Below are 64,660 nucleotides of genomic sequence, written 5' to 3' on the forward strand. Positions count from 1 at the left end.
CACCCCACCCCCCGCCGCTCCCCTGCTGACCCAGAACTTGATCTCGATCAGACTCTGATTTAACACAGCACCTGTTGGACCCAAGCTGTGTGGAGAAAGGGGAATGTTTGGAGACACGTAGACACCTAGGAACTTCCCTCCCCCCCTTTCTGATCGCCATTTCATTGTTTTATTCTGTTCTATTCCTCTTGTTTCAACCCATCGGTCGAATTAGTTTCAGCGTTTGGGGATTTGAACGGTCCTAGACCATTATTGTGAAAGGACGTCTGTTTGCTGTGGTTAAAAGAAGACCACTGTTTCCGATAATGAACTTTCAATAACCGTGTATGGAAATGTACACATTAGAGCTGTCACAGAGGCGCCGGTCTTCACCTGTAGAGCATGCGCATTTCCTGTGCACCTGGGCAAACCGCTTGCAAAAGATGAATGTTGCGTTGGAAGCTGGGGCTTGTTCAACTGAGGACTGGTTGGCGTGGCCGCAGTCAATCCCTGTGCCCATCAGGAAATGGAGCTCTTTAAGTAAAAGTTTTAAATGAGTGTATATTATTATTTTGTGATAACAACCGTTACAGATAGAATATAAAATAATTGAAAATTCAAATTTTAAGTCACAATAAGGAATTTAAAGTCATGATGACATAACTTACTATATAATAATTATGTGGCTTGCTTTCATGGAAATGAAATTCTTTGTCAGAGGTTCCATGCTTACTTGCTGTAATTTCTTGTTTCTTAGCCTATAAAAATGGTCTCTAGAAGATTCGCCAGTGTTGTGGTGTTGTAGACAATTTCAACAAATTGTAATTTTGAGAACTTAGGTTCTCCATTGATGATTGATATTGACAAAGTTAATTTTTTCCGAAGAGCTACAAAAGTTTTCATCAATGTGTCTGTTAAATTTTCTCCTGAGCCATTAAGAGTGAGTTGTTGACATGTTGTCCTGTCACTTCCGAATACTTTGATGTGTATCTTGTACGGACACTCCAACATGGGTACAATACAGCCATTAAAGTCTGGAAATTAGCATTGATACATTACTGCCATCTAATCCTCAGACCCCACTAAAGTTTGACCAGTTCTTCCAATAATGTCCTTTACAGCAAAGGGATCCAGTCCAACATCTTGCTTTACATGTATTTGTCATGACATGTCTCTTTACTCAGAGTCTCATGGACCCAGAGTTGCCTGTTTTATTCAGTGGGTTAAATGGATTATCTTCTGTTGCTGACATGATTTATATTGTTGCTTAAATTTCCCTAATTGGGTCAGTGGGAGTGTCTCCAGCTGGCCCCTGCGTACTTTTGACACATCTCCTTCATTACTAGAGCACTTTTTAATTTGCTTGACACAGTCAGATGCTTCAGGCTTATCCTGTATTTTCCCTGCCCTAGCCCTGAAATCAGCCATTTCTCCAAGGAGTCTTGGTTTCTTTTAGAGGAGAATGGTATTTAGAAGCCAGGATGTGAGTGCTAAGTTGCCATCTAGGTGTAGCTGCTCCCAGGCCATCTTAGTAGATAGAGCAAGGGAATGTCTGCCTGGGTATGTACATACATATACACAAGCACACGTGCACATTCGCATCCACGTTTATTTATCTATATTGAGAACCCTGTGTTCACAATGCCTCCGGTTCCAGTGCCACATCACAGTGCTCTTTCTAGTTTTCTCCCTTTCCAGACGAGAAAGTTGACTTCCATTACCCCTTATATATTTACTTATATGTGCTCTCGTGCCAGTCTTTCACCATCACCCCCACGTGGATGCCCTCGTTATCCCACTTAGGTTCCAGTACTCTGTATCGCCCCTTCCCAACTCCACTGAGACCCTGAACCCTATGCTGGGCCCCCCCTCCACCTAGACCCGCTCCTCACCCCTTTGGGCTCTGTCACTGTAGGCTGGACCTCCTCTCTGTGGAGAAGACCTTCACGGCCTCCCTGCCTCTGACACCAGGCACCACCCAGTCCCATGCAGGGCCACCCTCCCCACCTGCTTGAGCTCTGACCACTGATGCCAAGTGTTCCCAACCATGTGGATGCTTTCTTTTCCCACCTTGGGACGGGACACCCAAAGCCTGCTTTTGCAAGGTCATGAGATGATTCTTCCATGCTTTTTTTTTTTTCTAAAAGCTTTGTTGTTTTACCTTTCATTTTTAGACTCTCTATTCATCTGGAATTGATTTTTATAGAGAGTGTGAAGTAGGTGTCAGTATCCATTTTTTATATGCCTATCCAACTGACCCATCATTTATTGTAAAGAATGTGATTTTCCATACCAGCTATATATTTTAATATATTTTACAATGTGTTTTTCTTTTGTGTGCTTATGTTCTACTAATCTTGAACCTAAAGTTCCTCATTGCCAAGTTGCTAAAGTCAGGTAAAGTGATTATTTGTTTACCCAGCATATAGATGAGAATTAGATAAAAGGAATAGTATAGTGAAATTTCCTTTAGACTGTGGAAATGGGGAAAACCCCATTCTCCTGAGTGAGACCAGGAGAACCCTGGGTCTCTGAGATTCTCTGTTGAGTACCCAGTGTTTTCTATAGCACTCAGGTTTTCAGTACGTAGAAATGAAGGCTCAGTGATATTCAGAAGAATCTGGCAAAAATTTGCATTACACTTGCCTGGCCCTACCTATCATTGTTCCTGCTCCTGTGACACTGAATGGGTTCATTATCCCATTTGAAATCGGTAAACAAAGTTGAGAATTAAAACACTTAACTCTGGTGGATGTTCAATTTTCTCCCTCCATAATGTAATTATCCTCCCTCACCAACCCCCAAATTAAGTTTTTGGTGAAATATTCTTGCTTTTACTTAATGGTGTTGAGAATTGTGGAATTTTATGGAAAAAAAGTTAGTTTCCAGATTTGTGTGGGGAAAACTGAAACATGGGGAGGTTTAGGAACTTTTCAAAAACTCTCTTAACTGGTCAGTGCTAGACTTCCTGATTCTGAAACCCTGGTTTTGCCCAAATCAGTTTATTTTGATGTTTTGTCCCCCATAACAAGTTATAATTTTATGAGATAGGACAATATTGCATCTAAATTTTCCAAAAGTATAAAGGAGGTATAAATATTAATGCTAGAAACTAAGAGTTCCTATTTCCTGATACGGTGTCACACATCACCTGTACTACTTTCTCAGTGTGGTGAGATTGTTTCTATTTCATTCGACCTCATATCAGATAAGCAGTGGAGCATTTTCTATCACGGGGTCTGCTTTCTCTGGCCACACGTGTCCATCAGTCCAGCAACTGCCCTGAAAATACCTGATTTTTTTTTTTATTGTGAAATTCATTGCAAAAGGTTGGAATTAAAATCTGTACTGCCAATCTTTTTTAAAAAAACTGTGAGTCACAATATTTCAGAGTCTTCAAAGAGTAGCTCTTCTTAGAGAATCCATTTTCACCTGTTGACTAACAGCTGCAGATTCAAGAATCTGGAACAAATTCAAGAGCTTGAACAAAAACAAGGTAGTCAAATCTATTCTTAGCAATTGATGACCAGACTGAAATACTTCTGGGTTTTTCAGCTTCAGGAGATCTTTTTTAAAACCTGAGATCACAGGCTATCATTAATCATAGCTGAGATCTATAGTAGTGTGAAAAAGTGACCAAACCACTCCTAAAACATAACAAATTTGGGCAATTGTCATAAGGCTGGTGCTTTGGTCAGAGAAGGGACCTATGTGACGGTGACTTAGGACTCTTGGATGGGTAGTGGGCCTTCAACAGTTTAAAAAGGCTTCGTGCCACAGGCAGCTTTAAGTTTCTTTTAGAGTTAATTTTAACCTGATTTCATCTATATAAGAGAATGAACCCCACAACTCACTGAGAATAACCACAAGCTTTGGCTCTTAGGAAGTTGGCTGCAGCCTTAAGGGGACTTGTTAATATGATATACTGTAGTGGGGATACTAAGAAAGTGGAGTCCATCTACCTGTATGAAGTTTGGTGTGCTCAGGAGTAGGCGGAGGAACATCAAGGGAGCTTGAGAAGGAATAGGTGTTAGGTTAAGAGAGATTTCTGGGCTGGCGTAGGGTACTTGAGCATGCTTGCAGGCTGAGAAGAGTCAGTGACACAGAAAGACTGAGTGGGAAAAATAAGTTGGAAAGAGAACTTGAGGAATAGAGTGATGGAGATGAGTTGGACCAAGAAGAAAGAGGGACGAACAGTCTCTTTGAACATGGGAAGGTTTGGCCGTTCTATAGAGATGATAATACAGAGCTTTCCTCCCTCTGACCAAGGCAGAAGCGATGGGGAATGCACTTTCTCTGGACTGAGGCATGTAGGTCAGATAAGTGCTGTTTGTGAAGCTTATCGAGGCTACGTAGGTGCTTATTGGTTTGAATAAATATAGCGGTCGGAGTCTCTGTAGCTTCTTGTGGACTTTAATTCAGCTCGCAGTATGTGACCTTCTCCTTCCTAATGCTAAGCTGCTTTGTGCTTTTCAGATCCCGAAGGAGCTGCACTAACTCAGGTCACTTGATCACACATTAATAATAGGAGTTTGTTTCCCTTGCTATATATAGATACCTAGAATGTGTGCTTCCAATGGAGCTAATGAATTTGCAATGATAAATTCATATTCCTTGCTTGATTTCAACTGTGAGCTATGACATGAGTCAGAGGTGGTATCCGTGACCATGGAACAGAATGAAACTTCTAAATTGAACCAAGAGCCTGGTCACATTGACAGCATGCCTTCACTAAATTGAATGTCTAGCCAGTTAACACCAATAAAGACAATGTCAAGAACAGGTCAGTGACTTTTTGAGCTGGTAGAAGTCTCAGGGGTCATCCAGTCCGTTTCCCTCATTCTGCAGAAAAGAAGTCGAAGCCCAGTGAGTCCAGTCTTTATCCAGAGCTATTTTCATGACAGTCTTCTTACTTATGCCTTACTTAATCATATCATTACTTAATATTTTTATTATTCCACACTACCTTTTTCTAGCACTCATGGAGGAAATGATTTTTATTATAAAGAGAACAAACATAGACTGTAAGTAAATGTCGATGTAAATAAAATAATACAATAGAGAATTATAACAATGTCTAGGATTTATAGGTTTAAAGATTTCCAAGCCATATGACTTATTACTGGGGAATATTAGTGAGGTTAAATGCTGTTTTTTCCCCTACTTGTTTGGTCCTGTACCAAAGTTAAACTCTCTGAAACTTTTCCTCATCTATAAAATATTTAGTTGGCAAAATTGTAAGGAAAAAATTACATTTGAATGTGACCAATATTATGTCAAGAATTTTGTACACATTCAATTAAAAATATATATACTAAATAAAATAGATGTAGGCAATTGAGAGACCTTAGTTTTCTTTCTAGCTATAAGATTATAATGTAGAATATTGCCAGTGAGTCTTTGGTGGGGACAGGTTGCTTGTGAGCTCAGGCTTTTAAAATTGTCCTCCTCAAATGAAGAAAAGTTCCAGTGGACTTCCTGAACCTGATCTGTCTTAGTGTGAAATGTCAGTTCTCCTGGGATCACCAAGGATGGGAATCTAGTTCTGTGACTCTTCCAATTTGACACAGTTGTGCTCATTGTAATTGGACCTGGATTTCCAACACCAAAGAACAATTAGAAGGAATAAAGCCACTCATTTGAATCTAGGATTAAACAGTGAAAAGTATACATAATAATCGTTAGGTGCTTACTTACGTATTACTTGCTAGGAAATTTGTTAGATCTTTTGATATGAATTATCTTGATTTAATCCTTATCACAAACCTGTAAAGTAGGGATTATTATCCTCATTTTATGGTTGATGAAACTGAGGTCTGGAGAGATTTCATGATTTCCCTATACCTTACAGCTCGGAGATTGTAGAGCTTGGTTTCAACTCAGCTCTGCCCGTGTCTGAAGCTCATTTTTGTAACCACCAAGCTCTAATACCTGGAGTAAGTTATACTGAGATGGAATCTAGGTGATAATTTTTACAAAGCTTACTGAGGGCTTTGTTGTCCCATGAAAGCCTTATAATCATCTTAAACTAAAAGCTACTAAATCTCTTGTGCAGAGATAATGTGAGGTGGTCTAGAGCATAGATTTGGAAGCCAGGCCACCTGCGGTCAAATTCTGGCTCCGTCATTTACTACAGGAGAAACCTTGGATAACTTCTTTGTGTTTCAGTTTCCTCAACTGTAAAATGGGAAGAAAAAGAGGACCCACCTCACAGGGCTGCTGTTAAGATTGGATGAATTAATATCGTTAAAGCACTTAGGACCCTGCTTGGTACATAGTAAGAGCGACGTTAAGTGTTGGCTATTGCTATTGTATCAGCAATGATCAAGCATTTTCCGGAAGAGGAAAATGAAGCATCTAAATAAGAACGAACATTCCTACTAACCATGTTGTTTCTTTTGCTCCTGGGCATTTCTAGTCTTAGGACTCTATCTAACAGATTAGTGACAAATACATGTTTATATTAATAGTGTTCTTTTAAAAAATAACAGCATTGTTGAGATATAATTCACATACCACATAATTCACTCATTTGAAGTGTGATTCTATGATATGTAGCATATTCACAGAATTGTGCAAACTGAGTTGAAGACTCTTCAGTCTAGAAGAGGCTACGAGACCCCCAGTGCTAAATTTACTTAAACCAGTAAACACCTATGCACCCTCAGTGAGATTCACAAACGCAGCACTTATCTGACCTAAGTGCCTTGTTTCAGAGAAACTGCATTCCCCATTGCTTTGGCCTTGGTCGGAGGGAGAAAAGCTCTATATCACCTCTACAGATCGGCCAAGCCTTCCCAAGGTCCAAGAGACTGTTAGTCCCTCTGTCTTCTTGGTCCAAATCATGCCCATCACTCTATTCCTCAAGTTCTCTTTCTAACTTTTTTTTCTATATCTAGAATTCCTACCCTTGAAGGCATTCCTTTAAATTAAAGGGCTGTCTCCAGAACAAAACACAAGTATTAGACATAAAAGGGGCAGTAGAGGGCTTCCCTGGTGGCGCGGTGGTTGAGAGTCCACCTACCGATGCAGGGGACATGGGTTCATGCCCCGGTCTGGGAAGATCCCACATGCCGTGGAGCGGCTGGGCCCGTGAGCCATGGCCGCTGAGCCTGCGCGTCCAGAGCCTGTGCTCCACAATGGGAGAGGCCACAACAGTGAGGCCCACGTACCACAAAAAACAAAAACAAAAACAAAAACGGGGGCAGTAGAAAATTATTAGTACTTTTTAGCAGGAATTAGCCTTTTCCATTGGCTGGCAGAGCAAGCATTAATCTGAAGATTGGGATCAAGGACAGTATCATGAGGAGGAATGAGAAGGTTTGCAGCATGAAGCAGTGTTCTGGAAGGGTCATGGTTGGGAGCTTTGGGAACTTGGACAGCAGCATGTGGAGCCCAGATGTGTGAAGGGGCAGGCAGGGCAGCATGTGCAGCTGTGTGTGGCATAATGGTACACAACGCAGGCTCTTGCATGTGACGTTGGTAGCATAACCCTGGTGTTTTAGTGAACCACAGATATATGTGCACTTTGGCATTTATACACGTGATGAGTAATTCACACACCTGTGTTTTTCAACGCCCCCCCCCTCTACTTCAGAAAAGGAGATGGAATGGGAATTTGGTCTCATGAGAGGTACTTCTGAAACTCACAACATAATTTTGCTCTTGGTACAGAAATAATGACTTGTATGTACTCCGCCAGATGAATAGTTGAATGAATAAATGAATGGAGAAATTTTCAACCCAAACAAATATTTGGCATTTTATATCTATCTTAACTTTAAATCTATATGCTTAATATTTATGATAGGTGTAGCAATTAGGTTTTAAGAGCAGCTCTTGTATTATTCTTTGGATAACGGAATTGTGCTTTGGGTTTTTCATAATTTGAGGTGTGCTGACATGCCTTAGAGGAAGGAAAACATGTTGTTAGACATTCTATGCATAGTTGGACAAACTGTTGAGGTAATTCAGAAGATAATGTTAATATCTCATTTTATGTTCTTCTGATGTGAACAGTGATGAATAATAGTACTACAGAATTTGAAGAAAGAAATTATGATAAAGCAACCACTTCTAGGTGCTTTGTTTTTTTTTTTTTTTTTTGCGGTACGTGGGCCTCTCACTGTTGTGGCCTCTCCTGTTGCGGAACACAGGCTCCGGACGCGCAGGCTCAGCAGCCATGGCTCACGGGCCCAGCCGCTCCACGGCATGTGGGATCCTCACGGGCCCAGCTGCTCCACGGCATGTGGGATCCTCCCGGACCGGAGCACGAACCCGTGTCCCCTGCATCGGCAGGCGGACTCTCAACCACTGCGCCACCAGGGAAGCCCGGTGCTTTGTTTTAAACTTAATTGCATGAAGCATTCTAATTAGCTTGAAAATGTCAATTTGTAAATATAGCCAACGCATTCAAAAATCCATTTTGTTGTTGTGCCTAGTATTCAACATCTCTTACTTGGTGGGTGCTCAACTAAATATTTATTGAGTACTCTACAACATGAATAGAAGCTTAAGACGATTATCTTGAAATAGTCATGTAGATCAGGTAAATGGTTTATTTACTTCAATTATCTGAATACCCTCAATCTGTCTCCAGTTTTCTTTTTTTTATGCTTAAGATTCAGATGGCACAGCATTTAAAAAAAAACATTAGGCCATGATAACAGGATAATACAGAATAATGGTTGTAAGTAGTAGTTTCCCAGGGCTGAAATAAATCTGTTCAAAGGACAACTTGACAAACTTTTGCAACTCAAGTTGTTAGTAGAAGAACCCCAAAGCTCCATTCTGCCTATCTTGGGATATTCCTGTGATGGACAAACTTTAGATTAGCTTATGTAGAGATAATCTAAACTGTTTGCATGTCACATTAGCCATTAGCTTTACCTTTGCTTACACAGGTGCAAGTGTATGTGATAACTAGAACTGTTTTTCACTCAAACAGTCGTCCTATTGGTAGAGAGTGTAGCAACTCTGTTCTGCATTTACTCTGAAAAAACAGCAGTTTAGTTAATCATGAGTACAAAGTTTACAGATGCCCAGTTCTGTCATGGATCATTTCATTGCTCATTGCTAGCTTTAATAAGCTTATAAATATAAAAACAATGACTACTCTGCTTTCTAAGAAGACATGGTATTCTGAGAGCTAAAAAAAACTAGTTGGCATCCTTTGTTCATGGCATGAATTCCTATATAAGACCTGGAGTGAATTCAGTTTTGAAGGACAAAATGCTAGTATGGGGGAAATACTGTTATTTGTTTGCTTTTTAAACAAAGTCTTAACTCCTTTCCATTTTAACAACATTGCTATTTTCACCCTGTACGTTACATATTTTAAAACGATTTTTATATTGCATTCATTTCTATTGATTAATTCTGTCATAAATTCCTCTATATGTTTAAATTTCTAGATTTAATCGTCAAAAGAATAAAAATAATGAACACGCAATTTTAGAGTATGCTTCACAAGCCTTAGTCACAGAGACTGAATTATCAGCTTTAAGCCCTATCTTTCCTGAATTTCAGATCAGAACTATACTACTACTTTTTTTCAAACTGTACTACTTTTTTTTCTCACTATTGAACATCTGAACTTAAGAAGTTCATTATGTACTCTACTACATATAAAATGTGTAAAATATAATTTTAAGGGAAATATTGTCTGATATCCAACATCAAATGTACATTAATGTACAATATAGTGTGTAATCTACACTTTCCTTCTCATGAGTCTCTCATTCTTATTTAACTTCTTTTTAGTGTGGTACACATACCTTCCACAGCACTTCCTGACTTCAGAGATGCTGTTTGACCTTCTCCAGATAACACCAGGCAGACTTCCGCTGACAAGTGCCTTGGGTGTGGAGGGGGAGGGGCAGAGAGGGGACACAGTGGGGATTAAGTGCTTTTCAAACAGCTTGTATGTGATCCTCCTTATCATAACTCTACCTTTATCCCCTAGTCCAGGAAGGCCTGGTGCTAGGAATGCCTGGTGCTGTCGATTCCCATGCTGTTTCCAATGCTGGAGAATAAATTGGGTTGTTTTTCAGTTTTCTCCGTGGCTGCTTTGGATTTTAACTTTCTCAGGTTTCCTAAGTCAGTTACCACGCATTTGCCCTCTAGCTTCCAAACTTTTAAGATTATATCCTTACCAGAAAAAATATTTTAAAGTAACATCTGAACAAAAAAAGTAATGTATTTGAATACATTCATTTCTTTGATTGCAGAATTTTCTATTTTATTGGAATAGCTCTGTGAGTGAACTTGTGTTTTGGTTCAGGGGTTCCAGTTTTTTGTTTTTTTCTTTTGTCTCACGGGCCCAGCCGCTCCGCCGCATGTGGATCTTCCCAGACCAGGGCACGAACCCGTGTCCCCTGCATAGGCAGGCGGACTCTCAACCACTGCGCCACCAGGGAAGCCCAGGGGTTCCAGTTTTGATCTCAAATGCCCATAGGGGCCAGGCAGGTGTTCTGCCTCCTCTCACTGGTTCAAAACCTCAGACAGGTCAGGGTCAGAAATCATTAGTTAAGTTTGGGAGAACCCCAGAGCAATACAACCCGGGCCCTATTTTCCATTTGGGACAATAGGAGAATCCTTGCTCCAGTAGGGTAGAAATGACTTTGTGACAGTGGTGAGACTGAGGGCTTGAGACAGTCCCCACCTCCCCAGCCTGCTGGTTCCCATGTTTGTACTTGGAGAGGACAGTTTCATAAGCTCCCCTGGGTCCCCAGTGAGGTGCATGGGAAGTAGGTAAGACATGCAAGTAAGGGGGCATTGCCGTGGAGCCACCATAGTGAGAGGCAAGGTGACAAAGCAGAGCCAGGGGCCAGATGGGGTTCATGTCTGAGATGCAAAGGATCCAAGAATCCAGGGAAGGCTGAGCTGAGACTTTTGGATGTGGTGGTAGAGGTGGGTTTGTTGCCTGGTCCCAACTATGTTGAGAAAACAGAGCACAAGTGGAATCATGGATTTCAGCAGAGAATACAGGCAGGACCCCAGGAGACCAGCAGCCCCTCCCTTCCTCAGGGGGGTCCCCTAAATGTCTCCTCTTGGAGGTGCCATCTTGGTAAGGAGAAGGTGGTGGTGGTCAGCCTTGAGAATAAAGAACTAGCCTTGATAGAGTCTGAACCTTGACTTTGAATATTTATCTGAAAGAGACATTTGAAATGAAAGAGACTATTTCAAAGCAGCAGAAACTGTTTTAATCTGAAAGAGACTGCATCACCTTTAACTAGCAAATTTAAAATTTCCCCTCCTATCAGCAGAAATTGTGGGCTCAGAAGAGTGAATGAGTTATGAAAACTAAAGAAGCCACATTTTTCTTAAAATACCTGTGTTGTTAGTGTGCACAACGAGATATGACTGGGCCCTCTCATTGGAATGTTGATTTTATCTGAATTCATTGAGTGCCACTTCGTTACGTATTTTTAAAATGTTTTATGTATTTATTATGTATGCTGCATCCAGTAGTATAACTGTTTGAATATGAAACTAGAGAGACCTAGGGAATTTCTCCCTGACATGCACTATTATAGTTAAAACAGATAACAGACACCTGCAGGCTGTCTTAGAATACAAGATTGTCATTTGTCGTAAGTACTACAATTGCAAAATCAACTGGTTAAGGAAGGGCAATTAGACTCCCCCTAAAATCTTGACATTTACATGTTTGATGGTCATACTATAAATGTAAAATATAGAGTGTGACATAAAAATTATTGCTCTAAATTTCATTAAGTTATTGCTAGCGCCAAAGAGAAATACAGTTGAATGTATGTTTCTGTTAGAGCAGGCATCTGCCTCCCATTCCTTCTCCTGAGGATACAGTGAGATAAGTGTCTAAAAGCTTGGTTCTAGATTTGGAGTCAGCCCTTTGCTCTACTTCTGCCCCAAGCCGTTAACGTCTGCCTGTGAGGGTGCGCCTGGGTGAGTGCATGTTCCGCCTGCCCGAGACTTAAGCTTTGGGATAAAGAGTTACTGTGTCGTAGCCCTCTGGGGGCCTCATGCGGGCCCGCGCGTGGGTTTCGCAGTACAGCTCCCCCTCCACGAAGAAGTAGCCCTTTTGTTTGAGGTTGAGGTTACAGTCGGCACACACGAAGCACTCTGGATGCCGATGCTTGTCCCTCACCTTCACAACCGCACCACTGTTGGGGGAAAAGGAGGCCTCATGAAAAAAAACCCCACAAAGCCCGAAACATGATACAAAGGCAGACAGCACTACAGATAAGGCAGGTGTTATTTGTTTCACGTTCAGGAAACAATAGCTGCAAAGCTGGGCACAGCTGTGGAACTGATGTAGTTATCAGGGAGAGCCAAGACAGCCATAGTAAACCTTCACATGTGTCTCTCTGTTGTTGACATGTGAATATTTTTCAGATCTTTCTCAAACAGGTTTTTTTTTTTTTAGAAAAATGATAGGATCCTTACTTCATGATCATTCCCCGTTGTTTCTTTGAAAGAGGGAGAGATGATACAGATAAAACAGACACCTCTGCAAAGGATTCTGATTTTGGCCAAGGTTGTTGTCTACACAACTAAAAGTCCCTCTGCTTACTGTCTAGCTTGGTGGTCCAGCCTCTATTCTATGGAACACAGAGAGAACAGATCAAAGGGCAGAGATGGAATTTCCACTGGTGGGTGGACTTGGCCTCTACCGTCAAAGCAGTTTACTCCTACTTGGGGGCAATCATTGCTTCGTGTAACATCACAACCTGTCGTATGTTTTGAGGTCCTGTCTGCTCCCATCTCCCTGTCCTGCTTGTTCCTCTGTCTCACAGCCCCTTCTGTGCTGTAACCAGGCTTATCTCCCACTGCCCTCCTGGGATGAGTCCTGGGTAAGTGGACAGATGGTGCCTCAGTGTGTGAGCTAATGACAGAGGAACAGAAAAAAGGGATGGAAGAGGTGACCACATGGGGCCTGAGGTGGAGAGACTGAAATGCTCTGGTTCACTTGAAGGTTTGAACTGGCAAGTGTGGCTATTCACACATGAAGTCCCTTGAAATGGAAGCTGACTCTATGTCTAAAAATCGTATTTCAATATCTGTGTAACTTAAGAAACCACGTAAAGATAATGTGTTTTAATTAATAACTGGGTGACCCCCATATTTGTTTTCCTGGGTTTATACAGAAAAGGAAGTGTTCAAAGACTATACAGAAAAGGAAGTGTTCAAAGACTATATATATTAACAAAGGGAGGGCTTTTTGAAGTGAAGTTATTCTTGGAAATGACTTTTTAAATATACTTCTGGGGAGGTTTCTTTTCACCAGAATATGTCTGAAATTATAAGTCAAGATATCCGACTCACATTCTATGCTAATTTGGGGGTACCTCGAAGGAATTCTGGTCAAAATGTGCTAAATGTGTAGACATTATATTTCAAGTCAATGAATAGAAATTTGTTTTTCATAAAACTTAAAACCTTTTCTATATACGGAGTCTTAAAGTACAAGAAATAGAGAACTGACAGCAAGATTTATGATGAATTTTGGGGTTGAAAATGAAACTTACACAATGCCACTCCCACATTTGTCACAGAGTGGCATCTTCTGTGTGCTGCCAGCACCGCATGGGACTTTTGTAACTGGAGCTCTCACACTCCGAGTTCCAGCAGGACGGTCATCTGAAAAACAGAGTGTTTCCATTTATGGCAAGGGAACAGCTGGCAACAGTTTATACTTTGCTTCTATTTTAAGGTGTGCACTTTAACCTGAGGAATTCTTAGTTGCTGCCCACAATATCATTTAGGAAGAAGCAGGACTGGTTCAAGCATAATTTGTTCTGAAATGGGACCTTACAAAACAAAATAAGTTAAAAATTGTTGTAGTTGTTGTCATAGGGAGCTGTTACAAAATGCCCAGAGGGGCAGAGAGCATTTTGCATTCTTCTTTTTTTAATTGTGGTTAAAATATACATAAAATCGACCATCTTATCTATTTTTAAGTGTGTCATTCAGTAGCATTAAGTATATTCCCAATGTTGTGCAACCATCACCAATATCTATTTCGAGAACTTTTTCATCATCCAAAACAGAAACTCTGTACCCAGGAAACATTAATTCCATATTCCCCCCTCCTTCCAGACCCTGGTGACCTCTATTCTGCTTTCTGTGTCTATGACTTGCCTATTCTAGGGTCCTCATATAAATGGAATCGTACAATATCTATCCTTATGTCTCTGGCTTATTTCACTTAGCAGAATGTTTTCAAGGTTCATCCATGTTGCAGCATGTATCAGAATTTTCATTCCTTTTTAAGGCTGAATAATACTCTACTTTATGGATATAGCACATTATGTATATCCATTCACGTGTGGATAGACGTTTAGGTTCTTTCCACCTTCTGGCAGTTGTGCATAATACTTCTATGAACGCTGGTGTACGAGGATTGGTTTGAGTCCCTGCTTGCAGTTCTCCTCAGTATACATGCAGCAGTGGGATTGTAGATCCTATGGCAATTCTATGTTTAACTTTTTGAGGAACCGCCTTACTGTTTCTCACAGTGGCTGCACCATGTTACATTCCCCATCAGCAATGCACAGGGGTCCCCATTTCTCCATACCGTCACCAACACTCATTTTCCATTTTTTTTTTATAGTGGCTATATTAATGGGGCATTTTGCATTTTTGTGCAACTTCTGAAGCACAGTATATCTTTTGGAAGTGGAAAAACATTGTCTTCAGAGGACAGCAGGAGTGGGCTGGAGACCCAACTCTGTTTCTTACTTGCTGTGTGACTTTGTACAAATCCACCCTCTCTATGCCTCATTTTCTCTTTTGTTAAATAGGGAAAATAATAGCTCCTACCTCACTGAGTTATTGTGAGGATTAAATGACCACGTGTGCAAAGCACTCAGCCCAGGATTTGGAACACAGTAAGGTTTCATTCCAGTGTTATTTAAAAATTTTGATGATCATGACACCCTGGAATATGGGGGAGGCTGAGAAATTTTGCAACATTTTATGATCTATAAGCTGAGCTAGCCCTTGACTACTGTGGATGGGATTTGTCTTCGGCACCCTTTAATCACCAAGTTGGTGGCTACCTGGATATGTCTGGAAGCTCCTTTCCTTAACCAAGCACCACCCAAGTCCTTTTCAGCAAAGAATCATTTGATGATTGATTAAAATCGGGTTTTTTTTTTGTTTGTTTTGTTTTGTTTGTTTTTGCGGTACGCGGGCCTCTCACTGTTGTGGCCTCTCCCGTTGTGGAGCACAGGCTCCGGACGCGCAGGCTCAGCGGCCATGGCTCATGGGCCCAGCCGCTTCGCGGCATGTGGGATCCTCCCAGACCGAGGCACGAACCCGTGTCCCCTGCATCGGCAGGCGGACTCTCAACCACTGCGCCACCAGGGAAGCCCTAAAATCGGTTTTCAGACTCTCATTCCCAGTATGCTTGCTGCCCTCCCCCACCCTGAGCCTTCCAATAGCCTCTATCAACAACGTTTCAGCAGATGTTCACGACTGCTCACCATCGTTCACTAGTTCCTGGAGCACCCTGAAGGAGCCTGACTGGCGAGGCTGAGTAGGTTCATTCCGATTGTCATGGAGCATCCGGTACACATCTGACTGGGGGGGCACTGGGGAGGCCGTGGGTTCACTGAAACACAACATGGTGGGTGAAACAGCGTCAGGAGTGTGTGTATGTGCAAGAAGCCACAAGATATCAACAAGCAGTGATCACTATATTTACAGCAACTCCTGGACAGAGATTCAGTATTTTCAAGTTAATCTCTATTATATCAATAGCTAAAAATATAATGTGAATTCACACGGGTTGCCTTAAAAATAGCAGTAATTAACCTGGGGGTCACATCAGCATTTCTCCATGTGGCAAAATCCTTTGGAGGGCAACTAAAATGTGATTGTTAGGAAATAGTAATTTAAAAAATAATGCTTGGGCTTCCCAGGTGGCGCAGTGGTTGAGGGTCCGCCTGCCGATGCAGGGGACGCGGGTTCGTGCCCCGGTCCCGGAGGATCCCGCGTGCCGCGGAGCGGCTGGGCCCGTGGGCCATGGCCGCTGGGCCTGCGCGTCCGGAGCCTGTGCTCCGCGGCGGGGGAGGCCGCAACAGCGAGAGGCCCGCGTACTATAATGTGAACAAAATTAACCTTTCTCAGGAAAAAAAAGGACAACATACATATGATAAAAAGTGCACGAGTGAGCCCGGTTTGATTATTCTCAGTCATAAAGATGTCAGTAAAATTCAGATTCATTTCTGATATTAAACCAACAGTGTATGGTTTAGTTTTGTTAACTCCTGTAGACAATAAAGGTATCATTTTGCTTGTAAACTGAAGAAATTCAACTTGTCAGTGTTTGAAAGTGCATAATGTAGCAACTTTCACATAGAAGTCAGCTTTGTTGGCTACTAAATAGCCACATTATAATTCATTTACAAAAATGATAGAAGCTATATTTTAATAAACTTTCTACAGATATATTCATGATGAACAATAAAAAAAAGCCACAATAAAAATACATGTCAGGCACTGAGTTGCTTTATTATTTTATGTTATTTAATTGCATTATCTAGAAAAGGTAGTTATTTGCACATATTTTTATTACCAGTGTCATATTTGGAAGTAATCATCTTATATATCTGAAACTCCTTGCAAATGGCTTTGAGATACATTATGGTATTATTATCACATTGTATTCATCCCAAGAATTATCTTTGGGATATTGTTACATAGCAATCATAAGCATTATCATACTTTATAATGGCCCTATAATATTGAAAGAAGTAATAAGATTTTATCTTATAATAAATTTTTTTAATTGAAAATGCTTGATGGCAAAAGTACTTTGAACAAATATGCATAATAAAGAAGAAAGTCAAAATAGCGATCAATGGAAATTAAATGGCTATAGCAGTAGCTTGAGATATTCACTTATAAACCCTTATTCATGGCAAAAATTTTAAATGAAAAATAATTAACTCTCCACAAGATGCCATTAGAAGAGAAAAGAGGTATCATCTCTTTTAAAACTTCTCTGAACTTCCCATCACTTTCCCAGTTTTTGACCCCCAAAGGGAGAAACATAGATTATCCCAGATTATAAATCACTTTTGAGAAGTATTGTACCAGACATTCGTAAACTACACTGCAGTTTTTCCAAAGACATATATGTTTGGTCCTTCCATGATTTCAGTTTATTGCGATCTGTCACATAAAACTCTACTTGGTTAATTTTTCAAATCTCCCTTACCATTAGGCCTAGATATCTGCAATAAATCCTTAGTATATTTTTTTGAAAGCTTTTCACAAAGCTTTCTTTCAATGATAAGACAGTGTACAAGACACCAGTAAAATTGACATTGCACATGTGTTTAGTTAATATGCCGATGGTTCAAAAAGACTCATATTACCTCATTGAGGGCGTTTCCCCTAGAGCTGTTGAAACCTGACCCTGAAGTGTTTCCATAATATTGTCATCTGAGTACAACTGCATAGGTGTATTAAACTGAGCATGTATAATCTTCACACCAGGAAGTTCCATTTCCAAAGGAATGTTAGGGGCCATCTTAGCAGCAACTTTCAAGTCACCTGGGTAAATAGTACTAAGAGTACTGACAGAAGAAGGGGTGCTACGTCCACTGCCACCGTCAATACCGGACGGAGTACTGCATCCACTGTGTTAATGACCACGTTACACAGAGATGACACAGGAACCAGAAAATCCAGACAGGAGAACACAGAGAACAAGTACAGAGAGGTTAAAAGTAAGAGGTGAATTAAATCAAATGAAAAAGAAATATTTATTTCTGGCTAGAAGTTATTTTCAAAAGGGAAGACATTTAAAAATTCATGATTGAAAAACGTTTAACAAAATTAAAAGGTACAGGTGATATTGCATTGTTTGGCTCTGTTCTACTAGACAATATGTTCTACGAGGCGAAGGCTTCACGTAAGAAGAGCTGTGCATAAAGGAAGTGGCTCAGGGAAATTACATTAGCGGGACATCCTTTTACATTTCTGAGCTGCAGTTTTTAAAATTAAAATATTAATGAGTGATCCTTCACAAATAGTGATATGAGTATGCAGCATGAAGATCCAATCAAATATTTAGGCTAAACATTTCAAAATAAGAAGTATTTTCAGAAATGCATTTGGGCCTTAATTGAATAGTAATTGGCAACTTGTAGGTTATGTGATAGAGATTATGTTTTAAGACTATTTTGTAAATATTTTATTGTTACTATTTTAACTTTTTCTACTTTCATTCTTTCATTTTGTGAAGACTACACTTTAAAAAATTGTTCGGTGATTTGATATAGGCTCTAGAAACAGCCAATAAATGCCTGTCGCCTTGAAATGAATGATTAGAGGGGAAATAAGGTGATCTCAAACTCTGTGAATGCTACTTAGAGCTAAGATATATATATTTCTTTTATACATAGCTATTTCTTGTAAAATTTTGGAAGCACACATATATTTCCATGCATATTTCTCATTTCCTTTTAAAGACAATTTAAGGCAACTCATTATTAAAACATCAGAAAGGCCAGTCATGCAATTTTAAGGACAACTACAGAAATTTCTTATTCTCTATGAATAGAATTTTCTGTGGATAGGAGGTTAGTCATAACTGATGCCAATGACTAAAAAGTCATTTTTCTACATGCATTTTAAGTGCAACATGAGAAATGCATTTTTTGAGAAAAGGAATATATTGGTTTTTTTTAAGCGCAGTCACTTAAGACAAAGCTAAAAGAAATAGTAATATTAATGTGAACTTCAGTCATGCCTGCAGGTTAGTGTTGCTGTAAACTGAAGGCAGAGAACAAATTTATATGGTGTGTTTTCCTGAAAGTGTCCTCTGAGGGCTCAAGTATGGCCGCACACCTGTTTACTCTCTAGGGCTACTAATGCCAACCTCAGCCCCATTCAGAGAGCAAAAACCAAAAGCATATATTGGGCATTGATTTTACTGGCTTCATCAATGCTGCAGCCTGGATAGTCTGAGCAGCCCATGTCACTAGATGAATTGAAATTTTTGTGTGTGTTGTGTTATCCAGTTCAACTGCCTGCAAAGACTGAATGGGGCAGGTATATATGAACTTGCTCCTTCACTTCCCGACTACTGAGAACTTGTTTGAAACTCAATCAGGTAAATTGGTTGATCACATACAAAAATGTCAAATGGTTTATTCACCATTTTCATAGGCTCAACACTATGCTGAAATTGACTTCAGTTGGTAAAAGAATAGAAATAACATTTCAGTTATAGTGCAGTTTAGTCAGGATCGTATTGATTTGACCTCAGTATAATGAAGTTTATTAAATTGTAATTTAGGGATTTGAAACACTGAGTTTCAATATTGGGAGACTTCGGCTTAAAATAGTGAATGTTTTCAATAAGGATTTATAACTACTTGACCTTACTGTGTGCCAGGCATGGTACTAGATAGTGGAGAAGTAAACTATGGTCAACTCAGAACTTACAGATATACCTTATTTTACAGTTGTAATTAGTATTACATTTTTTTCTGTTATTAGTGTTCTTATATACATACATGCTTGTGTATATAACTTTATTTAAGCAGAGACTGTGTCTTCTATTTCCTAGTTTCTTTATCATTCTATTTAGGGGCCCGTGTCTATTGAATAGATAGGAAATAAACCCTAAGCAAAAAACAATTATCTTTTTATAAATTTCTGGGACAATTTTAAAAGAGCTCTTGAACTGACTCTTTAAATAAAATAGTTTTCATGGACTCTAGTCACTGTGGAGATCATCATGGGTCACCATGACCTATTCCTGTGACCTGGAAAGGTAGATACCATTGAGATTTCTTGACATTGACTTACTGGCTTGGCAACCTGTAAGGTTGATGATACACTCAATTACTATCATACACCTGGATACATCATTAGACAGAGAACTAACTTTCCTGGTGTGTATATAGACTTTTGGGGACATGCTTCCAGAAGCAACTTGTCCAAAAACCACTCACCAGATTGTATTTTATCATTTGGATCTAGCCTTGTATAATGATAGCTGTGGCTTTAAACATTTACATATTTTCATATGAAAATACTGGTCTTTTAATATGCTTCAATTATGATGAAACCATTGAAAGAACCCTAACTAATAGTAAGACCCAGGGGAATGAATATATTAGAATCTCCAACTTACTTCTGATTCAAAAGTTGTTTATTAATGGTGTAGTTATTGCTTGGTAAGTAGCCACTCAAAATTCCACCTTGATAAACAATCATTTGGTAAGAACAAGAAATTCAGAAGTTAGAGCAAATAGTGAGGGGGAACAGGAAGAAAGGAAGGATAATAGAAGCATTTTTTATAATTTTTTTAAGATTTGTGTACTGGTACCTGTTTTTTAAGCAGATCCTCTCATCTCTGTTTTTCCACTCCCCTCTTCCAAATTTAGCTAGATTGAAAGGCACCAGCTTACAATGACAAAATTATGAGTGGCTTATTATTATCACCATGTTTGAATTAAAATGAAAATGTAAAAGAAGGGCATTACATACTTGAATCTCCTTGACTTTCCCTGAATTTTTATAAAATTAAATGTTATTGGACTTCAGCAAAAGCAAGATCTGTGTTACTCTAATGTATCATTTTATTTGAGCCTCGTGGAGTCCTATAGCTCAAGTTAGTGAGCTTACCGTTATGCTAAGCTCAAAAGAATGCAAGTATATCCATTTTACTCTGCTTCTCTGGGAAGATGTATATATTATGTATATATTTATTCAATAGTAAAAGAGCATTTTAATTTTTAATCCAGTTTTTTAAATGTTATTTAGAGTGGTGTTGGGAAGCTGTTGAATGTGGAGAAATAGAGAAAAGATACAGAGGAAAATGGAGTATGAAGGAGGCAAAAACTAAGAGAAGCAAAAAAAGGATTGTTCAGAGTTGCCAGTATGAGGGAAGGGTAACAGCTCCTGATTCTTCTTGCTACTCAGGAAGTCTGATTAGGTACTCTTGGGCTTTTGTTCCTTTATCTAATGAACATTTGTTGAGCATGTACTCTGTCCCAGCCCCTTTTCTGGGTGCTGGGGATATAATATGTAGCGGGGACAGATGTATGTGGTAGTCATTGCCTTTTTAGCATCTTTCTCCTGCTCTTTTACTCCACTCCTTCTTTCTGAGTCTGATATCACAAAATTGTCTGACTTATTTTGAGGTAATCCTCTGGCCCTGACTGTAGCTTATAGAAAGGTCTGCACATGGAAATCATACATCAAGTGATGACTGACCATCCACAGCAGGCATCATAAACTCAGATGTCTCCAGGGGCCAGGAGGGTCACACATATATGAAAATGGGCCAGATATCTTACGCTTAGGCATGATGGGCATTTTGGCAAGATAGAGAGTAGATGTTCCATCTTAAACTTAAATTCAGTATTTTTAAAAACGGGAGGGTTAAATAAAACATTGTGAATTGACTCCACCTATGGACCCCTATTAGTGACACCTGATGTAGATCATTATTCAATGATCCTAACCTGTAAGGATTGATCCAGCCTAACCCCCAACTTCCTTCCTCTGGGCTGATTGATGTAGCTGAGGTCAGAGGAATGGGTTTGAGGTTTCCCGAAGTCACTATTTCCTGATGTGGCAAGACAGGGCATTAATTTCTTTCCTCGTAGGGTGGAATTCAGTTTCTAGAGAAGATTTGAAAAGGATCACCTGAAGGTGATCTGTTTCTCAGACAAAAGAGATATTGCTCATTTTTATTCCAGTGTGTGCACAGTTATCCACGAGGGTAACCCAGTAAGTCTCTCTGCCTCCAACTCTTTCTTTCTTTATACTTATTTTCCCCAAGTGGAAAAGTTCCTTTTCAAGTGGCTTCTCTTCCTTTGCAAGTATCCATAAGAACGCAAATTTATTTTTATGTAAGAGCTAGAATGAGTGGGATTACCCACTGGGCTCTGATGGTGCAATGAGAATTAGGTGCTGAGATGGGATGATCAGAGACTGTCAAACATGGAAAGCTACACCAGCCTTTCCACGTTTGCCTCACCTGCTTCCTTACTCCTGACCGCGGGCTGGTTTTCATTTTTGTGACCGCTGCCTGGGCCTTCCTGCCCTGGGATAGGGTACATCTGCCTGCCTCAGAAGGTCACTGTGTTCTGGATGGGATCCTCAGAACGGCAGGGGTATCAGTTATAAATACACACAGGGATTGCGTAATACTTCACAGCTCTATAATCTGGTCAATATTTACTCTCCTCTCTGCTAAGTGAATTTGTTTCTTTTGCTTTTGAAATAAGCTTCAAAATGAGAAAAGTCACTCCAAACACCTAAGAGTTATGTGTCCTGGTGATTAGTAGGATTTATTAAAGATGCATGCACTCCACACTTCACAATCTTAAAGCTTTATGACCTGCTTCGGCCTGGAATTATGAAAGGTTTGGGCCGAATATTATGCTTGTGTTCAAAGTAGTTCACATCCTGTAAAAACAAAGGGTTAAAAAAGTCCCTCAGTGGAAGACTAATATATATATATATATATATTTAGATAAAATTAAATGAACAATAATCATACAGAAAGGATTATTTACCACCAAATATTGACATGACTAAGAAGGGTGATGATGGAACCAGAGCGATTTCTTCCTTTTAACCATCTATTCACTAAATGTTCGGGAACTGGCAGATTGGACTCCAGAACATTAGAACCATGTTCTAGATGCTTGTCTTTAAGATAAAAATCTGATCGTGCCTTCAGGAAAGTAAAAATAAAACAGCAAGAGCTGGACTTTTGAAAGGAAGAGAAGCCATACTATCACCATTAAGAACATGGTGGCCAGAAACCAAGTGGAGTACTTACTTTTGAGGTGAGCTAGGAATGAGCCCCCGCAGCTGCCCGTGAAGCGCATCTTGTATATTGCTGGTTGAATAGAGCCCAATGGGTGAGTTATAGGAAGCGCTCACTACCTGTCTTTTGTCATCAATGTTTGCTGCTGCAACAAAAGGCTGGGCCCTTCTGTTGTACCCGGCACCAATGGGTTTGAACTCCTGTACAATGGCAGACAAAATACACAGAGCCACAGAATGCACAACAAAGCCGTTAACACGCAAATAAACAGCATCGCTCTTGTTAATCAAGGTTTCTTTACCACTACGAGATTAATGGCCAGGTTAAAGGAGGACTGCATTCGCCGTGAACTTTACATGTGCTGTAATCACCCACCAAGTGTTCAGGTGCAAAGGAACTGACCTTATCTGAAATATTATAAAATAATTCGAATATTATACCTCTTATCTGCTCCCTACTGACTTCTACATCTAGAGCTTTTAAGAAATTCTCATAAGACTCATTTGAATCCAGAAATTTTGTGTCAGAAGTGAGATTTTTGGCTTAGAAAAATTATTCTACTTAACATTTTCTTAAGTAGAACTTACATATGCTTTCTCTTCTAGTAATACCTTAAAATTTCCCCCATTTTAGAAAACAGGAGAATAAAACAATCAAAAAGCAAGTGAGCATTTATGAATAACTGTGCTGAATCATTATAACTAATCCAAGTTTTTTTCTTAATTCCTACAACAAACAAAATTCTTAATTTGCATTAAGATATAACCTTAAATTTAGAAAAAATAATAGGAATTAAAAGACTTTCCTTATGAAAGCAGGAATAACATTTATAGAAAACCCTCCCTTTCTATTGTGATGATTTCATGTTGTGCGTTCATGCTTACTCTAATCCCAGAAAGACTTAAGTCAGCAATTTAGAGAGAGCTAATTTATATGATTCACAAAAGGATTTTCACTTCATTGCTTTGGGAAAAGGACCAAGCGTCACTCCTAAACTCTGGGTGTGAAACATGCCTGAATGATCTGAAACTCTGTATTACTGTCTTCTAATGTAGGAATCACGTTTTCCAGTTTTTATACAGATTTATAATTTTGTAAAGTTCATTAAACATTTTTTTCCTTCTAAGCAGCAGAAGAAAACCAAAAGGGAATGCTGAAATACACACAAGCTCATTCTCTTTCCAAATCTTTTCATTTGGCAGAATTAGTAAGATCAGTCTTTACAATATTTTTCCTCACACATTCACGTCAACTTCCTTTACTTTTGACTGTGCCACCAGTGTTTCACACGGATCTCAAACAGTACAAACATTTATGATTATTTGAAATGGTTAGTGGAGACTGTTTTGATTAAAAGAATAAAAAGGTCTTGTAATATTCGTATCATTTTTTTTTCTTGTCATTGTAGGTGAGTAAGGTGTGGGATGGTGCTTTTAAGAAAAGAGATTGTATTCCTTTCTTAGGGGTGGAACCACAGTTTTCCGTGGTGATTCCAGAGAACACCAATGATTTCCTTTAGAGACCCAAGCAGCACACCGCTTCCTTTTGGTTCTCCTGAGCAGGCAGTTGTCACACACACTCCCTATTCCCCCATCTAGGCCTGTTGGCAAAGCCCACTTAAAAAATAGTTACGACAAGGCAAATGGGGTGCAGCTTCAAATACTAGCCCTGCAGCGTCTTTGACTCCAGGTGCCCCAAATCTCATGGTGCCTGAAATTCTGTGATGTGGTAAAGAGGAGCTTGTCTTTCATCAACATTGGGCAGCAAAATTTAACAGCCTCCTGAACTTGAAAAGAAGGTCTGAGTTGAATACAAAGCCTGTGATTCTATAGTATGATTGAATTGACTAATATCTTATTGATTCAGTTTTTTTATCTCCAGAATAATGACTCACTGCCTAGAAGTTGGTTGGGTGACACTATAGTTGCTGATATTAGATAGCAGAATGACTGAAACAACCAAATATGGCTTTAGAAAAATGCTGAATCTCAGAACATGTGAAAATGTATGCAAACATTTATATACTGGTACAATCTGTTTGCTTTGGCTGATTTAATAATGAATTTGGAGTGGCTGTGTTTTATGATTAACCATTATGATTAGCTGTTATTATGGCATAAAAAAGTGAATGGCAAATAATCGTAAGTAATGACAATGGCCATGATTCAAGCCTTTGCTCCTCTTTTGGATATGAAAGAAGACAGAAGGCTAATTGCCTAATTTAGTTTCGGTGGACTATAAATCTCTCAGGTTAATTAAAAGAGTGAATCAGGAAGTACTGAAGGAATCAAGCTTTGTGGAATTTAGCTTTTGTTTTTTTTTTAAACTGAGAGTAATATGCCTTAAAGATCTTGGTATACAGAATTGAATTTACAAAAATTAGGAAAAATAATGGGATGGCTTTATGAGGGAAAAAATCTCTGCCCTTATTTCTTCTGTCTTAAAGTTATAAATAAACATGGTTGGCAACAGTCCTATAAGTGAGGCATCTTCTCTGAAAATATTTGTGCAATAATAGTCTCTAGTAGTACTTCCAAAAAGCAGCACATAAGTTAATTAGCTCCAAGCTTTTTCTTTGCCATTATCAGTTTTAGTTACATATTGCAAAAGTCACAAAAGTGTAATTTGTTAAAATAAAACAGTAAAACTCTATTTTCCATTCAGATCATAAAAGGAAGTGTTTCTAATACAGGCTTCAAACATTTGTATTTAGCTTTTGCAAAGCATTAGTTTATGGGCTGCTGTAGTCATTCCAAAAAAAGCACAATGAAGTGTATACACTAAAGGTAAACAAAACATTTAAATATGGCACGGAGAGGCAACATTCTATCCAAGTCTTACATCATTGTTGATGGTCAAACAGAATCAAAAGACAAAACCAACGGGAAGTTTGCTATTCCACTTTAATTCCTTTTTATATTTTCCTGGAAAATCATTAGTAATGGAAAATACTAGTAAAAAAAAATTATGTAGCAGTTAATAGAGTCCAGCTCTTGTGTTTATTCTACTCAGACAAAAGCATCTAAATGATTCTTATGTCTTAAGAATTCAACAAATAATCATTGCAGTTAATTAGATTTTTAAATATTATTTTTAAATGTTAGGAGCTCATATTAAGGAGTAATATTCTGAATTAATGGAATGCTAGAGCTGCCAGAATCAAAGCTAAGTAATTTGACAGAGATCCGCTGCCATTGGGAGAATATGCACCTCTTGACAGCAATCTCCCACGTCCTTGAAATGACCTCAGCAATGATGTCATTCAAAGACAGTTCACCTTTCAGTTTCTTACTTGGATAAATATTCGGTCTGAGAACTGAGACAAAAACCAGCTCCAACAGATATAACATGTTTGATACATGTGTGATAATATACAGGTCTGTTTATTTATAAGAAAAAAATGCCTGTGAAATGAGGGAAACTATGTCAAGTGATCATATATTTGATCAAAGCCACACTGAGTAAATGATGATATTTTATCATGTTTGGAATTTATGAACAATCCCTGCCCCCCTCCTCATGCTCACCCCTTAAATGAAAAATAAAGCCACCCTTATAATTATTTTTTCTTCAGTGATCTGTTTCAAGTGTTCCCCATATCTCACTGGGGAAGAGTTTGGGAAACTGGGGATTTTATGAAAATTTGTTTTGTGTAGGCTGCCGTCCAGTTATGAAAACATTGTAGAATAAAGTTATTTCATGAAAATATGACAATTTCAACTCATACCCCACTTGATTGTGCATATAGTATATCTTTACTAATCAAATTTTTTATGGAAAGGATGCAGTCCTTTCTCATTTAGAAAACAGCATTTTAGGGCTTCCCTGGTGGCGCAGTGGTTGAGAGTCCGCCTGCCGATGCAGGGGACACGGGTTCGTGACCCTGTCTGGGAAGATCCCACATGCCGCGGAGCGGCTGCGCCTGTGAGCCATGGCCGCTGAGCCTGCGCGTCCGGAGCCTGTGTTCCGCAACGGGAGAGGCCACAGCAGTGAGAGACCAACGTACCGCAAAAAAAAAAAAAAAAAAAAAAAGAAAACAGCATTTTTATTTCTGAAAAGCATCTTTCCTGCCTTGTGGTAACTGCATTATAATTTTGAATTGTTCAGCGAATATTAAACAAAGATGAGGGTAATGTTTTATTGGAGAATATAAGCTTTGAAGCAGGACAGAGAACTCTAGCACATACCTTTTCTCTAGAGCAATGCGTTGTATAGAAAAATGCACCTGCTCATAGGCCATGTTCAGGACTGTCTGGAAGAAGTTTATCCAATGGCTGGGGGTTGATCTAAACAACCTCTAAAGTTTCTTTTAAGCCTAAGATTCGAGTCTAAATTCATAAAACCAAAATTTAACTATTTAATAATAGCATGGAAAAATCTAGATGTTAAAATTTTGTATCATTATTACTATAACTGTGTCAGAAAAAGTCCCCAAAGCCCAAACCTATTCCTAGGCGAAAAAAAAACTGGAAAAAATACACTAACATTTTATTATTTGTGGCTGTACTCGGATGGTAGGATGTAATGGATTTTTTTCCCCAATGACTATATATTGCTTTTAACATGAAAAATAGTATTTAAGTCCAATAGCAAAGGTCGGATAACTTACAATAGAAGTTTGACTTGGGTTGAGAAACAAGAGCTCAAATATTGTATCGCTCAATGGCATTTTACTATTCATATAAGACGGCATTTTATTTTATTTTACTTTATTTTATTTATTTATTTTTTTTGGCCGCACCGTGTGGCTTGTGGGGTCCTAGTTTCCCGACCACGGATTGAACCTGGGCCCTTGGCTGTGAGAGCACGGAGTCCTAACCACTGGAGTGCCAGGGAATCCCCTCATATACGATGGCATTTTAAACATTTAACGGTATTTGTTTTTCAGACTGACACACCTTTGTTGTCCAGAAGGGGTTGCTTTATTTGTAGAAAGAAAAGACATCTCTTTGCATAGCTTTGTATTAATTAAAAAAAAAAAAAAAAAGAATACAAACATAACCACAGTTTAGCCTTTCTCCAATCTCAGTCTACAAGTTAAATTCAGTTTGATATTTATCAGTGCATTTTGTTCTAGTTTGTGCTATAGGATTTTCAGATAGGAGAGGTTATGCTGAAATTTAGCTATATTTTGTGGGGAATGTCCTGAAGTGCCAAGTTATGTGAACTGGTCATGCATAAATCTGGCCTGAGGTTCGTAGGGGTAGGAATATTTTGGTCCTTTAGGGGAAGAACTGAAATGGTCCTTATATCTGAGCCCTTCAAACACCCACCTCTTGGAGAGGGTGCAAGTAAGAAATTAGTCATGACTCAAACTAATGGAATGTTCAAAAGCTCCATCTGACTGACTTCTGTAGCCCTTAACCCAATCTTCACCTTTTTGTTTTTTAAACCTATCTCATCTTTATCTTTTCCCCCTTTGCAGTATCATAAATATCCATACTGTCTGACCCCAAAATTCAGGACACATGGGCTAATAAATGATTGACAAGAGGCCAGAGTATTTAAAATCTGGATTATCTTTTAAAATTAATTCTCAGAATAACCATAGTCATAAATTAATACTCCTAGATCTGCAAAAGGGGCCTCTTCTAGAGGCCTCTTCAGACAATTGCCTTGAAAACTCCAATTCTGGAGAGATGTTAGCAAAACACAGGCTCCAGTCATGCATGCTCTAAGCTCATCGCGTGCTTAATAAAACACGTACATGCTGAGTCACCCACATGCCAGAGTGGGCGCTGCAATATGATCACGGATCACTGGAGATTTGGTACTTTGGTCAAATATGTGTAGTTGGTCCCATATCTTAGCATCTCGTATTGATGAAACCGGGTTTCAAAAATTAGGAGAAATTGTGAATGGAAATGTGAAAAAGGGTGCAGTACAATTTTGGATGTGTACTCTATATCAGGGGTCCCCAGTCCCCAGGCTGCCGACCAGTACCTGTTAGGAACCGGGCTGCACAGCAGGAGGTGAGCGGCGGACGTGCGAGCGAAGCTTCATCTGCCGCTGCCCATCGCTCGCGTTACCGCTTGAAGCATCCGCCCCGCCCCCGCCGTCCGTGGAAAAATTGTCTTCCACGAAACTGGTCCCTGGTGCCAAAAAGGTTGGGGACTGCTGCTCTATATGGAAAAAGGAAACTCGGAATTCTGTGTGGTTTGTCCTCGTGATGATGAGAGATTGGGGAGGTCAATATATGCGTGTACATGAGCCTTAAATTTCCCTTTTCTGTCTTTTAAAGCACCACGTGATCTCTTTCTCTTGTGTTGCTTCTTAAATGATGAGTTGATGAGGGTTGCAGGAGCCAGGTAGGCTTGGGCATTCCTTCCAAGGGCTGTCTACAGGTGACAGCTCTGCCTGGAGAACTTTGTTCGTATTCCTTCCTGCAGTCTTTCTTCTATCAGGAAGATGTCAATTAGAGACATTATTCGCCCACCCACCTTGGATGTTGGGGTAAGCCACCATCAGCATGCAGAGCGCTTCTCACCACATTGATTACCTGTCTCGTCCATTTTACCTTTTACTCACCTACCCTGAAGAGCGGCACTCTTACCTGACCTAAATATCCCCCTCAGCTTTCGTGATTTCTTTGCCTCACGTGCAGCCCCTGGGGGTGGCAGTAGAACACCAGTCTGAGAGTTGGTTCCCAGGACTGCGGTGTTCGAATGAAGTTTATCTTTAGGGCCTCCAGTTCCTTTCATTCACCTGTCAGCTATTTAGTGAGCACCTGCTGTGTGCCATGCCTGGGGGACTCAGAGTAAGAACAGACACACCGGTTCCGCCTTCATGAATTTTCCATGTCCTGCTCACTCCCTTTGGGGCCTGTTTTCTCCTCCTTTTGCTTTTAGTGATTTTTAGGCTCAGGCTCTACCTTCCCTCCAATCAAAAGTCTAGGACAAGGATCTAACAAACTCTAAAAGTTAAACTACTTAGTATTTTTTTTTCTCCTGGGGTTGGGGTGGGGTTTTTATTTTAACTGAAAATGAGGTTTTAATCCAAAGTAATTTGTAATGACCCTTGGATAGTGATGAGGAAGACATTACTGGTCTCCAGGAAGCTCTGTGCCGCCTTCTATCTCACTGTCAAGAAAGGCCAGGAGGCCTTCTGATCACAGGCTGGTGGGAGGGGTGCCATGCCCAATGATAATGAGAGCACCCACTTAACTGAACATCTCTGAGAGCACTTCACTGTGCCAAGTTCTTTTTCTATATTATTTTATTTAAATCTTTAGAAGCTCTATGAGACACATGTACGTATGGACTCTCCATGTTTTTGCTGAGAGTGAAATGCATGGGGGCTTATGGGGGTAAATGGAAAGCTTGAAGGACAAATTCAGGAGTTGATGGTCCTGAAAGGGGAAATCTTGCTGAAGCATAGATTATAAATATACTTTCAGTTCGTTTTCATTAGATGTATAGAAAAACTACACTTTGGGAATATCTAATCAGTTTAGTAGGGATAATTGTTTAAAAAGGGATATTCGATTTATATATCTCTGTCTCATTAAACTTGGGGAGCTGCTGACCAAGCAGAGGTTCTAAAATCCTTTTCTTGATTACATTTCCCATATAGCACAATTGAGGGTTAGTTTAACTGCAGTTTTTTGGAGGTTTTGAAAGTAGACATGGATAAGCATCAGATTATTAGATTAATTTAGCTCATTATATAGAGTTGCCTGAAGGGAAAATCCTTTATCTTTTGTAATTCAGCAGCCCAGGCAGCATATCATCATGATTACATAATGCAAAACTCTTCTCCTGGAGTGAACTTAATTATAGAATGCCAGAGCTGATAATTAAAGAAGGATGTAACATGAGAGCTGGGTGAAGACCTTGAGGAATTGAAGTTCACAATAACTATTAGATTAGAGACACCTGTTTCAAACGGTTGACCCTATTTTTGTTTTGCTTTGTGTTAACATCTTAAATTTCTTGGATTACCTCATGGTCATTTGGCAGATGTCCATCATAAAAAATGATAAAGGAAGTGGACTATACATAGATATAGCTGACTTTTTCCTGATGAGAACATATTTGTCTTTTAACAAGGTGCTTGCCTAGGCATACTTCTCTTTCTTTCTTGATGTAAGAAGACACGGATAATATAAATTAATCTCGGAGAGTAAAGACAACACTTCATCAGGTGGCTTATTCCAGTTTTTTTAATATTTGCCACTTCTCCCTCTTGGAAGGTATCCACATCATTTAAAAGGAAACATAATGTGAACATTATTTACTCCAAAATTCATACCTGTGGTTCTGATTCTAAGTTGATTTTGAAAGGATGAGCCTTTCCATCTTCAGTTACCTGTGGAGACCATAAGCGAGTTTCCGCCCTGTAAATAAAACAACGTTTGTAAACCCCAAATTCTAATGGTACTTCTAGTTTTAGTATACTTTAATTTCCTATGTTTCTGAAAATACTAACAACCCTTGATACTTTGAGCAAAAGCAATATTCCTTGCTCATTATCCTGTATTGTCTTATTGAATTAGTCTTGTGTTTTTAGTGTACTTCTGGGAAGACTTGAATGGATCAAAATTGCCTGGAGGACCGCTGCGGACTGAATGTTTGTGTCCTCGCACCACACCCCAGGTTCAAATGTTGAAATCCTAATCCCCAGTGTGATGGCCTTTGGGAGGTAATTAGGGTTAGATTAAATCATTAGAGTAGGGCTCTCACGGTGGGATTAATGACCTTATGAAAAGAAGAGGCATGAGATCTCTTCCCTCTCTGTGTGAATGCACCAAAGAAGGCCATGTGAGGACGTGACCAGGAAGCGGGCTCTCACCGAGAACCCGACCATGCTGGCTCCCTGACCTTGGACTTCCAGCCTCCATAACTATGAGAAGTAAATGTTTGTTGCTTGAGCCACCCAGCCTATGGGACTTGATTGTAGCAACCTGAACTAAGGCGAGGACATTGTACAGTGTCTGGAGAAAGTGGGTCTCCAGTGCGTGTGGGAAGCAGTACAAGGCAGGGAGATTCTGGAGGCACACCCTGCAGATGACCACAGGACAAACTAGACCCCTAGATCTCCTCAACCTCCTTCCTGTCCTACCTGGGGCACCACAGGAGGCAGTGAATGAGTTGTCAGGTGGATTTGCTGTTGGCATCAAGGAAATGTGCTTTGTCCAACGCTTCTCATGTATCTGCTTGGGATCATGTGGCTCCTACAGGACTATGTGCTTGACAGGAACACAGGTTATGCATAGATAGGGAAAGAGTCAATTTCACCTCGTGAAATGGCAGATTGGCTGACTGATTGTGCCTTTGGACAACAGCAAGAGGATAAACACACATGCTAACAACCACTATAACAAATCATTATTTTCACAATTCAGTTTCAGATCACGAGTCTGATGGCAATAGATCAATTTCCTAATGTTGTTTTTGGTCAGAAATGTCTCATTGTCTAAAACCTTCATGTACATATACCCTCTCATACCTTGTGGGATTCTTCTGGGCTGAGTTCAGTACAGAACAGCCAATAGCATACAGGATATTAGCAACCAGATTTTAACATGATCACATCTTGGCAAGCATGAAATTCTTTTAGGAGCATCTCTAAATTCCACTCTATGTTCTCTACCGTGTTTAGAACAGCAGTATAACTGGACATGCTGTTCAGTGCTTATGTGGGCAATACCTTAAATGGTTCTATTTTCATGGTCAACTAACTGTGTTAGTACAGGAAAAAAGTTATTTTAGGCTCTTTCATTATTCTGACATTCCAGAGGATTCTTTTTAGAAATCCTTTGTTAACAGCTACTAGATTGACTGACTTCAGTGAAGAACAGACCAAGGTGGCTGATACATTAAAAAAAAGCCAGTCAAAATTCTGGGTCCTGTGACACTCCTTCTCACTGGGGAGATGAAATCATTTATACTTCTGGTTCAGGTTCTTCTGCAAAACAGATCAAATTTTAACACCATTAATTAAAGAGCACCTGTCAATTTTGAGACACAGCTGGTGTGCTGCTGCTTTAATCCTGTCCTGTGCATCAGCATGAGTCATGGACTCAGTACCGAAGCCATCAATAGCCAGGATGACATCTCCGGGACACAGGTTGGCAGCTGCCGCCTTGCTTCCTGGAGTAATCTGGAAGAGATCATCACATGTTTAAAATCAACACCCTGCAGCATCTTGAGTTTTGTGCCCAACGTTTATATTTCACTTTGGTAACATTTTAAATGCTTCACTGGGCAGGACATATTAAATCTCACTTAAAATAACTCTTAATTGATCAGTTGTGCTATCTCTATTTTCCCATTATGTGAAATAATTTTGTTTCTTACTAACCACATTTCCTCCATCATGACATCTCTGATTCTCTTTTAAAACATCTTCCATAACTCCCTGTTTGGATCATATTTTCTTGGCTTTAAAGAAAATCATTTGTTTTTTAGGATTTTTTGTCACCCAGAACTCTCTATTTAGCAATAGAACTTTACTACATCTGGGGAGCCTTAATATTTGAACTGAATCTACTTTAGCATCCCTATAATGCACCTGGGATATAGAAAGCTGGAAAGAGAATCACTCTTGTATTAACAAGAAGAAGCCAGATAATATGCAAAATTGTGACTTTTCGTGGACTCTTCAGAGAGCTGAAGTTGCAGGGCAACCAACTAGCTTGGAATCTAAGGAAAGATGGCAGTCTCCAAGGAAAGACAAGCATGGGCTCACCTGTACCAGAGCATGGAGGAAGATGGGGCCAAATGAACTAGTTAAGAAGAGTTTAGCTAAAATTATGAACAAATTGCTAAAAGCCAAGTATGAGTTAAGCATTGAGAGTCTAGAACCTGTGGGAACCACAGATACAATAGAAGTTTGTATCTACTCACAGTCTCTTCTCCATGCATGAAGAACAGATGGAACAAATAGAAAACAACTAACAAGATGGTAGCTTTGAATTAAACCATACCAGTAATTACATTATATGTAAATGGCCTAAAAACACATCACGTTCTGTTTTTTAACAGAGTCTGTCAAACTGGGTAAAAAAAAAACAAACACGCAAGATCTAACCTTATGCTGTCTACGAGAAATCCACGTGGGTTTCTTTTTGGAGGGGAGGTGGGGAATGATATGAGAAATGATATGGGGGGAAGTGATATGAGAAATGATATGGGAAAAATATGGTTGTTAAATGTTTAGAAAGTGGCATATCTGAAATTATTTCAGATATTTCAAATTATTTCAACAAAAACATGTTGAGTGTACAGTTAAAGTCGATGATTGTTTTGATGGCTATACCTACTCCCAGTTTTTCTGGGTAAATCCCAACTATTTACAACTGCCTAATAGTCCTCACCCGGTCTCCCCCTGCCTGCTTCTCTAACATCATCTCACACCATCCTCGCTCCCCCACCCCTCCCGATCCACTGCTCTACAGCTAGTCTGATTTCCTTTTAATTCCTCAGATAGGCCAGGCTTGCACCCTCTTCTGGGCTTTGTGCGCACTGCTGACTTGCTCCTGAAATGCTTCCCCTGACTCTTCACCCGGCTGCTGCTTCCCCTCCTTTCGCTTTAGGCTTCAATGTCATGTTCTCAGAGAGACCTCCCCAGACATCTGAGGCAGTTTCTCCAGCCCCCTCCCCACTGTTACACCCTATTGTTTTCCTTTATGAAGACAGTTTGTACTTTCATGTTTGTTTATTTACTTGTGTAGTGTCTGTTTTCCCAACTGGAAGTTCTTGAGGGTATCGATAATATTATGTATATTCCTAATGCTTCACAGTGTATACTCAGTGTTTGGACTTGATGAATAATTACTTGAAAAATGAATGAAATGGACATTTAACTCAGAACTTGTGAAACAAAAATAACCAGTCCTTATATACCCGAAGATTATGGCTATTAATGTCAACCTGTCATTGTTCCTTTTGCAAGTTCCCACTGTTTAGATCGGAATAATATGTAGAACTTGACTTAAACCTCAAACTGCTCCAGGAATAAACTAGACTGTTCCTAACGTTTAACTTGAGGATCAGTCGTTAATTCATTTTGCGTCTCTTTGCTTAATCTAGTCATCAATTCGATTTAAGTGGCTCTAAGAGAGATCCAAGATTCATATAAATGAATAAAATTGCTAAAATGAAAAATTCTCATGGGTCCTAGATCTTCAGTCTCATCACTAAAATGTTTATTGTACTCATTTCATGTCTGTGATCACCTCACTGTAGCAATCATGATAATTTCCAGAAGGGACAGATGATGGGGGCTGGGTGAGGACAACTGGAGATCATTACATCTCAGCTCTTAGGAGGCATTTCGTAGATGTTTTTCCATTTAGAAATTCTCCCACACTCAGAACTGTTAGAAGAATAAAAGTTTCCATCCCCAGTGTGACTTGTAGTGCTAAAAATAACCTCAAACTTTTAATTTTCTCTAGCTATACTTCATCAAAATCAGTACCATCTATTTTTAAACTTCTAAGACCAAAATGCTTTTCTTTGAGTTAAAACATGAGAAAGCATGGCTCAATGTGTTTTCTTTTAAAGCCTCACCTAGCTTTTCTAATATACTTTAATTTGGTTTATATATAATACTCGATCTAGGTTTAGAAGAGCCTAACATTATTTCTTAGCTCTGGTTCAGATGAGTGGAAGGTAGGGTTGTATGTATCTGTCTATATAAATTTTAAACGGAGATATCTGGGGTGCTGAACTTAGATACTGAATATTACTAAATGTTATTAACAACGTTAATATGGAAGTTAATAACTATTTTATATTTATGCATTTGCAAAGCTCTTTCTAATAACTCTCACCATTACAACTCCAAGATAGTCTGGACAAAGAAGGCTGCTTCTGGGCTTCCCCAGTGGTGCAGTGGTTGAGAGTTCACCTGCCGATGCAGGGGACACGGGTTCGTGCCCCGGTCCGGGAAGATCCCACATTTCGCGGAGTGGCTGGGCCCGTGAGCCATGGCCACTGAGCCTGCGCGCCCGGAGCCTGTGCTCCGCAATGGGAGAGGCCACAACGGTGAGAGGCCCGCGTACCGCAAAAAAAAATAAATAAATAAAAAAGCAGGCTGCTTCTCTTTTTCAGAGAACCTGTGGCTTCTCACTAAGGTGGCTGCAGTTGTACACCTATGTCACCAGCGGTTTCATTAGTTAAATAGGAAAAGTGGTGCCAGAACCAACTTCTGACTTTGCGTTCAACCTGGCGATTGATGTCCTGGGACCTCCACATTAGGAGTTGATAAGAAAGAAAAGAATCTGTAGAGAAATGGATGAGAGACAAGGAGAAAACAAGATCCTTCACTTCTTAGTTCTCAAGTTCAGCTAGGCTAGTGATCAGCAAATGGCCACTAAACTGGCCTGGTTTTAGTAAGTTAAACTAACTGTTTAATCATAAGAATGTATTATTTTCCAGCATGACTTTATATTATTTCTTTGAAGTTTATTTATATTACTTTATATTATTGCTCACAGTTTATTTTTTTTATTTTTTTTTTGCGGTACGCAGGCCTCTCACTGTTGTGGCTTCTCCCGTTGCGGAGCACAGGCTCCGGACCCGCAGGCTCAGCGGCCATGGCTCACGGGCCCAGCCGTTCCGCGGCATGTGGGACCTTCCCGGACGGGGCACGAACCCGTGTTCCCTGCATCGGCAGGCGGACTCTCAACCGCTGCGCCACCAGGGAAGCCTCACAGTTTATTTTTAACATTTTCCCAAATGATGAGAAAAGAGAGCTAAAATGAGGCAGAGTTTTTCAGTGGATTCTTCATTTTTCAGTTACATTAGGGTCTCAAATGTCAAAAGCATTCGAGAGATCATTGGAAATAGTACTGCTGTCAATCACTTAGCACATGTTTTCTAACTTGTCTGATTAGAAGGATCACCGAGCGTCTTTGCTTAACATAAAGATTCCAGTCCAATCCAGATGCCTGGAATCACGAAACAGAAGCTGTAGCAGAGGAACTAGGGAATTTGTGTTTTTAACAAGTCCCTTAAGATGATTTCTGTTTTTCACATCAACCTATTACTTGGGTTTATTTGGAAAAAACTAACTTAAATCACAGGTAAAGCATCTATCAATGTCCTGTTAACTGTGGGAAACATGAGGGAAGTCCAGAATATCGCCCTGGTGGGATTTCTATATTAAGAATAAAAATGGTTGAAATAGTTATGGAGAAAGACAAGTATATACGGAAGGGCTGTCCTGTGGGGCCTGGATCTAAATAATAAGAAATCCCATCATTCAGTTGTTCTCCATTGCCTACAAATAAACTTCAGTACCTCACCTGGCATCAAAAGCCCTCCAGCGCCTGGCTGCAGTCTACATTTCTAGTTCAATCAGTATCTCTGCAAGTAGCACCTGGGCATGGGTATTTTCAACTTATCTGGGTGAGGCTAATGTGCAGCCACAGGTGAGAACTATTATGGTGTTGTTATACTGTTGGTATTGGTATCTTTTAAGATGAGAAAACTGTTGCTCAGAAAGTATAAGAAACTTGCTTAGGGTCGCACATCCAGTGAAAATTTGAAATTCCTCGTGGGTCTGTCTAACTCTATAGCTCAAGCTCCTCCACTATTCCCAAATGCCACCCCTGCAGGTATTCTCTCTCCCCTGACTCCGCCCATCTCTTTGGCCATACTTTTTTCATGGAATCCTGGACAAGTTGTATCATGGTAGTTTGTGTTCATGTCTCTTCTGCTGATACATGAACTTCTCAGGGGAGTAGAAACCCATTAAGTGATGACTGTATCCCACACAGTGCCTTCCAATACCTTCTGCACTTAGTAGGTGCTTGTGGGATGTATGAATGTTGGGAACAGATGAACCAGTGCTTCCATGCAGACACGTCTTTGTCAAAACACAATTAAGTACAGTCACCCCTCTGAATCCGTGGGTTCCGCATCCAGGATTCAACAAACCGAGGGTTGAAAATATTTGAAAAAAAATTCCAGGGAGTTCCAAAAAACAAAACTTGAATTTGCCACATGCTGGCAACTATTTACATAGCATTTACATTGCATTAGGTATTAGAAATAATCTAGAGATGATTTAAAGTATAGGGGAGGATGTACCTAGGTTATATGCAAATACCATTTTTGTGTGTGTGTGTGGTATGTGGGCCTCTCACTGTTGTGGCCTCTCCCATTTGCGAAGCACAGGCTCCGGACGCACAGGCTCAACGGCCATGGCTCACGGGCCCAGCCGCTCCGTGGCATGTGGGATCTTCCCGGACTGGGGCACGAACCCGTGTCCTCTGCATCGGCAGGCGGACTCTCAACCACTGTGCCACCAGGGAAGCCCCGCAAATACCATTTTATATAAGAGACTTGAGCATCCTGGGGTTTTGGTATCATTGGGGGGGGTTGGGGGCATAGAGTAGTGGGCGTCCTGGAACCAATCCCTCAAGGATACCGAGGGCTACCTGGAAAAAGACTGTATTCAACTGTAAACATTTCTTTCTAAAAGTTCAAATTTCAAATATAGTTTATATTAAAGTACTATTCAGTGTTAAAGCCTAAGAATACTGTTAAGAATACAGTAACATTTTCTATGTTGGCACCCAAGTCCGTATATAGCATTCTCGGTTAACAGTGATCTCGATCCTGGGTGTGGTCTGTATAGAAAGGAGGGAAGAGGAACTGAGAGGGAAGGGACATAGTGGCATGAGATGTGTACAGTAGTTTTACATCGTGTACACAAAAGAAGCTTCTGCTTTATTCCAAATTGGACCATTTATGAAAACAAACCATCTGTAACTTGGCTGTGATAGTAGATCCACCTTCTGGGTGGTCCAAACATTTACAAAAGAAAGAGACTCCTTAGAACCTTCTTGCCAGAAAAAAAAAATATCTGCTCGCTTAGAGATGTGAACCTTAAACTTTATTCTGTGAAATGCCTAGGCCGGTTGTGTATGGTGTTTGCAGTAGCAACTCCCTGCTGCCTATGCTGAACAACCGCAACTTAAATTCAGATTGCACCAAGTAGAGCACACCCTTGCCTAGAAACTGCTTTCCTGCAAATCGTAGCACAACCAATGGCTCAAAAAAGTTTTTGAGATTGTCTGGTGTTTGATTTACCTTACTTCTCATGTTTTTTATGGTACAAAGTTTCACTCAGCTGATTAATTGGATGGTAAACAATTGTAGGGTGGGGACCCTTTGTCCTAATTTTGTGAATTTTAATTTCAGCTGACGGAGAGAATTACTTTGTAAATCCTGCCCCCAGCAGAGGGTGGAGCAGAGGACCAGGGTCTAAGGAGCATTTCTATAATCTGCTTTTGTAGAGTGTGAGGAAGGGAAGGGAGGGCATTGCTTGTAGGACAAAAATTGATTTAATTGACTCAAGGACTATATCTCATTCATGGGACTTTTTGTGGTGTTAAGTGCAGGCATTGGCATTTTCATTCTTTGTATGCTTAAGAACTTATGTAAAACAGACAAATCAATTAACAATAAAACAGTTCTCCTTTTTCTTTATTGTGGAATACTTCTGAGGACACAGTTTGCACCTATTATGAAAATAAATTTATGTCAAAAGTGAACAATTTATTCACTCATATTGTGTCTATTTGTATTCTGTGACCTGTATGAGGTACTAGACACTGTGCTTGGCACTGAACAGCCCCCAGATTTGCCAGTTGTTGCCCTGAGGGGGGAGCATTCCATCTGTGGGATACAGATGTACTCAACCATCTGTGGTACAAGGCATGTTATAAGGAGAGGTTGTAGGTCAAGAGCTACAGTAATTAAATGGATGAAATGATGACTGCTGGAAGCAGGCTGGAGAAGTGGTAGTTAAGTGGGTTTCCACAGGCACAGAGGACAGTGGAGTGGGTGGGGAAGAGAATTCTGGAGAAACGTGATAGCAGGGGCAAAGCCATGTTACAGAAATCATAAATGGTCCAGAGTATGGCCACCACTACCTATTTATGGAGTGAGAGGAGGAGAGAGGAAATGAACTTGAAAACTTGAGCTGGGAGAGAGGGTGAAAACCATGAATTTCGTGCTACAGACCACACATTTTATTCTCTATAAACTGTGGATGCCACTGAAGGATTTTTAAGAATGGGGAAGATAGGAGCAACCAGCAACCATCTCAAAGATGGCTGGTAAGAATATGCAGGGTGAATAGGAGAGGGGAGACAACAGCTAGGTGTGAAATTAGGAAACCTTGCCTGGGGACAGTGGTAGAAAAAAAGGAAAGTGGTAGATCTTAAAGATGTAGCATCAGTAGGACCAGGGGATGAGTTGCATGGCACAAAACGCCTGTTTGGAAATATCTGTACAATAAGCAGAATCTTTCATGTGTGTGGGCTTCAGGATGCAGGCTTTGGAGGCAGGTCAACCTGCATCAAATTCTGCCCTGCCACTTGTGGTCATTGACAGGTTAATGAATCTCTTGAAGCCTCACTCTTCTCATCTGCAGAAAGGGATATTACTACTACTACTCTGATAGGATTCTTGTGAGGTCTAAGTGAGTGCATATATAGGGCTTAGAAGAGTGCATAGCAGGCAAAAGAGTATACTAACACACACACAGTCTCATTCACTACCTTTTAACACAGTATAAAAATATTAATAGAATTCTACTACCTAATTACAACACTGATAACTATGTTTGTGTAATATTTTTTAGTCGTTTTTCCAAATGAGTTTTAGTATTCTTATAATTTCAGTGGAAATACTCTCAATTAGGTGTTCACTAAGGCAAAAAAGTTCACATGAATATGTTTGCATTTATTCAATAAGAATCTATTCATGTGAGTGGCTTTGGGTACACTTGGAATACAAAACAGTTTAGTTCACCCGCTCTCCTTGAGTTAAATTAAAGAGAAAAGCCGTAGTCAAATAAAATTATCAGATGTGTTCGTGCACTGTTATTGAACCAAGTGTCAATATGAGTGATACAAATTAGTTATGAGTTAAAAATTCAAACGGAATTGGCTTCCCAAACAATAACTGTCATCAGATCAAATATATTTACCGATAGCTCCTGCAGTCAACTGCAAAATGTTAAGTTCTGCTTTGAAATAAACACTGTTTATAATGTCAAGAACTCAACATTTCAAACATAAGATTAATCATATTGACATGTTCCACAGTAATAGTGAGATATTTCTTTTATAAATCACTGACAGGATTTCTGTGACAAAATTATTCCTTTAAGGTTTAATATAAATATGGTTTATCCTTTGTAAGGATTCAAGAGCTTATTTAATATAAACAAATGAACACTATACTTCAGAAACTTTAAAAATATTTCTTCATAGAGATAATGCAAACTGTTTCCTTTGGTAAATCCATAAAAGGCATTGCTTGGCTCAGGTCACTGAACCATTTTCTGCCTAATTTACTTAGGAACATTTTTGGGGTATGTTAAATTTTCATGTCTCATATGAAAACACATGTCAGTTATGTTTATATGTTTTCAAAAAATGTAAAACGAAGCTTGAAATGTTCCATGGTATGCATCTGTTCCATGGATACATGTTTTGAGATATTTTTAAAAGCCATTCATTCTTAGAACTCGTAAGTAGAACAGAATTTAAAAAGTATTACCTTGTTCAAAGCCTATGTGAGGATATCAGATTATAAGGTATACATTTATAAAATATAGTATTAGCAGTAAGGAACAAAATAAAGCATAGTAAAGGTATAAATATTCTGAGAGTTTATGTTTTAAAATTAGGTTTAATAGGCTTTATATGTGATAATTGAAATAATAATAATTTTCTGTTAAGACAAACACATGTTGGAAAAAAGGTCAACTAGACCAATTTACTGACGACAGATCCTGAAGTATCCATTTTCTTTTTTCTTAATTAGACAATACTTTAGAGAATATTAAGTAAGGAAAGCTTGACTTTGATTGTCAAGTATTCAGAGTTATTAGGCTGAGGATGGTTCTCCATCAGGTAAACGAAACTATCTGACATATTTTCTTTGTAGTTTGAGTTGTAGATGATGATTTCTAAGCCAAGTTCCAGCTTTGGAAAATATTTATTCAAAATGCCTGGAAACCTAGGAATACAGATTAGTGACATTGTCCCTGTCTGGGCTGATGGGAGCGCCTCCAACTTGGCCAGCCGAGGTCTTGCCCTGCGAACAGCGCCCTGCTGAAGTTTTCCTCCGGACCGGGAAAGCGCTCAGTTGCCTGTCTCTCTCCAACAAACAGCCACCACTGTCTCTCCTTCTCTGGACCCCATCTCATTTGTTACTGAAAGGAGACCCGGAGGGGAGGGCGAGAAGGCCGCCCACCTCGCAGCCTCGCCCTCTCTGAGCGCAGGGAAACCACGCCGTCCGTTCTTCTCTCCTCGGAAAGTGGCTGGAGGCCAACAGGTTGCAGACAGAGACCATTGGAACTGACTGGATTAATTCTCTAAGCTGCTCTGCATCCTCCAGACCTAGTTTGCCAAGGTGCTGCCCTCCCTCGAACCGTGAACCCGAAGCCGAGGCCCCACCCAGCGCACCCCAGTGCCTCGCTGGCCACTCTTCTCTCCAGGGGGGCCCGCGGCACGCCAGAGTCCCCGACTTGCAGTAGAAGAACGGAAAACACCTACCCTGGTGATGATCAAAGGCTGGTTGAAGTCTATGCCCCCCGAGAGTCGGAAGCCCCAGGGCGCAGGGCCCGGCAGGACCACGTTTTGGGGCATGGTGCCTCCTGCCACGGCCTTTCTGGGGCGGGGGCGCAACGAGTGTCCTCGAGCGGAGCAGCCCACTCTGCTCCTGGGGCAGTGTCCTCGCCGGACCGCGGCCGGGGAGCTTTATCCCCGCTCCCGAGTGACGTCACTGGCCTCCCCTCCTCCCCGCCTCCTCCCACCAAGGAGAGCTCCAACTTTGGAAGAAAGAGACACACCAGACCCGCGGGAGTTTATAGACGCGCACCGGGCCCGAGCAGCCTCCCAGACCTCTCGGGCGGACGCTGAAGGAGGCTTCGGGTTACAACTCCCACCACTCTCTCTTTTTTAACATCTTTATTGGAGTATAATTGCTTTACAATCGTGTGTTATTTTCTGCTTTATAACAAAGTGAATCAGCTATACATATACATATATCCCCCCATATCTCCTCCCTCTTGCGTCTCCCTCCCACCCTCCCTATCCCACCCCTCTAGGTGGTCACAAAGCACCGAGCTGATCTCCCTGTGCTATGCGGCTGCTTCCCACTACCTATCTATTTTACGTTTGGTAGTGTATATATGTCCATGCCCCTCTCTCACTTCGTCCCAGCTTACCCTTCCCCCTCCCCATGTCCTCAAGTCCATTCTCTACGTCTGCGTCTTTATTCCTGTTCTGCCCCTAGGTTCTTCATAACCATTTTTAAAAATAGATTCCATATATATGTGTTAGCATACGGTGTTTGTTTTTCTCTTTCTGACTTACTTCACTCTGTATGAAAGTCTCTAGGTCCATCCACCTCACTACAAATAACTCAGTTTCATTTCTTTTTATGGCTGAGTAATATTCCATTGTATATATGTGCCACATCTTCTTTATCCATTCATATGTCGATGGACACTTAGGTTGCTTCCATGTCTTGAGGATTGTAAATAGAGCTGCAATGGACATTGTGGTACATGACTCTTTGAATTATGGTTTTCTCAGGGTATATGCCCAGTAGTGGGATTGCTGGGTCGTATGGTAGTTCTATTTTTAGTTTTTTAAGGAACCTCTAAACTGTTCTCCATAGTGGCTGTATCAATTTACATTCCCACCAACAGTGCAAGAGGGTTGCCTTTTCTCCACACCCTGTCCAGCATTTATTGTTTGTAGATTTTTTGGTGATGGCCATTCTGACTGGTGTGAGGTGATACCTCATTGTAGTTTGGACTTGCATTTCTCTAATGATTAGTGATGTTGAGCATCCTTTCATGTGTTTGTTGGCAATCTGTATATCTTCTTTGGAGAAATGTCTATTTAGGTCTTCTGCCCATTTTTGGATTGGGTTGTTTGTTTTCTTGATATTGAGCTGCATGAGCTGCTTGTAAATTTTGGAGATGAATCCTTTGTCAATTGCTTCATTTGCAAATATTTTCTCCCATTCTGAGGGTTGTCTTTTTGTCTTGTTGATGTTTTCCTTTGCTGTGCAAAAGCTTTTAAGTTTCATTAGGTCCCATTTGTTTATTTTTGTTTTTATTTCCATTTCTCTAGGAGGTGGGTCAAAAAGATCCTTTTTAACCCATCACTCTCTTAAAGTAATGCCTGTCCTCCTGTTTATCTTCTGCTTGGAACTGAGCAGTGAGCTTCATTCGAATTTAGCACAGGGAACTCTACCTAATGCACTGAGGTAACCTAAATGGGAGAGAAGTCCAAAAGGGAGGGGATATCTCTATGTGCATGACTGATTCATTTTGTTGTGCATTGGAGGCTAACACAACATTGTAAGGCAACCATACTCCAATAAAAATTTAAAAAAAAAAGTCTATCTCCACCAGAAAAAAAAAAAAGCAGTTAAACCATGGCCTCTATACTTTCAATTAAAATAAAACACAAGCACCAGGAACACAATTGGTTATTTAGCAGTTTTGAGTGTGCTAATGTTTACTTACTAGCTGTGTGGTTAAATTACTTAACATTCTTAAGCCTCAGTTTCCTCATCTGTAAAATAGGGGTAATAATGGTACTTCTCTGGTAGGGTCGCTCCGAGAATTAAATGAGCTATCTCTGCACAGTGCCTGGCACAGCACGAGTGCTCAGTAAATATTAAGCATTTCTGCAATTAAGTACATATAGTCATATATATTTGTGGGTATATGTAATATATGTGAATACAAACATATTAAAATTTTGTTTTTTAAAAATGAAGAAATCTAAAAGTGAAAATGTCAGGCAAAGTTACCCTATCCAATGAGCCATCTAAAAGTATATATGAGAAGACAATTCGTCAGTATACTCAAAGTATAGTTTAATTTTGATTGGAGTACTTGTCACTTCCCTCAAATTCAGTCTCTAAACCTGTTTTTGACACGTGAGTGGCAAGTATTAACAGAAACCTAGGAGTTGAGACTGTCCTGTGTGGACGGTACAAGAGCAGCCCCAAACAGGATGGAACTGCATAGAGGAAAAGGAGGGAGGGTGGGTATTCACTGAGCATCTTCATGGTCCAGGGCTGTGGTGATTGCTTTACCCATGTTGTCTTCATCCTCATGGCAAGACCATCAGATTGCTATTATTATTCCCTTTTTTTTTTTTTTTTTTGGTAAAGAAGTAATTTCTTAGAAGTTGAGTTACTTGCATAGAATCACACAGCTAATAAGTGATATAACTGTGATCACAAACCCAGGTCTGCCTGACTCCAATGTGTGCCTGGTACAGGTCTGAAGACCAGGAGAGTCTGGGGAGGGTCCTGTCGCAGGCTTAGTGTAGAATCAGGTATTTCTGGTGTTGTACTCCAGGATGTTCTGATTCCCAAGGAGAGGGGGAGGGATGAGGGATAAGAAGTGTGAAGTGCTTTAAAAGCCCAAGAATAAGAGTCTTGGACTTCGTGCCCAATATGATAGGGCTGTGTCAGTCCAGGAGAGCAGAGCTGCAACACGCTTTATTAACAGCATAGTCTGTTTGGATGTGGTTTTAAGACTGATAGAGAAGGGAGATTTAGGAAGCTGTAAGCAAAGTGGACTAGCCTGGTGATAGTGTAAATCACAAAACCTGGATTGGAACTACTTTGTCCACTGTGGTAGATTATATAAAAGTCCCAGGGGGATAGGTGTTTTCTAGCCCCAAACATTTTCCAGTGCCCCACCTATGTTGGGTTATCAAGGAAGTAATCATATATTCTTGTTGATTTTTGCCTATTTGGGTTGACTATATTGTCGCAAAGCACATTTCCTCTGTCAGTCACTGGCTGTGTCTGCATGGTAGAGACACACACACACACACACACACACACACACACACACACACAGGTCAATTCAGGAAAAAAAATCAGATAAGTTATTTAGTATTGTGTAATTGTAACAATCAGTTGTTTATACCTTATCTCATGAGCTGGCTTATATAACAAGTTGATCGTATGTTTTTATTTTTTGTCATTTTTGTTTTATTTTTCTGTCTTTTTACCAGTCGTTTTGGCATCATGAAGATGTAAGCAACATCTGTACAGTATTAATATAATACCTGATGAGTTTGTAAGGCTTTGCAGAGAGCATGGAAATCAGGGACCTGAAATAGACAGTTTTCCTATATCCTATATCCTACTGTTCACTGACGTCACCAGAGGTGACTGTCAAGGTGGAGGTGAGAATAGCCATGAGGCAGTGTTCTAAGGAAGAAACAGTGACCCAGTCCTAGAGGTTCCTGCTTTTGGTTTGGGTACTGTCCTAAGAAGAAGTTCTTTCTGGATGAGCCTTTCATTTATTTTCTTTTTTATATTTGCCTTTTGAAAGGATTATGATAAACTATGGTTCCATTAAATATTACTTTTGTGATTATTATTTGAAACCATGTTTAGAAAGCCCTTTGAGGTTTTCCTTTTAGAATAAGTTTAATAAAATTGTTCATTCTACTCTTGTATAATTGGAAAACTTTTCTGTTAGTTATAATAATCATCTATTTTAATCCTCAAATCTATAATCTTAACCTTGAACTTTCATTTATTTTCTGATCCTGTTTTTCTAACCACCTCCTGGTACAAATACAGTTCAACCTGTGAAAAACCAAGTCCATCCTTTTCTTTAATCACCTCAAACTGAATTCCTGGCCTCTATGCCTTTTAATTTTCTCGTTTCTGTTCATTATTCTACTACTGTTCCAGGTTTCTAGGATAGATGTTGTAAATTTTCCCTCTTCTTTACTTTGTATATATCAAATATCACTATGTATTGTGACTTCTTTTATTCCTTCATTCAACAAACATTCATTGAACATCTGTGACATACCAGGCACTGGGAATGCAAAGATAAGACGAACTTTCTGTCCTCTAGGAGCCAGTAATAAAATAAGGGAGATGGAGATGTAAAACGTGATCACATTATGTGTTGAGGCTGGGACAGGATTTTGTACAGTGATGGAACAAGAGTGGGTAATCAACTCTCCTTGAGGAAAGTATCCATGAAGGGATGCTGGGTCTTGAGGGGTAAGCGTCTTCCAGGTGACTGGGGATTGGAAAGGGAACAGGAAGGAAGATGTTCCAGGCAGAAGGCGCTGTAGAGGATGTGCGGTGGCAGGGAGGCAAGAAACAGGTAGCAAATTAGGAAATAGCAAGTGATTGCTATGGACAGAGTTTAGCCCATTAGGTAGGAACAGGAGGCCAGGGTCGTAGCAGTCAGAAGCCAGATCAGAGGGAATTTTGGGTGTTACACTAGCATTTTGACTTTATTCTATTGGGAGCTTTGGAAGAGTTTTAAGCAACATGTATAATCATCAATTTTGCATTTTATTATCATCGTTCTGGGAGGTGGGAGGATGAATCACAATTGCGGGAGATAGGAAGCAAGGAATCCAGTTAAAACTTAACGGCAATAATCCAGGGGAAGACCTCGATTTGGGTAGCGGGGATAAAGAAGTGTGGCAGCTATGAGGACCTTAAGTAGGTTCATTGACACAGTCTGGGGACAGTTCTCACATGGGGGATTAGGGAGAGGCTAGGCAACGGCTCCCAGACTTTGTTGCATGTTACATGAATGGTGGAATTATTAACAAGGAGAAAATATATAAGGACAGAAAGGCATTTTTGTTTTAATGAGGGAGTGGTGGATTGAAGCACAGTTTTTGTCATGCTGGGTTTGAAATACCTGGAGAATATGTGTGCTGTTTAGTGTAATGGTTATCAGACTACAATTTGGAGCCAGACTGCCTGAGTGGTATCTTAGTTCCATTGTACTTGTTGTGTGAGCTTAGGCAAGATTAACATTTTTGTTAAAATGATGATAATAATAGTACTTGCCTCCTAGACTTATTGTGAGGTTTATATGAGTTAATAAGTACAAAATTCTCAGAACTGTGTCTGGCACATGCTATGTGTGTATAATCTTTTGCCATTATTAGTGGTAGTAGTGTAGTAAGCAATTGGAGATATAAATTTAGAGCAATTAGATATATTAATCTAGAGACCTCAATTTGAATAGTTTGGAACTATAGTAGAATCTGTATCTATGAGTGCTAGAGGTTTTTTTAAAAATAAATTGGTTGTAGTTTCTTTGACTTTCCTCATTTTGAGAGGTGGAGTTGATGTTCCCTCCTCTTGAACTTGGGTAGTTGTATGTGACTCATGTTACCAGTAAAATGTGGTTGAAGTGACATTGTGTGACTTCTGAGGCTAGGTCAGAAAGGGTGATCTAACTGCTGCCTTGTTGATTGCAATACTTGTGCCTGAAGCCCTCAGCTCCCAGGTAAGAGGTCTGAGGTTCCATGCTGTAAGGAAGCCCAAGTGCATGGAGAGGTCACATGTCAGTACTACTATTCGTAGCCCCAAACCAGACCCCAGACATGTGAGTAAAGATTCCTCCTTCCAGTCCCCAGCCCTTAAGTCACTCAAGCTTCCAAGTCCCCTCAGCTCAGGCTTCAGACATCGACAGCTGAGGAGAGTCCTCCAAGCTGTTGGAGGACTTGGAAAGTCCTTGGAAAGTACCCTTTCCAAGCTGTTGGCCTGCACAATCTGTGAACATAATAAAATGGTTGCTTTAAGCTTCTAAATTTTAAAATAATTTGTGACATAGCAATAGTAACAGGATGAAATCACCCAAGGAGACTAGATGATCAAGGCAACAAAAGAAGATGATTAATGATTACGCTCTGAGGAACAGCAGAAACAGGGGCATTTAACAGGCAGGAGAATAGGAGGACCACAGGAGAAGAAGATGCTCTTCCTCTTACAAAGTGTTTAAAGGAAGCTGTGAGCGTGGTGGCATGGAAGACAAATAAGGGGAAGAACTCAAGGAGAGAAGGCAAATATTATTGGGAGGTGAAATCAAAGTTGTCAGAGTGCCTATTAGATTTGGTAATTGAGGCATTCTAGGTCTGAGAACAGTGAATCACTTTGCTCTACACCTGAAGCTATAACACAGAACTGTTAATCAATTATACTCCAATATAAAATAAAAACGAAAAAAAAATATAAAAAATGGTGAGGACAGAAGCAGACTGCTGTGGTTTGAAGAACAGTGGGAGGACAGGTGAAGATGGACTATCTTTTTAAGGAATTTGATAATGAAAGGAAAGGGGAGACCGAGGATGGTCAGCTGGAGGGTGGTGCAGGTCAAGAGAAAGAACTTTTTTTTCTTAAAGATGGGAAGCTTAGCAATATTTGCTGAAGTCAGAGAAAAGTAGATGCTGGAGAACCATGTGGAGTGTGGAGGAAGCAGCTTTGACACGAGAGGTAGAAGCAGAGGTCTTGAAGAGGACAGACCCTTTTCTTCTGAGGGTGGATGGACTTCCCCTAAATTGAGGTGTGTTAGCAATAAAATAGACTACCTAGTTCTCTTCATCTAAAATTCTCCCTGCCTGTTTCAGGCACTCAGTGGCTTCACCTTCTGACAGTGGCAAGTGTTCTGAGACTGCCTCCTTGCCAAAAAAATCTCTCCTTCTCTTTCTACCTCATGGTCTACTGCCAGATTGAAATCCTGTCTTTCTCTTGGATAGGAACCTACAACAGCACTTCCCTGCCCCTAGGACAGAGCCAAACTCTGTTAACGAAAGCCTTTTATCATTTGACAAATGCCATGGATGCTGTTCAGACTTGGTCTCCTGATCACACACAGTCACTGTGGCGCCTGCATGGTGGGCTTTGACTCCCCTTCCCAAGCTGTTTTCTATAGTTAAAAATGTTTTTCTCCCTCCCTCCCTTCCTACCTTCATCTCTTCTTCCTTCCCTACTTCCCTTCCTTTCTGTCTTTACAGGAGGAGTATGTGTTTGTTTAAGTCTGAGATCCCTTAGCCAGTGGTTCTGAATTTTGATGTGCATTAGGAGAGCCTAGGCGCTTATTAGAGATGCAGATTGCTGGGCTCCACTCTCCAGAGATCTGAATTCAGTTGCTGGGGCCAAAATCCGTTGTGGGTGGTCTGTGGACCACACATTAAGAAAAAGTAATTCAAATCAACACATAGGATTATAATTTCTTTTTTTTTTTTTTTTTTTTTTTTTTCCTTGCGTTATGCGGGCCTCTCACTGTTGTGGCCTCTCCCATTTGCGGAGCACAGGCTCCGGACGCGCAGGCTCAGCGGCCATGGCTCACGGGACCAGCCGCTCCGCGGCATGTGGGATCCTCCCGAAACGAGGCACGAACCCGCGTCTCCTGCATCGGCAGGCGGACTCTCAAGCACTGCGCCACCAGGGAAGCCCGGATTATAATTTCTTATACTGTGTCTTTATATGTGTGGTTCATCCTTTCTGGAATGTTCTCTTTTGTCTATCGCATCCCACTCTCTTTCCACATTTTCTGGGAAGACTCGATTGGCCACCAGTATCTACATCACACTTTTCCTCTACTTAACTCTTATTTCTTGTCAATATATCTCAAGTTTTAATTTAGCTGTTCTCCAGTATAATCAAGCACCTGGCAATGGGATGGGTGCTGGGGATAAACAGTGATAAGGCATGGATCTGGATTTTGAGAGGCACATAATCTTACAAGGATGACTTTTTTTTTTTTTTTTTTTGCGGTCCGCGGGCCTCTCACTGTTGTGGCCTCTCCCGTTGCGGAGCATAGGCTCCGGACGCGCAGGCTCAGCGGCCATGGCTCACGGGCCCAGCCGCTCCACGGCATGTGGGATCTTCCCGGACCGGGGCACGAACCCGTGTCCCCTGCATCGGCAGGCGGACTCTCAACCACTGCGCCACCAGGGAAGCCCTTGAGCACTTTTTCATGTGCTTCTCGGCCATCGGTTATATCTTCTTTGGAGAAATGTCTATTTAGGTCTTCTGCCCATTTTTGGATTGGGTTGTTTGTTTCTTAATTTTATTTATTTATTTATTTATTTATTTTTGCGGTACGCGGGCGTCTCACTGTTGTGGCCTCTCCCGTTGCGGAGCACAGGCTCCGGACGCGCAGGCTCAGCGGCCGTGGCTCACGGGCCCAGCCGCTCCGCAGCATGTGGGATCTTCCCGGACCGGGGCACGAACTCGCGTCCCCCGCATCGGCAGGCGGACTCTCAACCACTGCGCCACCAGGGAATCCCAAAGATGACTTTTTCATGAGAGCTGTTTTTGCGTTTCCAACCATACAATAGGCTCCTCCAGGTAAGGGGTCTTATTTCTTTGGAATTTACCATAACTACCATCCAGTGCTGGGCCCTGAGGAGGTGGTCAGTCATTACTGATAGGTTGAAGCAGGTTTTGGTCTTGATTGGAGTTGGTTGGGTGGGGGAAGCTCATTCCTCCTTCTCAATTCTTCCTTGTACAATTGTCCTGCCAAGAAGCACCTTCATTGACAGTCACTGTTATGCCCGTTGTTTATGGTTGCAGCTTCCCCAGCTCTACCTTGCTGTTGGTGTATTTGCATGTCCTTGCTAGTTTGGCTGCACAAACCAACTTTTCCAGGGGCCCGGGAAGCCAGCCAGAGCTCCCAAGCCCTTCCATGCATTGTGCCCAACTTCCTCTTTGGTAAGAGCCTGTGTGATTTTCATGCTTTGGAGGATTTGGACCCTTGTGAAATGCCTTCTGGGGAATTAGCCACACTGAATTCCATGCTTTGTGTCTGCCCTCAGTGCTGTCAGGAGCCTATATTGTTTCATTCCCACGTCGTCACACTCTTTGGGACAATGCGACGGTTCAGCTCAAGTTCATTTGGTATTCCCCTCTGAAATGTCACTTTTTCCCACCGTTTTTACTGAATTAACTAATAACAATCAAGGGACTCATCAGTATGCTGGAAACATAAACTGAGGCCTTGTAGAATGAGCAGCAAATAGGGGTGTCTCCTCTGTTACTGCTGATGGCTGCCATTTTGGTGCTAGTGCCTTTGCAAATTGCAGGGTCAGAGAGAGAGAGAGAGAGAGAGAGGGAGAGAGTTGGTCAGAGTAGGGGAGATTTTAACATGTTTTCCCATTGAAGCAGCTTATCTGGGGCATTTCTATCCTTACTAGATTGTCTTCTGGGTGAACTTCAAGCTGAGTAAAGACAGGTTGCGAAAGATGCTTCTTTCTTTGTGGACTACTTACCTGTTTCTGATTCTGCTAAAGTGATCTTGATCAGGAGAACTACTATGGGGTGTCAGGCATTGTGCTAAGCATTTAACAGGCTAGTTATTTCTAATTCTTAAGACAATCCTGCAGAATAGATATTACCTTCCTAGGATACAGGGCCTGTGAGAGGATAAGGAATCTGCCCAAGATCTTATACCTGGTAAGTGGCAGAGCTGGATTCAAACCTAGATCTGCCCCTTTCTGCCACTTCCTGATTCTTCTGCTATTTCATGTTGCCTCAGTGCACATTTGCTAAGGTTTATTGACCCCAGAGCACTTCTAACAACCTCTACACACTGTTTGGTGCCATAGTTTGAGGTCTTCGAAGAGCCAGCAGGTCATTTTCCCTGGGGACCAAGGTGGCGTCACAAATCCCAGTGGAAAAGGGCTCCTCAGAAAGTTGGAGTTGCCCTCACTCACTGCAGCCTGTTATTGCTGTTATCAGGATCCTAGAAATTCCTGCCTAAACATGTCTTGAAAAATCAAAGACCTAATCTTCAGTCAAATGGTATTTTGCTTGGTAGGGTTAATTGCCCTCAGATTCTATCTAGATGTACCTTCATATTTTTCACAACATTTGCAAGCGATCAGAAGAGCCAGGATGCATAGTTATAATAGAAACACATTGGAACCCATTCTTTGGTAACAGAGACCATGTGTTTTAGGGCTTTTCTGTTTGGAGTCGGTTTATCATCACTATAAAAACATTTCAGATGAGAACGGAGTGTGTGGAAACCCTGGGGAAATGTACAGGGAGCTCTAGATTTGGATGGCTGGTTGCCTGGCCTGGGTTTAGTCACTCAGAAGGTTTAAAGTGAAGCACTAATGCTAAAATTTAATCTATCACAGACGCCTTGGCCATGTCCCTGAGCGTTTCCACCTGCTTCACTGCTGGGCTCTATGGCTGGTATCCTAATAAATAAAATGTGTGTGTTCTGTACTTAGTATATCAGTTTAGTCAAGAGAGCACTTGGTCCCATATATAGTCATCTTAGTGGGCCCTCGTTTTCTTTCTTTTAATTCTTTAAAACTTAAGATGAAAAATGGGGATAATAACTAGTGAGTAATTACTTTATATAGTCCGTGTTTATATTATCTGGAAAATGTTATTCCTATTCTAGAATACTGGGCTCAGCCTCCTCTTGTGTGGGAGACACATTCAGGAGTGGAGGAAAATTATTACTTCTGCCCTGTTTTTCCCAGTTTTCTGGTGGCACTGGGAAGGAAATGAGCATTTTAGGTTCCAAGTCCTGGCAAGTGGTAGCGGTTGGAGGAAAGCCTTCTCTCTACTGGAAAGGCATCTTCAGAGAACATACATTTGCTGCTCCCCTAGAATAATGAACTCACTAAGTTTTAGACATAGAATTGGATGCTTGAGGTAAAATTAAAACCAAATTCAGCAAAAGCTCTGGGCCGAGGCGTCCGGACCCTGTCATACCAGAATCTTCCGGATTTTTTCTGACATACATCACTGGAAGCCCCTTAGTACCTTCAAAGACCTCTTCGATAATTGCCTCTTAAATGTCAATGATTCCCAGGCTCATCCCGTGTTCTGGAATTTCACTGGGTGGTTTCATGAAAACCCATGGCTTTTTTACTTAAAAATTAAAGCCTGTCTCCCCCAGTCCTTTTTTTTTTTTTTTTTTTTTTTTTACTAGATGCAAGATCCATATATTGAAATATTGAAATGTCTGTTAACTTTTTCCCTCAGAGAAACTAAGGCTCGACTTTACCAAAATCCGAACATTTTGCTTCTTTCCCTTCCTCTCCCCTCTGTTCTGGTGAAGAGCTCCCCTGGGATTGTTATTCAAGGCTCAGACCTGAGTGTTGTCTTCCCCTCCTGCCCTCAGCCACACTGAATAATGAGCGCTCCCCACATGTTGTTTGATTCCATGGCTATGAATATTCAGAATAGGCAAGTCCATAGAGACAGTAAGCAGATTAGTTATTGCTGGGGCTGGAGAGTGTGGGAAATGGGGAGCGACTATTTAATGGGTGCAGGATTTCCTTTTGGGGGTGATGAAAAGATTCTGGAAGTAGATGGTTGGTGATGGTTGTACAACATTGAGAATGCACTTAATGCCACTGAATTGCATACTTTAAAATGGTTAAAGTGTTAAGTTTTATGCTGTGTGTGTTAGCTTGGGCCGCCATATCAGAATACCACAGACTGGGTGGTTTAAACAACAGAAATTAATTTTCTCATGATTCTGGAGGCTGGGAAATTTAAAATCAAGGTTCCAACAGGGTTGATGTCTGGTGCTCTTCCCTTGAGTTGCAGATGGCTGCCTTGCTACTGTGAGCTCTCATGGCCTTTATGCCCTGCGCTTGGAGAGAGAGTGAACAGGCTGCTCTCTGGTGTTTCCTCTTATAAGGATGCTAATCCTATCAGATTAGGTTCCCACCCTTATGATCTCATTTAACCTTAATTACCCCCTCACTTCACATACAGCCACATTAGGGGTTAGAGTTTCAACGTATAAATTCTGGGGGGACACAATTCGTTATGTGACACATAGCATTATGTGTATTTTACCACAATAAAAAATATTATTTGAGCTACTGTGTGGAGCATGGATTATAGTGAAAGGAGGGAGACTAGTTAAGAAACTAATACAGTAATCTAAGTGAGAGATGACAGCGGTGGTAGAGAGGAGCATTTAGTTTCTACCCTTATTTTCACTTGGAGAGATTCTCTACTTGGCTTCTCACCGCACCCCTTCCTCTTCCTGTTTCCTAACTGGTATTTGAAAGCCGTTGGTCCACATTTCTTAATTGGGTGGAGTTACTCTAAGGATGGGGGATTCTGCGCCTTTTCTTCCCTCTGCTCTCCAGTGTGAGGTAGTAGTCCTGTTCTGCAGACCCCAAATTCCCCCTGGAGCACTGGCAGTGCCCAGAATGGGGTGGGATGGGGTGGCGGGCAGAGAGTGTCAGTAGGCTCACAACCAAATCTCTGACTCTAATCAGCTTCATCATAACGCAGGTGATATTTTGGTTTCCATCTTCATGGCTCCTTTAGCCTGCTCCACAGAGCCTTCAAATCGCAGCTCCAGTGTTACTTTCTCTGAGCAGTATTCCCTGGCCACCCTCCACCCTCAGTCTCCAGTATGGTTTCTGTGCATAGGCCCATGTGCATTCCCCTAGCTTAGCACATAACAAACCATACTGCAGTCACTTATTAGTGTCCTCTCTGGGAGAGAGAAAGCTGCTGCGTTCCACATACACATCATACTTCATACTATTGCAATGCAGGGGTCTAAAGACATTAAGCTTCCTAAGGGTGAGGTCAGTCTTACTCACTTTCCATTTCCTGTACCTGATATAATGTTTGACACAGCATAAGTGCTCAATAAATGTTTGTTGAATACACAGCTCCAATAGCACAGTTAGTGTTCCTACTTCACCTTTTTTAAATAACAGGGAGAACATAAGAAAGCCTCTAAATCTTTATAACTTACTATCAAAAGTTGACTTACTATCAAATGGTTGACTGTTACCAAAAAGCCAAAAGATAACAAGCATTGGAGAGAATGTGGAGAAATTGGAACCCTTGAACACTGTTGGTGGGAATGGAAAATGCTGCAGCCACTATGGAAAATAGTATGGTGGTTCCTCAAAAATTTTGAAATAGAATTACCATGTGATCCAGCAATCCGACTTCTGGGTATATACCCCAATTAATTGAAATCAGGGTTTTACAGAGATATTTGAACTTCCATGATTACTGCAGCATTATTCACGATAGCTGAGATATGGAAACAACCTAAATGTTCATTGACAGATGAATAGATAAAGAAAATGTGGTATATACATACAGTAGAATATTATTCAGCCTTGAAAAATAAGGTAATCCTGCCATATGTGACAACCTGGATGAACTTGGAGGACATTATGTTAAGTGAATTGAGCCAGTCACAAAAGGACAAATACTGCATAATGTCACTTAGATGAGGTATCTAAAATAGTCAAACTCATAGAAACTCATAAACAGAAACAGGGGCCTGGGGGGAAAAGGAAATGAGGAACTGCTGTTCAGCGGGTATAAAATTTCAGTTATGCAAGGTGACTAAGTTCTAGATCTGCTGTACAACACTGTGCCTGTAGCTAGCAATACTATACTGTACACTTAAAATTTTGCTAAGAGGGTATATCTCATATTAAGTGCTCTTACCACACAAAAAAGTTAACTTGAATCTTCGAAGAGACTGGATCCATAATTCACTTGTAAATTAGTCAGCTAACAAAAGATGGTCAGGGAGGCAACTGGAGTTCTTTCATGCTTTTGATAAACTCTCCACTGTGATACTCAGCTGGAGTTTGTAGTCTTCTTTGAAGGTTTTCTGAATTCCTACAGTTAAGGAGTGCTATTATCTTCTTGGAGCTGATTGCCTGAAAGTTAATCAGCACATGAAACTGGTTTATGTTTTCTGTTCTCAGGACAGTGAAAGGTAGCAATATGCTTGGGGCCATCTATATTCTCAGAAAATTGAAAGGTGTAGATACAAATTATGCATTTCTTTAGGTGCAAAAGTGAATTCCTTTCAAGAAGTCATGGGCTTTGGGGAGTTTTCTACCAACAGTTATGAGTTTTTGCTGTTCTGTACGTGCATTCTCATCTAATTTCCCTATAACTAGGGTCCTGCATACTTTAGTTGGTTGGCTGGGCTCATGGCTGTGGTCTGAGGGCATGACATGGGTTGAAGCCAGCTTGCTAATATGACAGCTGAATCCTTTGATTTGTATTTCCTTAAGTTCCATTCTCCAACTAGCAAATTGACCTACCACGGATTACAAACGTCCTGAAAATGAAACCATGAAATGATTTAAAAGCTATTTTGAGATGTGTCAAAAATTGAAAAATGTTAGTTGATTATGTATTTCTTAAGATAGTGTGCTGCCTAAAAATATCAGTGAAATACTTTGAACATTATGCTAGTCTGCAAGTGAAGCATAAATAGTGAACTGTACATTTACCTGGCATCATGGCACTTAAAAGAAGCCAACATGAAAATAAATAAGTTGCATCTGTGGGTATCACAGAGAAACTACTGAAAGACTGCCTGCCATTCATATGCTACATGTTCATCTATTCAGTGGAGACATGCTCCTTTGTCCTAGGAAAATGCCCTGTTTTCTCTCTCACTCTCTCATGGGTTAAATGTAGCACACCCCCAGCCCCAGTTTTACAATGTACTTTTAAATAACACAGGGCCTCATTGGAAGCAATATATCCTTTTAGCTAAATAGTTTTTGAAGGTGGATGGGATGGTGATTGACTTGAGAGGCTGGTAGGAGGCTTAGCAGGCATTCCTAGAATTGCAGGCACGTCTGATTACATTTTACAAAGCAGTTTAAAATAGATGACACAGAATTAGTCTGTCTGGGAGCGTTCATATTTCCTGGTCATCCAGCTGTGATGGGGAGGCCAGAGCAGTAGCAACCAGGGCATTCAGAACCCTCAGAAGTATGTTTTCTTCTGAGGGTGTTTGGGTGTTTCACTGGGGTCCTCAAATTAGAAAAGCTCTCTTTATCACAGAGCTGTCAAGGGAGTCTTAAGATCCTTACATTGTGATATCCAGTTATGAAACGCAAATTCAGTTGATTACTGAAGTTTTAAATGAATTGTCAGGAACTCGGAACTTCTTTTCTTGATATTAAGTATTTTACCATCTCCTGTTAACGTTTTGAGGGGTCCTCTTAGAATTAGGACACAGATTTTCACGTATTTAAAGAAGGTCATGAGGTTACTTCTAGAGACAAAACAAAAGAAAACAAAGAAAAACAAAACTACCAAGTACTCAAAATTGAGCTGATAGCAACTTAAGTTTTGAACTTCTAGGTTTGTCCACCACTTGGTATAAACAAAGATAAGACCATTTCTTACTGTCTTTGACGTAAATACTCTCAATAAAAGAAAATACATATTAGCAGCAGGCAGGTCCTGGAATTCAAGTTTATCTGGGCATATGTTAAGGACTTGTGAGCTGACTGGGTACTAAGTGGATTTTTAAATGAAGAGTAGTTGCATGAGTAACCCCTTCTGAAGAATCTAATCCCAGGGGAAGAGAGAATAAGAGGTTGATAAATACTCAGAAGTTGGTGCAAGTCCATAGACTGGTTTAAAAGGGCAGGGGTGTTGTACCCAGTAGTTATCATTCCAGATCAGCCACATCACTGTGTTTCAAAGCCGTAAGGCAAGAAGTTATAAGAACGAGAAAGAGTGGTTTCATGAAAATATTGACGTGATTTAAGCACACATACTGCCAGTTACACTAGTGCCACCAAACTTGTAGCTTCGGAGGTCAACTTCCTTAGCCAGTAGCACCCTCAGCACTGGGCATGGCCAACTGCTGGGGATTGGTGGCCCAGGAACACAAGTAGACGTTAGCAGCAATATCATTGCCTCTGGGAGGGAGCACATTGCAGACTTGGTGCAGCCTTATTGCCCACTTTCCTTGGAACTGTTATGGGGATCAGTGACTTCAGTGGGCATAGGCAGGAGTGATGGCAGCTTCTCTGGGCACTGGCGATTTTGACTTCATCATGTTACGGGAGCAGAAGCTGTCATTTTTGGTGTAAATAGTTCTAGGAACTAGACTATGAAAGATGGCATCGTGGAGTATATATGAGCCACTACTCCTGGGAAGAACAGGCAAATTGGCATTACTACACAATCGTGGGGACAGAGCCAGGTTGTAGTCCTGTGCCATTGATTGTGACCTTCTTTTTATCCCGGGTTAAAGCAACCTGAGAGCGAGATTTGACCAGTTTGGGCCAGATAATCAGTTTACATTTTGATGTTTTGAAGTTTTAGACATTTAGAGGGAACCAATGAATAATTGAGAAAGGAGAATTGTAAAGCATTCCTTTCCTTTCTGTTTTCTTTCCATCTTCCTTCTATTTATGTTAAAACTGTTTAAAATTTCCTTAATTCCAAGATTTTCAACTGAATTTTGTTAAAAGAAGCTTTTGTAAATATTCTGTTTACATTCTCTCCACAAAAGTAAAAAGAATATAAACGAAGATAAGTTGTATTGAAGCCCTACAGGCCGGAGTCAACTAGATAGATCCTTTAAAAATATATTATGGCAGTTACTCTGGAAATTGAGCATCATTATTTTCCATTCTGTCATTTTCTCCTCAGTGGCTCGGCTCCATATTGATCGTTAGAATCAAGCGTCATCTCTGAGTTTGGCAAACAGCTGCCCTAACTTGGTTTAGGGCTAAAGCCTATTCTGGCAAAGAAGATAGGGCTGCTCATTCCAGATGAGATTTGGATGGAAACGGTGTGGCTGTCCTGCCAGAGCTTCAGGCATCAGAGTGAGGGCTGAAGTACACGTACGCTGTGAGCTGGACCCAGGAGTGCGGATCAAATCTACAGGCTCTGGAGCCTGTTTGCTAAAGGAGCAGACGTCAAGTCCTCCAACCAGCAAGATCCAGCCATGGAACAACTACGTAGTCTTGAATCTAGGTATGTTGCATCACATGCCCTGAAAATACTTACACGTGGCAAAGGTCAGTTATATTTCAGTTCTCGTAGCAGAGGAGAATTAGCCCGGTTCCTCATAAAACTCCCTGTCTGTATATCATACTTAATGATAATAGAAATAATGATTTATTATTCCTACTAGAAATATTTTTGGATAGTATTGTGTTAGATTAGCCATTAAGTAGCCATTCTGAATCTACCAGCTTCTCGCTTATTCATTTATTTAAAAAACTTCTATATGTCTAGCATTGGGTAATAACAGAAAAAAATTTATTTTTATTTTTTTTTTTATTTATTTTTATTTTTTTTTTATTTTTTATTTTTTTTAACATCTTTATTGGGGTATAATTGCTTTACAATGGTGTGTTAGTTTCTGCTTTATAACAGAGTGAGTCAGTTATACATATATATATGTTCCCATATCTCTTCCCTCTTTGCTTTTAAGAGGAATCAGAGGTTGTTGGGAAGGTTGTTAAAACCCAAATTTGCAACTGGAATGCTTGCTGAAAGCACCTGGTTACCTCAGCAGTCAATATAAATTACAGAGGCTTTCGTCCTTATCCCCTCCTGGGGCACGTGGAGCACAGCCCTAAGGGAACTCCTATTACTCTTTTTTCCAGTGCTCCAGGAGACGTGCACATCTGTTGTTGACACATGTGGAACCTCAGCTCTCCCACCACCTCTCACACTGTTGATGTGATCATGATATTTTCAAACCTAAGGAAGGACCTCCAGGCAGAAGGAAGACACACCTGACACAATTAAAACCAAAACAGTTGGCACACTGGGATACAGATGAGGAATTTACTGCCTTTCTCTGTACACTCCGAGCTGCTGGATGTTAGTGAAGGGTTAAGCTAAGGACAAAATTAAAGAATTGTATCTGTTTTCTTATTACATGAAGAGGTTGCATCACTTGGTTTTTCCTTAAAATCTCTGACCATAAAATTGTGACCCTTTCCTAATTTACCTGGGCTACTTCAAGTTTACTTTGGGGAACTCCTTTCCACAGACAGATTGACATTGCCTTTTAGGATCTTGCAATGCATGCTGGTTAAGAATCTTAGCCTGGGAACCACCCGGACCTGGGTCTGATACTTGACTCACCGCCTACTTACTAGCTGGGTGACCTCAGGCAAGTAGCTTCCCCTCGGCAAGCCCATCTCCTTATCTGTAAAGCAGGTAGGACACCCCACTGCCAGCCTGGGAGTATTCTTGTGAGGATTCAGAGAGACCTTGGTATCAAGTCTTCCTCTCGGTGACCGACGCATAGTTAAGTACTCAATAGTTTCTTTGTTTTTACCATTGTAATTGTTTTACAAAAGAGAGTCGAACAGATAAAATGCACAAGCTGACCTGTAACATAATTGAAAAACTTAAGGCAATGCACATGTATTTTGGCAGTTTAGAATGTGATAACTGGACAAACGTTTCTTCCTTGTTGAGTGCTCAGCAAAGTCTGCATACTGTGCTATTAGAAATGCCTGTTATAAGGGGAACAGACCTCCACCAGGTTCATAGTATCATTTGAATTTGAAGGCATTCCTTTCTCACAAAAGGAATTGCCATTTGAAAGGACAAGTCCCTATGAGGAGTAGAACAGACAGCAGAAGGTCTTGGCTTTTAGCTGCCTGAGCCATCTCAAATAATTCATCCAGTCTTCTTGACCTCTGCTTCAACCTCTCTGTCCAGGAAAGCAACAGGTATATTGCATGCAAGGAGGTTACTGATTCCTTCAAGTTTGATTTTGGGGTCAGATAGAACTAGCTTCAAATTCTAGCTGCACAGCATGCAAGCTGTGTGGCTAATGATTTTGAGCCCTAGTTTATGCCTCTGGGAGGAGATTAATGGGGTACCTTCCTGATAGGTTTGCTGGGAGGATTAAAAGAGAGCAAATTGCCCAAGCTTTGCAAATGGCAGCTAATAAAATAATGAAAACTTTTTGCTTTCAGAACTCTATCTTAAATTGAGGACTCCAAAGAGCTTCTGTGACTATTATTAATTTTTAATTAAAAGTAAGTTAAAATTTATTTTATTACTATGAGAAACAAAATGAGAAACTTTAAAAATATTTGTGTATTAATTTAAAAATCACAGCAAACTCTTAATATGCTAACATAAAAATACATTTTTAATAAAAAGTAACTTTTTTTAAAAAAAGGAACAAAAGAGAAGACTTCATTAGTTTTTTTTTTTCAAGTCCCTTTAATGTCTTAGTAGGAAGGAGTGGAATTCTCATATCTGCTTCCACTAAAATCTGTTGCAGTATCACACATTACTTAGCTTCTGGAAAACTCCACTTTACACCCTAGATGGAATGAAAGCAGAGAAAAGCAAATAATACCTTGGCATTATAAAAATAGTTTTGACCTCATGGACTCCCTGAAAGGGACTCAGGGACCCCCCACTCTTTGAAAACAACCGACTTGGGACAACTGTCTTTCAAACTCTCAAACTGTAGATGATCCAAAGGCTTATGTAGAAAAAGAATGTTACAATGCATAAGAGAAAGAGAAACATCAAGGCCAAGAATATAGAATATCTGAGTCCCACTGAAGAATTTACTTTTAGAAATAAGCTTGTACTCAAGTACGGGGCAGGAGAACAGCAGGAGCCCGAACATATTTACAGAATCAGGCAAGTATCAGGCAAATATATTCTCCAAACAGACTGGACAAACTTGTGATGCCAGTAATCCAGACATCACAGATCACTGCTTCTATGTCTCTTTCTCCGTTCTCCACCACTCCACACCAGCACTGCAGGAAAATACCCATTTGCTCTCTGGATTATCGAATGTTGTAGTTATACCCCACCAGGGCATGGTGACTCAAACCCAGAAAAACTCATGGGTTTTTCAAACACACAGACCTGGGTTCAAAGGCTCGAATTGCCACTTAAGAGCTATGTAGTCTTGGAAAAGTTACTTAAATTTACTGAATCTCATGTATATGATGGGGATTGTGATGGACTAAAAATGACCATATTCTCTGCAACTCCTCCCATCAAAAGTGTGGAATGCAATGGAATACTACTCAGCCATAAAAAAGAAACCTTACCATTTGCAATAACATGGATGAATCTAGAGGGCATTATACTAAATAAGTCAGACAAAGACAAATACCACATGTGATCTCACTTATATGCAGAATCTAAAAAACTAAACAAAATGAAAACAGACTCATAGATACAGAGAATAAATGGATGGCTGCCAGAGGGGAGGGTGGGTGAAATAGCTGAAGAGGATTAAGAGGTATAAACCTCCAGTTATAAAATAAATAAGCCTGAGGATGGAATGTATAGCACAATAATGGTCAATAATACTGTCATAACTTTGTATGTGGACAGATGGTTACTAGATTTCTCGTGTGATCATTTCATAATGTATGCAAGTCAAATCTCTATGTAGTACACATGAAACTAACATAATATTGTATGTCCACTATCTTTCAATAAGATTTTTTTTAATTAATTAAATTTATTTAACACACATAGAGCTAATTCAAGTAATCTCCTTCTTGAGTGAGCTTTGGAGTTTTTGTCTTCAAGGAATTTGCCCATTTCAAGAAAGTAATCAAATTTTTTAGCAAAGTTGTTTATTATATTCTCTTAATCCTTCTAATGATGTAGATCTCTAGTGATATTTTTTCACTCCTTACACATAATGTATATATTCTACCTTTTTTTTGAATTTTTGAATTTTATTTATTTTTTTATACAGCAAATTCTTATTACTTATTCATTTTATACATATTAGTGTATATACGTCAGTCCCAATCTCCCAATTCATCAATAATGAATCTTTCAATAAGATTTTTTGAAAGTTGAAGTCTATTTTCTCATGTCTTGAATTGGGCTGGCGCTGAGTCTGCATCACTCTATGTGGTCGAAGCGGCAATACTTAACTTTTGAGCATGGTTTCAAGAGGCCCTGCAGCTTCCACACTTACCCTGTGGAACCCTGAGGCCCCCGTGCTGTGATGAAAGATTCCATGGAGGAAGAGGGCCAGCCATCTCTGGTGAGGCCCCAGACATCTTATCCCATCCAGCCTCAGCCAAGCAGCCATATGGAGAGTTCCGGTGAAAACAGCAGAACCACCACCCATTCAGCCCACAGAACTGTGAGAAATGATCATTCTGTTTTAGGCTACTAAATAGATGGGTAGTTTCTAGGGTGACCAATTTGTCCCAGTTTGCCTGGGACTTGCCCACTTTTAGCTGCCAGTCCCACATCCCAAGAAACCCCTCAGCCCTAGTTGGTCACCTATTTGTAGCACAATTGCAAATACCTTACACAGGAATAAGAGCGTTCAACTCAGTGTTTGAGAGAATTAAGTGAAATGATGAGGTAAAGGCAAAATATAGACAGAGCCCATAAAATGAAAGGTTTTGTTTTTCTTTTCAATTTATAAAATAACTTTATAATAATTTATAATTACTCTATCTTTAATAAAATAATATTTCCATAGCTAATTAAAATTTGATCTTTTATCTTTGTCTATAACTGAACTTCTCATTCAGGGCCCTAATTGCTTTTTTTCTTTTTTTAAATTAGTTTATTTATTTTTGGCTGCGTTGGGTCTTCGTTGCTGCACGCGGCTTTCTCTAGTTGCGGCGAGCGGCGGCTACTCTTCGTTGCTATGCGCGGGCTTCTCATTGTGGTGGCTTCTCTTGTTGCGGAGCACGGGCTCTAGGCACGTGGGCTACAGTAGTTGGGGCACATGGGCTCAGTAATTCTGGCTCGCAGGCTCTAGAGCTCAGGCTCAGTAGCTGTGGCGCACGGGCTTAGCTGCTCTGCGGCATGTGGGATCTTCCCGGACCAGGGCTCGAACCCGTGTCCCCTGCATTGGCAGGCGGATTCTGAACCACTGCACCACCAGGGAAGTCCCGGGACCTAATTGCTTTAAATATACCAGAGAGCATTCTCTGCTGGAGAATGCTGCATTTTCAGCTAAGCACGAAGGTAGCAGGCCCCTGGGAAATTATGAACCAAAAAGAGAAAGAAAACATTGGACTTAGCTAAATTCAAACTGGCTGTGAGTTCTCAAAAGAGTATCACTGTTGAAGATGGAAAACACTTAATATTATGTCATTCTGGGTGGGTCTAGAACAGGACCTTTTTTTGGACAATATTTTTCCCCAGGGGCATGTCTAGTGAAAACATAATCCACGGAGATGATCTGCAGATAAGGTCAATGCCATGTGCCCACAAAAAGGCAGAATCTCGGGGGCCTACTGGTTAAGAGAGTTGAAACCTTTGAAACTCTATTTTAGAGCTTTCCTTAGGAAGAAAAGTGGGAGGCTGGGGTGGTGGTGGG

The 64,660-nt window shown here is 40.5% G+C and overlaps 1 protein-coding gene across 4 annotated transcripts; it reads right to left on the reverse strand.

The window, feature by feature from the left end:
- Positions 1-11,935: 11,935 nt before the first annotated feature.
- Positions 11,936-42,389, reverse strand: PDLIM3 (PDZ and LIM domain 3). 4 transcript variants are annotated; one of them, XM_007466534.1, is made up of 8 exons: positions 42,297-42,389; positions 32,721-32,872; positions 31,022-31,106; positions 22,337-22,404; positions 17,349-17,612; positions 15,449-15,577; positions 13,491-13,607; positions 11,936-12,125 (listed from the first exon to the last, which is right to left on the reverse strand). In XM_007466534.1, the coding sequence occupies exons 1-8, from the start codon at positions 42,387-42,389 to the stop codon at positions 11,936-11,938; spliced, it is 1,098 nt and encodes a 365-aa protein (XP_007466596.1). The 4 variants fall into 4 exon arrangements, with proteins under 4 accessions (XP_007466596.1, XP_007466598.1, XP_007466597.1 ...); XM_007466536.1 differs by lacking the exon at positions 17,349-17,612; XM_007466535.1 differs by lacking the exons at positions 17,349-17,612; positions 22,337-22,404 and adding an exon at positions 22,784-22,971.
- Positions 42,390-64,660: the final 22,271 nt, after the last annotated feature.

The sequence above is a fragment of the Lipotes vexillifer genome, unplaced genomic scaffold, assembly GCF_000442215.2.
Source record: "Lipotes vexillifer unplaced genomic scaffold, Lipotes_vexillifer_v1.1 scaffold951, whole genome shotgun sequence".
NCBI lineage: Eukaryota > Metazoa > Chordata > Mammalia > Artiodactyla > Lipotidae > Lipotes > Lipotes vexillifer.

Coding starts and splice junctions, on each gene's coding strand:
- PDLIM3 (XM_007466534.1), bottom strand. CDS start 42,389: ATGCCCCAAAACGTGGTCCTGCCGGGCCCTGCGCCCTGGGGCTTCCGA. Junction 31,107..32,720: donor CTGTGTCTCAAAATTGACAG/GTGCTCTTTAAT, acceptor TTTTATTTACAG/GGCGGAAACTCGCTTATGGT. Junction 22,405..31,021: donor ACTTAGAATCAGAACCACAG/GTATGAATTTTG, acceptor TTGTTTTTACAG/GATGTGAACTACTTTGAACA.